At 40.9% G+C, this 61,577-nt stretch overlaps 1 protein-coding gene and 1 long non-coding RNA gene across 2 annotated transcripts; one reads left to right on the forward strand and one right to left on the reverse strand.

The window, feature by feature from the left end:
• Positions 1-16,489: 16,489 nt before the first annotated feature.
• LOC124273309 (sodium- and chloride-dependent betaine transporter-like) lies at positions 16,490-41,464 on the reverse strand. Its single transcript, XM_046708549.1, has 15 exons — positions 41,296-41,464; positions 25,313-25,386; positions 24,932-25,079; positions 23,832-23,963; positions 23,304-23,619; positions 22,739-22,871; positions 21,748-21,882; positions 21,188-21,291; positions 20,706-20,830; positions 20,144-20,256; positions 19,725-19,862; positions 18,541-18,640; positions 18,219-18,319; positions 16,840-17,007; positions 16,490-16,674 (listed from the first exon to the last, which is right to left on the reverse strand). Exons 1-15 carry the CDS (start codon positions 41,303-41,305, stop codon positions 16,552-16,554), a joined length of 1,920 nt encoding a protein of 639 aa, XP_046564505.1. The 5' UTR covers positions 41,306-41,464; the 3' UTR covers positions 16,490-16,551.
• Positions 41,465-42,831: 1,367 nt separating this feature from the next.
• Positions 42,832-60,009, forward strand: LOC124273308. The gene is made up of 3 exons (XR_006897610.1): positions 42,832-42,842; positions 47,311-47,313; positions 59,925-60,009. It is a non-coding gene; the product is annotated as an uncharacterized LOC124273308 (long non-coding RNA).
• Positions 60,010-61,577: the final 1,568 nt, after the last annotated feature.

The raw sequence follows: 61,577 nt of genomic DNA on the forward strand, positions 1-61,577 counted from the left end.
TTAACGACTACAGCAAAGTAGTGCGTCGCCCGAACGGCGATGAGGCTAGTTATACCATAGACAACATCTCTCTGGAGTTCGACATGGTCACTAACCCGGAGCTGGCCAAGGCAGGTTCGAAACCAGTACTCGGGGAATGTGGCCATCCTGTACGATCGTATACTGAGGCATAGATCTATCGTGCGGGATAAGAGCGACACTGTGTGGAATATCAACCTGAGCGTGCGGGCGCGATCGATGAAAGGCATCCTGGTCGTCCCGTGGAGGATTACGAGCCGTTCGGAGGGACAGCGAAGTTTTTCAATCCCGAGATTGAAAAGGTGGAAGTGACCATCGAGGGCGTGCCCAACCAGCTGTTTAGTCATGGTATGAGGGCGTACCAGCAGTGGGATGAGATAAAAAAGCTGCCGAGCAAACATCCATATATAGCCAAAGACCTGGACCTATCATCCGTGCAAATCGGTGAATACTTAACCAACAAGTACGCGCTGTGGTTGGACATGCGATCCACGGATGATGATAAACTGCACGGTAGCGGCCGTAGAATAGACAATGGCAGCGAAGGAATTACTATCCAGATTACCAAGAAGGCTCAACCCGCTGGCAAGTTGAAATTATATCTGTACGTTATTATGGACGCGCAACTTAATATAGACAATGGGAGATTCGTGCAAGCCATCTATTAATTTACCTGCCAGTATTAATTTTCCCCGCGACCCACACTGCGCAATAGTGTGCGGGCAGACTGGCTGTGGGAAGACCGTTTTCGTGTTGGATATGTTGGAGGGGTACTACAGGGATGTGTTCGACCACATCGTTATCATGTGCCCTACTCTGAGCATGAATAAAACGTACACGGAAAGACCTTGGGTTATGACGGACCCTGACGTACACAGAGTCGATCCGGGGCCACGTCTACAGGACTGGTTGAAAGCTTACCATATGAAATTTAAAGGGGAGTCGACGTTGTTCATACTGGACGACTGCAGCGCTAATCGCGAGATAACAAAAAAGAGAGATATGCTATCGTACCTGGCCTTCTCCGGCCGACACGCAAAGCACAGCGTCTGGGTGCTAACGCAGAAGTTCAACTCGGTGTTGAAAGACCTCAGGGAGCAGACGCGATGGGTTGCCTTATTTCACTGCAAGGACAGGGATTCGTTCGAAGAGTGTTTTGAGAGAACGATGTGATGAGTAAATTAGAAGCAGGAACGGGTGAAGAAACAGCTAGCTGAAACTAAACACGCTAAGCTCGTGCTCAAGACCGACCAACCCGTGGATTATAGTGTGTTTTAGCTTAGCAATGCTTAGCAATGCTTAGCAATGCTTAGTAAATGCTTAGCAATGCTTAGTAAATGCTTAGTAAATTTTTAGCAATGCTTAGTATAAATACTTAGCATTTAGTTATAGCTATGGTATTTGAAGTGTTTGTCGTGTTCAACTTAACTTTCATTTCTCTGTGTTTCGGCTTATATATTGTATATTATATAGTTAAAACTAAAACTTACTTGTTACATTATAGGATGGAGTGTGAGGAATTGTTAGAGCAACTGTTGGTACCCCAATCACCACAGGTGGATGATGATAAGCGAGAGAAACTGGTGGCGTTGGCTGTTGGTGGCAAAGCCAAACATTACTTTGGGGAGTACACTCCGGATAAAATTCACAAAATGTCAGCCGAAGAAATCGATAAACTGTACGCTAAATACGAGGCTAGACTAGGTGCAGAAATGACAAAAACAATAGGATCGGCTATGACCCAGATATACACTGGTATTGCGTCGTACTTCCTTCCCATCCCCCCGGAGCGCCGACTTTACCTGTGGGAAGACCTCGAGAAAGACCCTTTTATCGAACAAGCCTTGAGCTCTATTAGCTGCGAGCTGTACCACAAATACGGTATGTTGTTAGCCCCGGTGACGGCGGCGATTATCACGGCAAAGCATTGTCAATTTGAGAGGAAAAATAATAATAATAGTATAGATGGATGCTGCACAGGAGACCCCACAACTGGCGGAGACACCAAGGGAGGAGACCCCTTCAGAGGAGACCCCACCCCAACTGGAGGAGACCCCCTCACTGGAGGTTCCTACAGTCACCAGGCAGAAGAATCCTAAGAGAGTAGCTGCCGGTAAAAAACGGTGGTGTAACCAACATAAAATTATCAAGGTGACCCACCCGTCTCGATTATTGTTGGTTGTATGCGCAACTGCTGCCGTGGCTATCTCGTGGTTATATACACGACGCAGTGAGTCCCCTCACCCGGAATTAAAGGTCAACCCGCATATCATGCAATAAAATATATATTTTTATATCATATACATAATGTCTGAGGGGAAAACGTTCGTCAACGACGCATACCACGCCACCGTGGTCGCCAGTCTAGCCGTAGGATACGCTCGGTTGACCAAAATGGTGCTTAAACAACCGACTATCAAGCTAGATTTCAACCTACAGGATATGGGTATGCTAATAATGAACCTTGGTATGGCGATGGCCACAAAAGACATCCTAGTAAAACAAGGAATAATACCTGAAGATATTATGAAATAAATATAAGGATGGCTACGATAGCTATGATGGTCGGTGGTGCGTTAGTGAATGCCCTGGCATTTTCCGGGAGTAATTTCCTCTTTTGAAACTACGAGAGTCACACGCGGCTGAAATACAGGCAGAGAGAAGCGGCACGATCTCGCTATTGAGAAATTACAGGCAGCACAAGACCGAGTGCGCTAAACAACGCCTCCAGAGGATCGATTACATTAACGAACAACTCAGGCGTGAAAACCATGCCGTTCAAACATTCCACGATGTCGACGGACGCGGCGAGACAATACTACTTATTAACTGGTAAACGATTGGAGCCACTACAGAAGCCAACACTCGCTCAGTACTACACACCATCCAAGGGGCAAATGGACCGTGAACTGACCTTCATGGCGCTGGGTATAGCGGCGACTGCGTTGGTTCGCGAAACAATTAGACTAAGTACTCATATAAGTATGCTAAACATGAGACCTGCTCCATACCGATGCGGATACATACTTATGGGGAAGAACGATCCCTGCGGTAAGAAATGTAGGACAGAGGGGTACTGTTGTTTCCACATGGGAAGTCCTAATTACTCGTGTTCTGTGTGTGGCATAGGGGTCAAAGGTCACTACTGTCTATGTAAAGCTCACGGGGCGAACGTAGTCAGACATCACCTCATCTACGAGAATAAAAAGGCCTACATAAAAGAACGTAGGCGATTTCTCAAGATAACAGTGTAGTGACCCAATTAGAGATTATACACACATACGTATAGCTATGTTTGTGGAAATTGACCCAGGAGGAAAGTATACCCGGCATCGAATCTCTGGGGAAAAAAACATACTCAAAGATGAACTGAACTTATGGGGACGCGTCAGATTTCAGGTAATATTGGAAGTGGTATGGATTAAAGAGGGTGTTAAGTATACTCGCCCCTTCACATGTGAGGGGGACATCACGACTCAACACCAGATAAATTGTTTTACAAGTATACAGGAATACCTACACAACTTCAAGGAATACTATATCCAACAGTGTAAGTACTGTATTGAAACGGCCTCACTATATTTTTTAGGAGTTACCTCCCTTTACTGTGGTCCAATTAGACATTAATTCTCTTAGGTGTGTACGCAATTATGACTACTATACGCGAGCTTAAGCAAATCGCCAGACAGAGAGGTGTGATAGGGTATTCTAGAATGACCAAACCAGCATTGTTGAGATTACTTAGGTTTAGAAGCCCCTCCACGGTAAAACAATTAAAAGCTCAGGCAAAACAGCTTGGGTTCACGGGTTATTCAAACCTGGGGAGAGCCGGGTTAAACGCATTGTTATCACATGCCCCCGTACCTACTGTAAAACAATTAAAAGCTGAAGTTCGTGATTTGGGGTTAGGGGGGTATTCCCGAATGAGTAAACCACAGCTTGTAGAACTGTTACGGCAGAATAGAGCTATCGACCTACAGTTCGTGCGCACTGAGCGCGCTGTAGGTAACTATTTGAGAGGTTGGCGCATGCATGTTAATAGGAACATAGACATTACAGATATTAAGCCTCTGATAGCTGATAAAATAAATCAGGAACTAGACAGTCTGGGAAGTATCAAGTTCCAGGTCACAATTAAAATATCGCTCGATAAGCAGGTAGGGGGAAGGGTCACTGAGTACGTTCAGCCTTACTTCAGAGGTAGGCAAGAGGTCGTCACGCATACAGAGACCATAACGCATCGATCGATACCAGTTTTCAACAGATACGGGAATACCTAGAACGCTACACACACTTGGGGTCGGGTGGGCTGTAGATAAAATCGATAATGTCTATCTAGACATAGCTAACTACGTGCCGTTCAGAGGCGGGTCATACCTAGACTTGCCCCCCTACTATAGGAAAAAACATGCCATAGTAAACGTTAAGAATAGAGGAGACGATTGCCTGAGGGTAGCTATCAGGTCAGCCTTGTTTCCAGCTGACACTCATTCAGACAGGCTTTCTAGCTATCCCCAAGATGATGGGCTCAACTGGGATGGTATAGATGAACCAACCCCATATCCCAGATCACTAAAGTAGAAAAACAGAATAATCTAGCTATAAATGTCTTTGGGCACGAAGATAACACAACAATAGTGCACAGGGTCAGCCCATCGTTGGGGTTTCCCGTCCGTGTTATCAATATATTCATGATCCAACGAGGTGAAAAGTATCACTACACGTGGATAAAACATCTCAGCCGGTTGTTGCACGACCAATCGGCACACAGAGAAAAAACCCACTTTGTGTGCGATGCCTACACGGTTTCAGTCGAGCTGATTTATTAGAATCCCACCGGGAGGATTGCCAAGGTGTGGGGCAGACGGCCATACGGGTTGACATGCCCGAGGAAGGTGACAATATCCTAAAATTCGACAACCACAAGAACCAAATGTCTGTGCCTTATATCATATACGCCGACTTTGAAGCCTTGGTCAAACCTATTAAGGTTGTTGGGGATACTCCCACAGGCGGGGTTGTTGGGGGTACCCCAACCACACTCAAAACACAGGAGCATGAAGCCTGTGGGTTTGGATACATTGTCGTCCGTTGTGATGGGGAAACGAAAGCTCCCGTAGTGTATAGGGGTCCTGACGCGGCTGAAAGGTTTCTAAAGTGTTTGCAGGAGGAAGAAAAAATTATTAGGAATGCGTTGTATAAAGTCGCTCCCATGCGTATGACCCAAGCCGACCGGTTAGCTCACGCCTGTAGCACTAATTGTCACGTGTGCGACTCGCCACTTAACGGTGATTCCGGTGAGAGATCACTGTCACGTAACCGGTAAGTATAGAGGCGCCGCTCATAACGATGTAACCTCAAGCTTAAAATCACCCCTAAGACAATAAACATCCCCGTTGTCTTTCACAACTTGAGAGGGTACGACTCTCACTTAATCATGCAGGCCATCGCGAAAATCGACGGTAATATAACGTGCATTCCCAACAACATGGAGAGATACATCTCCTTCAGCTTAAACGGTCTTAGGTTCATAGATTCAGTACAATTTCTATTGTCTTCATTAGGCAGTCTGGTCAAGGCCAACGATACCTTCCCTATCACCGATCGATACACAGACACCGAGACTAGACCCCTGCTTATGAGGAAGGGTGTGTATCCCTATGAGTACATGGATAGTTGGACCAAGTTCGCCGAGACCAGACTACCCTCCATCAGAGAATTTTACAGCAATCTGACTGACTCGGAAATATCCCAAGACGATTACTCGCACGCTATTAATGTATGGAATAAACTGGGTTGTAAGAACCTGGGGGATTATCACGATCTGTACTTGAGGATGGATGTACTGCTGTTAGCCGACGTGTTTGAGACGTTTAGGCGGACGTGTTTCAATCAGTATAAACTAGACCCCGCATGGTATTACACCAGCCCAGGTCTGTCGTGGGATGCCTTGCTTAAAAAGACCGGAGTTAAGTTGGAATTGCTTACGGATTATGACATGCACCTATTCATTGAGAAAGGCTTGCGAGGTGGGATCTCCATGGCAGCCAAACGATACGCGAAAGCAAATAATCAATACGTGAAGGGCTACGACCCTAGCAAGCCAACCAATCACATTCTCTACCTCGACGCCAACAACCTGTACGGCTGGGCCATGAGCCAGTATCTACCCACAGGGGGATTCGAATGGGTGTCACATGAGGTTGATGTTATGAGCATCGCGCCGGATTCGAACAAAGGTTATATCCTCGAGGTTGACTTGGAGTATCCCAAGGCATTACACACATCACACAACAGCTACCCCCTGGCCCCAGAACGTATGAGGGTTAACCCAGACTGGATGTCTGAGTACCAACATAACTTATTAGGTAGGCGGGTGACTGGCGTTGAAAAACTCGTGCCTAACTTAATGAATAAGACCAAGTACATAGTTCACTATCGCAACCTACAGCTGTACCTGTCGTTGGGTATGAGGCTGACCAAAATACACAGGGTGCTCGTGTTCGACCAGAGCCCATGGATGGAGCCCTACATCAGAATGAACACAGACCTCCGAAAGCTTGCCACCAGTGACTTTGAGAAAAATCTCTACAAGCTCATGAACAACTCGGTGTTCGGTAAGACTATGGAGAACCTGAGGAAACGCGTGACCGTGAAGCTGGTTCGGTCGAATGAGGAAGACAAGCTCAGGAGACTGATAGCCAGTCCGGCATTCAACCGTAGCAAAATATTCACCGATGATCTAGTTGCCTTACACATGAAGAAAAGTCACATAAAATTCAACCGGCCTGTTTACGTGGGGATGAGCATCCTCGATTTATCCAAACACCTGATGTACGACTTTTACTACAACGAGCTTAAGAAACAGTACGGCGACAGGTGCGAAGTGCTGTACACTGACACGGATTCCCTGCTGATGGAGATTCGAACCGAGGACGTGTACGAGGACATGAAAAAACACCTCGATTTGTACGACACCAGCGACTACCCCAAGGACCATGCCATACACAGCACGGTAAATAAAAAGGTCCTAGGTAAGATGAAGGACGAGTGTGCTGGCACGCCCATAGCCGAGTACATAGGGTTGAGACCTAAGATGTACTCCATCCTGAAGGCCGACAATAGTGAGATCCGGAAGGCTAAGGGTGTTAAGAAGTACGTGGTGAAACAACACATCAAACACGCCAGATTCAAGGAAGCCCTGTTCAAGACCCGTACCTTTAGACATAAAATGAACACACTTAGAAGTGATGGCCATAAGATATACGGACTGACAATAAACAAGACGTCCCTGTCGCCTATGGATACTAAACGTTGGATAGCTATTGATGGGATAAACACGTACGCGTACGGGCATGAGAAAATTGAACCAAGAACATAGGTATAAATATCGGGGCGACATGTCACGGAACCAGAGAAAGTTTGAGGCTATTTACTACAGCCCGCGTGGGTACTGGAAAGGAGCTAGCGCTGTAGATAAGCTGGCTAAAATGGCGCGAGTACCCCCGGAGGAAGCCAAAGCGTGGCTTGAAAAACAAGCCCTGTGGCAGATCTATTTACCACCACCACGCTACGTGCCTAGAAGGAGGTTCGGTATTAACATACCTAATAGCGTTCACCAGGCAGACCTACTGTTCCTACCCCACGACAAGAGATACAAGTATGCCTTAACCGTAGTGGACGTAGCCAGTCGCTACAAGGAAGCCGAGCCCTTGACCACGAAAGATTCGGTCCAGGTAGCCAGAGGATTCGAACGCATATACAAACGCAGTCCGCTGACGTGGCCAACAGAGCTGCAAGTTGACCCCGGGCGGGAGTTCATGGGTGCCGTGTCACAACTGCTAGCCAAACACGATACAAAGGTCAGGCGTGGCACGGCCGGAGCCCATCGCAGCCAAGCCATAGTTGAGAGATTTAATAGGACTTTGGCTGAGCGCTTATTCGGACATCAGTATGCTAGGGAGTTGGCCACCCCGGGAAAACGATCAACTGAATGGGTCACGAGGTTACCTAAGGTGGTGTCGGCAATCAACCATGAAGTCACCCGTCTCACCGGTAAAAAGCCGGCAGACGCTATAAAATTAAAATCAATAGCAGCAGAGCCGGCCGCTCCATTGCGTGGGAAGGAGAAACAGATACCAGATAGGGCCCTAGTTAGGTATCTATACCAGCATGGGGAACACGAGGGTGATAGCCGTAAGCGAGCCACCGATCCTATATGGTCAGTCAAAACTTACAACATAGATAAAGTTGACATGAAAGCAGACGAGCCTAACTTGTACTACTTGAGGGATGGACCAGGTAGGGGGTTTGTAAGAGAAGAATTATTGATCGTACCGTATGGTACAGTGTTACCACCAGTCAACGTGACATAGATGACAATTCCCAAGGGAGGAAGCGCAATACATTTCTATTTCTCCCTTTGGGAATTGTGGCTGCCGGGGACATTTTGCTTGAAATTTTTATAGGTTGGGAAAGCAGTAGGGGTAATGGTAGCAAGAGCTAAGGGTCCGACCAAAGCCTTATTTGGGGAATAAGGCTTTGCAGAGGCTTTTGTTGGAACTGGTCCAGAACAATCATTACCTATACTACTACATACAACCACACACACACACACACACACACACACACACAACCTCTCTTTCTCTCTCTCTGTCTATTTCTCTCAAGAATGCAAACTTATACAATAGAACTATTTCCATGTAAAAAGAGGATAACCAACAGAGGCTAATACTGGACATGTTGAAATGTTCATGCTGTCATATTTGACTTTCTTTTCAACTAGTTCTGCAATACATACTACAAACGCAATTATGCCCTTATTATGAATTAGAATGTAATGAAAAATCCTCCTCCAAAGCAAGTCCGACCACTGACCTGTTGCAGCTACTTTCAGAACATCTTGCTGTAATCACCTGTTCCCTTTGTGTACATATACATGACGTCATAAATATTCGTTTACGCCTTGACTGCACATAATGAGTGTCCACTGGAGTTTGAAACCTACATCTATAAAATTTTATGGAACAATTCACGTGATTTTGCCCCTAAGATACATGCCCACGCTCCAACGAACCCTAACTGTTAATTTGTATATAAATATACATTATGATTTAAATATTCATATTTGTCTGTAGTCCATAATTAGTGGCCTATTGTTTTAGATTCATGGAACATTGGTTGGCTAGCCAATCACAGGCAAACTGTAGCGCAAATAGGGTTAGGCAACAGGGAGAAAAATGACCAGTCTTCCTATATACGAGCGAAGCGAGCAAAGGTTGGTAACGTACTTCCCTCGCTTCGGATCGAAACAATATTTCTAACGTCAAAAATTAAATATTGCCACAATCAAAGGCATGCACCCATTTCCCCACAGGGTTGTACCCTCAGAATTTCCAACCTCATACTGAATAATTAGTAACGTTAAATATATTTAATTCAACATTTTAAGCGTCACTCGTGGCATATCAAATCATTCTTCGCCTCCGTTACCCCTGCAAACTTCCGGTTCATCGCAGTGAAGGAACAAGAATATGCAGAACTTAAAAAGAAATATCATATTGCCTAATTTTACCTTTAAACTGTTAAAGATTATTGATCTTATCTGCCGTCGTTATTTTTTTGTCTAAAAAGGCATTTCTGACGTAGCGGGTGATTGAAAGCAAGGCAGTAACTCTGCAAGTAGTTATTTTTGCGGGAAATACAAGAACGTAAAATGTGGTCATACATGTTGTGATTCAACTAGTATATTTATAGTTAACTCCCCTGTTCCTTCACTCCGTTGAGCCGGAAGCTGACACGTATATCGTGTTTTACGTTTCTTTCATTGTGATGGTGGGGCCAAATGAACCTACTGTTGTACAATCCATACATGACACACAAAGTCTTGCATTTTGGTCCGTAATCGCCTAATGTACGAAAATGTTTGTTCAAGGAAGATTGTTTTTTTAAACATCTCATTTTAGAACAGACCTGCTGGCTTACTACGTTCATCTCTTAAATAGCGATACGTGGAACATTGTATTCTAGTTGTATGTCTATTTCTCGCTTCTTTTTCAAATACAATTTTTAAGGTGTTCCCGGGGCACGACTCTTTACTCTAAAGACATGAGCTTGGAACCGATCACTGTATCAGCCGCTTGTTCGATAACACCCTAGGCGAGAAGTATTGCAACTGTTACGGATGAGAAAATATTGGCCTGGAAGAAGGTGTCTCTTTAAACGATATGGCCAGTAGCCGCCATATTGAAAATCAATAGTTTTCCGAGAATTGTAAGATACATATTCTTAGAAAAATGTATCATTGTATAACGTTAAATAACTTCAAAATGCTTCTAGTAATAGTGTTATAATATTAAACAAATCGTGAACACAATTGTTGTGACGTTTGACGGGAGATGGCGTGACCGCGAATTTCAAATTTCAAACTTTACGATTAAGGTTCTGTAGTGCCACAAGGATTTCCCACACCTTCATTTACGACGGGTACCACCGGTAGGGCAGGATGCGCTCACCTTTTCGCTAACACCTGGTATCATTGCATAGTAATTCATAAACATGTGCTCTGTCATCGTATCGCATGGTAACAATCACTGGATCACAGTGAAAAACACTGCTGAAACAAATACATACTCATGATATAGTCAAATTGTAAAGTCGACTCTGCTTAGACTAGGGATTCCTTAAGGATGTGAAAAGAGTTTTGTCGCTTTGCTTACGCAACAAGGTATACAGTGTATGAGTATATCAATGGCAGTTTGAGGGAGTCTGTTCCACACGCCATGTTCAGTCTTTGTGTTCGGCAGCCTGTGACTTTAAGACATATATCACAGATGCATTCAACGGAGAAAAGGTCAGGGTTCATTACTAGCCATTCTGTGGATGCTCTGTTTGAGATGGGCTTAGACGATTCATGAAACGTCGACTCACACTGTTGCAAATAGGGCAACAATTGCAGTACGTATGTCCAAATAGTAATGTCAAGTGACCATACCTTGAACAAGAACCAGTAGGGTACTCTGGGTGATGCCAATCCGACACCATAAACAATAACCATAGCCAGCACCAATGAGACCTCATTTTGACATTGGCATCATGTTCATTTTCAGGGCGCTAAATATGACCGTGCCTGTAAAGGAGGTCAAAGGACTCATCTGAAAACACGTCACATGTTCCAAGCTCTGTATTCTCCTGACCTCTATGTCAATATGACAATTTGTAACTGACAGCACGACAAAGCTAGTTGTTGTTATAGTAATGTGCTGTTTCGAAACTATTTATAATCTGACCGTAACTTTGCATCAGCGATTAGGCTCGGTTGTGTAGAGTCAGTTTGCGGATCAAATAATCCTACACGCTTGTCGTTGACCACACCTGGCAATATCCTGTCAGCTTGACTTGGGAAAAAAGCCAGATTGCTTCAGGAACCAATTTATAGAATTTAGGTAAAATAACAAATATGGTGCTGTCAAACCTACAGACATAATCAGGGTTAATCGTGGTTGAATTTACAATAACCATTGGTTTCAATGGTTGCCCTTATGAACACTAAATGAGCTCCTGATATTATCAACCCATGAAGACCTGGGTTAGAATTAGTCTTCAGCAACCGATGCAAGTCGTAGGAGGCGACGGACGGAATCCTGTCGTCAGGCTCGCCGACACTGTTGATACATGTCTTCACATTACATTACTGTAGACCGATCTTCATGATGTCATGCGCATCAAAAGATTCCAAGCATAAAGAGATAACGGCAATAAGATACGACGATATATCGGGGTCTATAGGCTATCAAAAGGAGATAATTAGTCAAAAGAATTCAACCTGTCTCCGTGTTTAGCTGCATCATAATGTTCATATATAATTTCATACAGCTGGTATTCTGTACACTGGGACATTCACATGCCACTCTGTGCTCTCATTCACAAGATAGCTTCAGATGATCTAGATCTAGACTTTGGAAGGAACATAGACATTCGAACACAGCAGGCAGAGATGCTAGTAAATATTGTTGGTCGGAAATGTAGTTTTGTGTTTAATTAATGACAGCTACTGTGAGATACACTGTAGGACACAGGAGGTGAGCGAAGTCTCACAAAACTGACTCAGGGACAATGTGGCAGACTGTGAAATCCACTCAGCGGTCTGTTTGAGGAAGACATCCTCGTAAAAGCGGCAATGGGGAGAAATCACCTACATTGATTATGATAGCAACCAACAGTTGCAAGTGGCATTTCTTGTGACTGATTTGAAATATGTATCTCTTCCCACAGTCGTAGAGCATTATGTTGATCATAACAGTGATAATGCCGTCGACATTATCCACTCTTTGAGGGATTCAGATTTTAAAACAGTCGTTAACATTTTACAGCCGGATAAATCAGACTGTGAAGTCATGATAGGTAGATTGACCCTGGTGAATGTTCTGAATGTTGGATCCCAAAAGAAGACGGAAATCATTGAATCTCTTCAGGCAATGAAACATAAAACATCGAAGAGTGTACATAATTTCATTCTCCTATATATTATATAGCGCTTGTTGGATATTTTGTTTGTTTATTTAACGCCGCACTTTGAGCTGTAGGAACCTGAATCGCCGTATCTGACCACACGATCTTGTTAGTCGCCTCTTACGACAAGTAACAAATACATGTAATCTAAAAATTGATGTCTTCGAATCACGGAACATTTGTTCCATATGCATGTTCTTAGGTTTACTGTGCAGGACAGATTTACTCTAGGAATAATTGTTTTGGATAATTGAACTTATTCCGTGTTTCCTGGTGTCCTTTGCGTTGTTTGTTGTTGATTCTAATGGCGAGTCTTGACCTGAACTCATTCGTTCGAGTTTCGAACTCAGATCCTCGGAAAGAATATAGTTTGTAAGTCAATCTTAGAACCGTTTAACTGCAACAAAGCAGTATAAAATACTTGTATATGGGAAGAATTGTTTTCTTGTTTTCAGCCAATGTTCCACGCACATTTAACAAGCAAATATCTTAAAAAGATACTGACTCGGTTTTAAGCCAATAACAATTTATTTAGCAACAGCAAAAGCAATGATCATTAAGAAAACCTCTCAAAACAAACAAAACAAAAACATTTCATGTTTGTGTTCGTACTAAATAGTAATTCATGCCTGTAAACCGGATTCAAATTGTGCAGCAGGCAACTATTTTGCTTTGATCCTCATAACTCGGTTGAGAGAGTTGAACGTGTCATGTCTCAAAATGAGTTTGACAACACTAACGATGGTGGTATTACTTCTAAAATTACATATCTGTGTGCACGTGTCTGTCAAAGATCAATTCCAGAAAAAAAGTTTATTCCGTCTCCACATCAAGAACAACCAATATTGGAGAACACCTTTCACACCTGTAATATGTTCCCTTCTTCCGGTATGTATCATACGGGTATGATCTGAACACTGGAACTTATAAAACGTTTCTAGACAATAATGGAAAAGACAGCATTTAGTGGAAACTTTAATCGTGAAATGTGTGCATGTTTAATGCGGGAATCGCAACATCCAGCCACATATTTTACGAAAAACTCATTTTCTACCACACCAGTCATTCTAGAAAACTTCCATTCCCAGAAAACTACATTGACAATACTTGAAAAAACAACCTTTTTCTTTCTGCATCAGATATTGGACGTTTTGTATCTTTCCTATTTCATCGATTCTTCAAATACATCCGACATTAATACATTAAAAAAGAATGTTTAATGGATCACAGAACTGGTTTTGCCATGAGAAATGATCATTGTTTTTCTCTATCATATACATTTTTGTCAACAACGATTTGTTTAATTACTTAGGTCAACTCTGTGCTCATACAAAAGGACAAACAGAACATCAAGACCTCTCCTCTGGTCCCCTCTGCTTATGTCCGTTTTATCGTTCCATCGATTCGCAAACCTTGCAATAACTGATAGCGATTCATAAACAAATATGATAAAATCATAATTGTACAACGAACCCTGAGTTTAACTAACATGTACTGTGATCAAAGGAATACCCTTGTGGGTGTTTTTGTCACTGTGAATATGTAGGTATACTTTCAGAAACAATGTCAGCAAACATCGCTAATTCCACGTTTCTGGTAGCTTAATCCGGTCATTATTTCAAGAGATGTGTTTTGAATTCTATACCCGTCATATGTATACAATGAAAATGTGTACCATATGCTGAAATCATATTATAAGGTGATTTTGGGTGCGATAGATCCTTGTAATGAAATAACGTGGCAAAACAAATGGTGCCTCACACCGCATGAATATCAGCATTGCGGCTGTTAGTCGTTCTTTACCCAACCCTTAAAACCCATTAGGGCCACAGTTTCAGATTGGGGCAAATTTAGAAGCTTGACAACTGCTAGATTAATATTGCTGCCACTGACGTCATTGCTATTGCTAACATTGTGGTATATGTCTCAATTGTAATTGTTCTGTCATTGCATTTTGTGTACCGCCCTTGCATTTACTTTGCAGAATTAATCAGTGTTTAATTGTATAACATTACTTCGATGTTTGTTGGTTTTTACACTCTTTTTCATATTGATTGAGATCCGGGTTAGAATTGGTCTTCAGTAACCCATGCTTGTCGTAAGAGGCGACTAACGGGATCGGGTGGTCAGGCTCGCTGACTTGGTTGACACACATGTCATCGTATCCCAATTGCGTAGACCAATGCTCATGCTGTTGATCACTGGATTGTCTGGTCCAGATTCGATTAATTACAGACCGCCGCCATAAAGCTGGAATATTGCTGAGTGCGGCGTAAACCTAAATTCTCTCACTCATTGATTTCTGGGGTAACAGATTGTATCAATCTGGAAGTCAACACATCACAACACTTTCATAATCTATGAACCACGTAGGCGAACCTGACCACCCGAGCTGGGATCGAAAGTTAATAAATCACATTTCTTGTTTTATGTAATATTGTGTGAAGCCAACAATCTGTATGGTGTTGAAAGTAGGTTTGTTAGCCCACCTTTCACGGAAACAGGTAGATTGCTTCAATTTGGAAATCAACAAGCAAAAACATTATGATAAACTATGAACCAAGTCTGGTTACTACAAGCTCGGCCTGCTTAGAGCTAATTCAATCCGGAATCTTCACGGAGGTAAAAAATAATAAAAATATAGGGTGCCATATTTTTGTACAGCAATAATCGTTATTATCCATCACATGTTTTTCCCTAAAGTTTTGCCATGCAGACATTTGGTTTTCTATGGGAATTTCTTTCAGCGTCTAAGTGCAACATCAATTACTTTAAAAAGTAATATCTTGTATCAATATGTTTTTGTTCAACAGTCTGAAGCATAACTATTGTTTTTCAAGCATATACTTGGGCAATATATATATTTTTCAATATAATATTACATGATAGATCGGTCAGGATAACAAAGGAATATAAGAAAGAATATGTAATTTCAATGTCAAAACAGCGAAGGATCTTTTTAATGTTAGTTATCATTTAATTATTCAATTTTTCAAAGAAATATAATTATTAGATAACCTTTGATAAATAGTTTGTAAATAGATATATATTATTGGTAGGTTAATTGAGCAGCTGATATTGTGAGTGGCTGTATCATCACAGCGGGTTGAAGTATTGTAAAACTATTGTCCTCCTGTGAGGATACGCAAGTCCCAAACCATTAAAGGTATATTATAACAGACCATCTTTTTAATCGTAGAATATGTGTTATTTTAAGGTATGGCTAGATTTGTCCTAATTGCTAACAGCTGGGGGGATGGTGTGAATCCAGCTAGTGGTCCATGCAGGAAGCAACTGTACTGTAAGTCCCCATGGTCCTTAGTATGGTGATCTACCTTCAGTTGTTGGCGATCTATAGCCTGTATTGTCTTTCATAGTTAAGATGTTTTAGATTTTCATACTAGTTTTACATTTATAACTGTGATATTCTAGTTATTTTACTGTCCTTTGCAGACAGGTAAGTATATTATCTAAATTTGTTATTATTCGTTCATAAATTTACAACTTTCTTAGTGACGATATGGCTGAAATACTGCCGATGTGACTTTACATTTTAACTCACTGTACAACTTTGTCATCCTTAAAGTACAGTTCCCTTCGCAGAGAAATGCAAGTTCAACGTGGTGACAACCGTTGTAAGAAAACTATTAAATCGTGTAAGTGCCGGAAGTGTCGAGGGCTACAACAAGTGTTACGTAGACATCTACGGACACATTTTCACCTCGCTTTTTGCAATATTCTACTAATATAACGGCGGGGGATATACCAAATGGGCTTCAAACATTCTACCCATCTGAGGATTCGAACCCGGGTCTTCGGCGTAACGAGCGAACGCTTTAACCACTTGGCTACCCCTCCGCCCCAATATTGTATATGTGTGACTGTAATGTTCCATAACGTTATTTTTGTGCAGAAATAATGTTTACAATAGTGAGCCATTTTGTGCCAAACAATGTTGGTCTTTTTGACAACAGTCACATTGCTACCAAAACAAATACATCATCATGTGCTTTCATTGTGTAACTATCGTCCGAGGATAAACAGGAAGTTGTCCTTCAAGGATCTGGATTCTGACTTGTCTTCTACTCCATGTCTCGCTCTGTATCTTAGCCATAAAGTCGTCGGCGCCATGGCTGCTTTCACGCGCTGAAACAGATTGTACATCTGGAAATAACAGAAAATTATGCCAGAAGAACATATATTATGCCAACAAATCACACCCGAACACGTGTAAACAGTTTGTTCTCAGTCCGGTATATTTTAGAAAAGCCAGTAGTACAAATGTAAGACATGGTGATATGTCATACCAACCTGGGCCGGGGATCCTTCCATCTTGAGTATTTGTATCACCATGGTAACTGGGATAGGAACGACGGACACGAGGGCAATAAACCAGCCAAATACGACGGCAGATCCAGGGTAGTTGTACTCGCCGTATGTAGGTGGCTTGTAGGAAGCCAGAGTGAAAACCAATGCGACCTGAAAAGACACGCGTATTTTGCTATAGCAAGTTTGCCGTTTAGTGTTACGTCACTTTGATGTGCCAGGATTCGATTATCAAATTCTCTGTTTCAGGTGGAATTCCTTTCCTCGATGGTGTTCAACGCTCATGCTAAAGTGAGAAAAGTCTTATATCTAAATCACATTGTGTGGTGTTCTGAAAAATAAATCAGAATCCGTGCAATACTACTAAAATACTGGTCTAAGTTGTGCACTGCATAAAGTGTCACCGTTCAAACAAGCCTCCTTTCAGAGCATTTACTGAATTGCCATCAGTGGTTCAAAATGTGATTCTTCTGACTCCAAACGGAGCCACACAAAATCTAATGAGATTAATCAACCATTCACCTTTTGCGAAGTAAAAACTCAATGTTAAGACATATTTTCAAACAGGCCGTTTTGACACATAAGACACAGGGTGTAATCTTGACCAGCAATGGTCCAAGTCACATTTCTATGTATGAACGTGGTAAGTGTTAAAATGTGCATTCTTCATACCACAATAACACATGCAGTTTACTGAAAGTAGCATTGACCTTTGACACATCTATGATGATGTTGATATAATTATGTAGGTTTTGGCTTTGAAATATATTAATTTTATATATCACATGAATTAAATCCGCATTTTGAGGACACGTTTCCTTTCTATGATGTTTCTGAATATTTTCAGAAAAGTGAGGGAAATTAGTGAGTATGGTTTAATGCCGCTTTGAGCAATATTCCAGCAATATCACGGCGGGGGACACCAGAAATGGGCTTCACACATTGTACCCATGTGGGGTATTCGGCGGTTTTCGAACCCGGGTCTTCGGCGTGACGAACGAACGCTTTAACCACGAGGCTACCACACCGCCACTTTTCAAAAAGTGTCAGTAGGTTTTGACACATGCAGGTAACGACATATCCGTCCACGACGTGGCCCATTGTGTTACAGTCTAGGAAGGAAGGTGTGTGGTTAGATATACTCGTAACGAAATACCTACAGACGTTAAAAGAAACTGATTGCTGTCTTGCCTGGCGTTCGATGAGGTAACGACTATCTGGCTCTGAATACCTTCTCTAATTCAAGACTACAACCAGGAGCCGCACGCTCGCTCGTACACCCACACAAGCATACTCACGCAAATAATGTCGAACTAGACAACAGACACTCAATTCAGACACCAATGTCACCTCAGAATACTTACAAGTAAGAGAATGGGAAGGACGACGAAGCACACAAATTTGTAGATTATAGGGAGGCGTTTTCCAACCATACTCTCAACATCAGCAGAGAATCGCCCAGCGCCTTATAAATATGAAGAGCATTTGAGTCAGATTTACAAACTAATGTCGCAAGCATATACGGAAATAGTATAGGCAGCTACGTAGACACAGTTGGAGATTACCTTTGCAGAATATGCTGGTCTAAAGAAATACTGACATTTACTTTTCAGTGTGGAATCACATACACATGCATGATGGTTCAGTGTAAAGTATTTCCAACACACTTGTTCCTTCTGTACTTACCGTAGAACCAGCCAACAGCCACACACTCCAGTATGGCAATGACGAAACAGGCAACTGCACCCATGTACCAGTCCACCAACTGGAACACGTACACTCCGCCCTGGAAAGAGGCAATATGTATATATGTATTGTGTCGTGTGAGTGAGTGTGCGTTTCTATGTTTGTCTATGTGTGTGTGTGTGTGTGTGTGTGTGTGTGTGTGTGTGTGTGTGTGTGTGTCTGTCTGTCTGTCTGTGAGTTTGTGTGTTTCAATTGGCATTCATCTTCTTTTTTTCAGTCACAAACTATTTAGAAGTTACACAATCGTCTGGACCTGGAGAGATATATATGAGACAGGAATATGCCACCTATCGTTATTCGGGACATTAGATCTTGTGGTCACGTTAGACAATTGCGTGTCCAATTATCAACCCTCGGTTTGTCTGACCTCCACTTCATTGTAACAGGCCGCCGCAATACGGTTCGACTAATCCTGACAGAGGTTTACAACTATAAACCTAGAAACGAACAAATTTCAAGGCGACCAGAATTTTCTTACATCATTTTGTTCACTGGTGATCGCTTTAATGTTACCGCCGATATTTAAAATAAAATGCCATGACTTCTAAGTGTTGGTAATGAAGACAGATAATTATTTCGTGTCCGTTCTTGAAATATATTTCAGAACGCATAACCCCAAAGAAAGATAACATTAACGTTTAGATCATTTAAAAATCCTCTTTCTAAATAATTGTTTGAACATGAAAATGATGTTACCCACGATGCTTTTAGCTTGGAACATCCTGATGCTTTACACACATTTAGCGCACTGATGTGTCTTGTGTTAGACATATTGTTTCGATGCTTTCATGGTAGGTATCATGGCTCGGATTGTCAAGTTATATTGAGTGAGTGAGTGAGTTTAGTTTTACGCCACACTCAGCAATACTCCAGCTATATGGAAGCGGTCTGTAAATAATCGAGTCTGGGCCAGGCAATCCAGTGATCAACAGCATGAGCATCGATCTGCGCAATTGGGAACCGATGACATGTGTCAACCAAGTCAGCGAGCCTGACCACCCGATCCCGTTAGTCGCCTCTTACGACAAGCATAGTCGCCTTTTGTGGCAAGCATGGGTTGCTGAAGACCTATTCTACCCCGGATCTTCACGGGTCGTCAAGTTATATTGCCAAGTATCACTTACATGTGTGGTGAAAACAAGACCAGCAGTGAAGACAGCTGCCATGAACACAGCGGCCATGATGGGCTGATAGTGCCGGGTGTGAAACCTCTGAGGCAGAAGATCGTCCATGCAGCCCAGTGCTGTCTCCACATATCCAAACTGTTGGCAAAGACACACACATAAAAAGATAAAATTATGTTAATTGCTTCCGAACAGTATAAAAACAAATACATTTAACAGGTTATGTCTTCTCTTTCTTCTCGTGGGGCACTTTAGGAAGGAAATTGATAAAGGGGATGTTTGCAAATAAAACATTCTTTTGCGATGAAGTTTTTAAAACAATATTAAGACTGCGATGAAAAATTAAATACTTCGAGAGAATGTATTAGGTTTGACAAAATATGCTATTTCCTCTCATAGAATACTTATTGTCTTATTACCATGGAGTCGACGACCATCATCAGCATCGTTAAAAAGAAGAAGACAGACCACAGCTGAGGAAGCGGAAGTAGCGCAACAGCTTCTGGGTAGACGATGAAACCTATGCCTGGACCTGCAAAGCACAAGTTGGAAGATCTCAGTGAGTCATTATACAGTTGCAGATGACCTTTTCCACAAACATTATACACTCTTAACCGTTGCCTTGTACTTACTTCGCTGGATGCCCGTCCACTGTGGCCATGAACTTACACCTTGAAGAGCTACGACTGTTTCAAACGCCACTATCTACCCAGTCATCACAGAAAGTTATTGCCACGGTGAGCAAAGAGCAAACATTTTGATCTGATACACTTATACATTGTATTCTGAACACCGTTTAACGAACAAGATTTCAACGAACCCACGGTTAACACGAACTGTTTTTGTACTGACCTCGATCTGTGCAATAAACAAGAAGGTGTTATCCATAAATCCGTATGCTCCATTGTTCACTCAGTATCTTGTAGCATGCCGAACAAACAAATGACAAAACCAGCAAGTTGTTTGTAATTATGGACTCACCTGAAGTCACGACGTCAGCCACAGGTTGTTGTAACTCATGAGCCAGGAAGCCAACCGTCGCGAAAACCACGAAGCCAGCAAAGACACTGGTCAACTCGCCGATCACAGTTACGATGATGGAGTCCCTGTATATAGATGTCCATGTCAGCTGTTGTACAATTGTTTTGTGTCTCCACATATCAACTAATGCTATTGATTCAACAGCTAATGGTGTGTGAAGTTAACGAATGGTACAAGTTAGATTCTATTACAGAGCATTTTAGGAATGGTAAGAAAGAACTCTGGAGAGTACTCTTTAGTAATCTTAAGTATATCGAAAATTTTACTTGGAAAACCATACTTTCTGAACATTATCGCAATTCCAATACGCACCAATGGGTACATTTGGGTAATTTGGATATTTGTTAGTTCATGATCAGTGACACCCAGAGTCCAATCAGTTGAGTTGTGATTCAATTGATAGACTACAAGCATGCATATACCTTATAAGATTGGAATGAAAAGAATTGTGGCTTGCCATGACAATGAGGGTTCCCCATGCCGTGCCAACGGAGAAGAACACTTGAACAAGAGCTTCTAACCACACCTGCACAAAAAGAGACATATGCGTTGGACAGGATGTAAATACACCAGGTTCAATGTGTAGTGTCTAGGCACAGTCATTATCAGGGATCATGTGTAAAGAACATGACTACATAAGATAATACGTCTTTGAGTTAAATGAGATTTGAAAAATGTACTTGATTTAAAATACACATTAACCGTTAATGTACATCACACCGCTACACTTTGACACAAGTATGTTTGAAGTTTATAAATAGTTAATACTTTGAAACCTCATGGAGAGAAAAAAAAGTAAACCTTTAATTGATTTTCACGCAAATATCGGCCGAACAATGACGTGTCCATGTAGATTCTTTGTAAAGACCTGAGCAATACACAATTCAATCACGTGTCATCTTTAAAATATTCTTCATACTGTAATAGTCTTAATTCCACAGATTCATCTACACGCTTCTCTTTATTCCGTGCGAATACAGACCTGGGGATGCTCAAGGCGGCTGAAGTCTGGAGTCAGGTAGAAGAGAATTCCATCCACAGCACCTGGCATCGTGCACGACCTCACCAGTAGCACCAAGAGGAGGACGTATGGCATCAACGCTGTGACATACACCACCTGTGGACAGATACCATGTGATGACAATGACAATACGATTACGGCCTAATCCGTCGAATTTGAACAGTCAGCAGTGCCGATCCTTCGAATCATACTTGAGTGGTTCTGTGCTAATCGGTCGAATTTTGTGGTATGATCCAATGTTTTGATAATTAATTAATAGCTAAGATCACAGTGCTCATCCGTCGAATGCATTTCACTACTTTGAAATCGGAAATTCGACGGATCGGTACGCGACGGACAATACATATTATTTTTGGGATTGTTTACACAGCAATCACCACTCGCACTAAACGATGAAGTTGTACGATACCTAACAAATAACGACGTTGTGATACAAAGGCCTATAAATTAAGTTAAAACATAACATTGTACTCTCAGCAAAGACAATATATATTTACAAATAATGAAATTGGGGATTGATATTTTAAGCTTCATCACAGCGGCCATCACTGAATGTTTTGTATCTTGATTCTGAGACTTCCATTAGGTTGTTTCATAGCGACATGATGCAAAGGTAGAAAAAAACCCACGATAATCATAACTTTGACCCAGACAATAGACATTGATAGATGATTAAACCGGGTATTGCCATTTTACTCTGTAGTGACCACGGCCAATCTGCGATATCCTGATAACGGTTCTACTGGCTTGTACCATAACCATCAATTAAGGACGTCATGACACAAAGGTAATCCGCCAGGTTAACATTGCAGCCCCTTAATATTCAACTGGCATCTTTTGCAACAGTGGGATATAGCAATGTGCGAGCAGTAGACTGTATGGATTATGGAGATCACATATTCTAGCTTGAAAAGAGCAGACTTAATATATAGTCACAGCAAACAAATGTTACCTTTCCCAAAGATTTGATTCCTTTCATGATACAAAGGAATACGGCGACACATGTGATTAACCAGCAGATGACGAGATGAGGTTGCATGGCGCCGAGGTCGTCTATCCCTGACGAAACACCTAGAGCCTTGTACCTGGGAATGTATGGTGCTTCATGAAAAGAGTGAGTGAGTTTAGTTTTTACGCCGCACTCAGCAGTATTCCAGCTATATGGCGGCGGTCTGTAAATAATCGAGTCTGAACCAGACAGTCCAGGGATCAACATCATACGCAATTGGGAACCGATGACATGTGTCAACCAAGCCAGCGAGTCTGACCACCCGATCCCGTTAGTCGTCTCTTACGACAAGATTGGGTTACTGAAGGTTCATTCTAACCCGGACCTTCACGGGTTCATGAAAAGAGAGATGAAGATGTGAGTAATAGAAACGAATACCTCTGGGGCTACATCCCCATGAATGTATTTTGGCCAGTGTGATTAGTTTGCAACATAAGCTCTGCCATACTATTGTATTATTATATGAATAACGCTCGCTGCCGTCACAACGCTTGCTAGTCATACTCACTGCCAAAATTCCTCTGTAGATGTTTGCCCAAAACTATTTGTAATTGCTTTTGTTCGGTTGATGTGTACATATCCAATGTTTTCATTTGGATAAAGTGTGCTGTTCATATCCTGTATAGTTGTGTTAGTGGATACCGAACTATTTGGTCTTGCGTCTCCTACAGCAATACATCGTGGTGTGTTCCACGAGTTGCCACAGGTCGTCCAGGGCAGGACGGCGGAGAAGGAGCTGTAGATGTAGTAGAGGGCCCAGGCAAACACCATGCTGTAGTACGGCACGATAATGCAACTGATACACAGTATGCAAAACCCAACACCTTGAAATGAAATAATCATTATAAACTTTTTTGATTGGCATTCTAGAAGTTGAGGAGACGAAGAATGAAGACAATTTTTATGGATACACAACTTCTTTATTCTGTACACTTCTGTATTCTGTGTAGGCTATTCCGAATACACCTATACCGGTGTAGCTTTACCAACTTAATTTTACGAATGAATTATGTATGGCCTTGCGATATGTCATTACCTTTCATGAGAGGACATATCGCCCAAACCTTTATAGGTCCTTTACCAGAAAACTGACCGAGAGCAACTTCCAGGATGAAGAGGGGGATTGCTAACACAGTTGTAGAGATGAAGTACGGTATCAGGAACGCCCCTGTGCAGAAACAGATGGTTAGCGTGTATTCAATAACTGCATGGACCAAGTGTTGATTGAAAAATAAACCTTGGAGAGTGAAAAACGTACCACCGTAACCTCCCAATGTATAGGATAGCTTACATGTTTAGCCTCATAAGCGATTAATTGTTTTATTCAAGTATTTCATAAATTAGGGATAGGTTCCGACCTCGGATCCAATCTCAATTAAAGAGAAATATTTGAGGGCGATAATTTTAATCACTTACTTTTCTGCTTAGGACATGTGACTTCCCACTTGAAACCGTCAATGTGTGATTTTGCATCAAAATGTAAATAATGAATGTAGATTGTATTTAATGAGATCATCCAGTGGATGCCAGCGTTGGCACAAAGCTTGGTTCGAATCCTTCTATTCTATCAGGTTTCCTCTAGCGGAAACCAAGTTATTTTTGCTGTGTAACCGTCCTTGCCATCCATATATCAAATATGCAGACCTCACCAAGAACCAAGTACCAAGTTGTCTGACTCCTCCCCCTTTCCTTGGTGCCTTAGTTTTGGTAACTTTGAATCTGTTGACTGACTTTGGGGGAGTACCCGGGTCGGCTGCCAGGAACACAGCTCTTCTGATACCCTCTAGGTATTGCAGGAGGCTGTTGTAAGCATGGTCTTTACATTCGCGAAAGGCTCTGGGTTGGTTTCACCCAGGCAATGCTTCCAAGGAGATGTACTATTCGCTGTTTGGGATGCATATAGAGAGGGGAATGGGCCCAATCTGATGATGAGCCTACTTGTAACCAACCTGACATTGCCAGGTTCACGCGATCCCTCTTTACGACAACTCGCGTTTTCCTATAAATCTCTACTAATATTTTTACGAATAAAAAGAAAATAATATTTCTAAATACCGGAGACTGTATATTCATGTTTACACTTACAGGGAATTTGACCAGTAATGGTTAAAATTAAAACAATCAGTTAATACTTACCACCTCCATTCTTTTGACAGACGTAGGGGAACCTCCACAGGTTACCCAGTCCTACTGAGAATCCAAGAACAGCAATGATGCCCTGAAACTTGTTGGACCATTGTGGTTTCCTCACATTGGCTTCCTCGTGTGTGATTGAAGTATATACCTGCAACAGTGATTGTCATGTGACTTGCTTTATTGAAACTGAGTAGGTGGACGAGCTGCAACTTTAATGACATTTCCCATAACGCTATACAGAGGAGTGGGGTTTGCAACATGCCCCTTATACAACAGAGTAGCCATATTTAAAACTGAAATTCAAGTCATTTTTGAAAAATGTATTTCCCATGTTTGTTTGATACAAACGATTGACAATTTTGGAGACGAACATTTACTTACCCTCCCATTGCCGGCAAGCTCGGACAAGCAGGTTTCTTTCTCGTCAACCGCCATGGCTCCGTTGATGTATGTATCTGATAATTAATTTATGAACTATGATTTGAATGAATATGAATAATAAGTGCAGGGGATACTTGAAAATGTACTTGATACTTGTTTGTAATTTTCAAAGCAGTTGTGTTTTTTATGTGCTTTTGAAAGAAAAGTGGGGTGGCAATGCATGTAGAAATGATGGATGAGAGGAGCTTATGCATAGTAGGATATTGTTATGTGTTTGTAGAGTGTGTGATGATGGATTCTAAGGTAGGCAGAATTAGTCAAGCTAGTTTGTTAACACTGTCTGTCTGTCTGTCTGTCTGTCTGTCTGTCTGTTGTTTCCAAATTGCATACATCAATGATCATGCTGCTGTTCACTGGAGTGTCTGGTCCAGACTCGAATATTTACCACAGGCATGTAGCAAGCATGTAAGTGAGTGCGACTTTTGAACCTCTATATGCTTTAGTTGTCTTCTTGGATGTGTATAACATATTATCAAACATGTAAAATATTGTCAAGTTGCAAATTAATATTTATACTTGCTTCGCGATGGACTTTCTTGTTTCTGTTATTTACACGTGCATTTCAAATTTTGTGCTTTTGTAAATCACACCATGAAACTATTATGTACATAGTTCTCATGATGATATCCTTGTGCTAATTCCCAAAATATCATTTCCATCACTATAGCTCACTCAATCACTGATGTTCATGCTTTCAAAATGAGAATCTGACTGACTGCAAACATTCTGACTCCGTCACATTTGCAACCACTTGATGCCAGGATTTAGTTTTGTACTTTCATATGACCTGCCATCTACTTCTATCACTACCATTATTATCAGCAATACATTTGTCTATACTATAACTAATCTTACGTTAGTTACACTGTATATAGAAACGACAAAACCATTTCCACATCTGCAGGAATCCCTGAGAGCAGAGTTTGAAACATTCTAAATATTACATGACAATATACTTTATTTTTGAACTACATTGTAATTGCATTACAATGTTTCTATTAAGATTCAGAAAACGTTCATATCACTGTATGTCAAAAATTAACAGTTTTCAGTAAAATTTAGCATGTTCTGTTAGCAGTGGTTTGGGAGTTGGAATACATACACTAATACAACATGCTATGGGATCTTGTGGAAAGTTAATTAGACTATATACGGGGCATGTACATGCCTTGCTCGTCTCACATTACTTCCAGAGCAGAAAAGTCATAATTGTACCCTGGCTATCCAGCCAAGGACTTGGAAGCTCGAGCACAGTTGCTGCCAGGCCGATGCGTATTATCACTGACTTAACTACAATTCCCTCTGCTTCTATGCACTTCGTTGGATTTACTTTGTAGTAATTTGTAATTAATTGTAAAGCTAGAGCTATTTTTTAGAATACACAGAATGTTCTATCAGCCTCTTAATAACCCAATGTGTCTTCAACGTCAACAACCAGCAACGCCCATATACTTTGACGAGCAGAACAAAGCACCATTAACGTTTGGAACGTGTCGTCAGTGTAGGATAACTATCGACGGCTTCAATCGGATTGTTCGACGTACTTAGAATGCGGATGACCTACTGGTAATGACTTAACGCTCCTGATGTACCTAAGAGGTATTATGAATATTTCATGAGGTGTAACAGTTACCAATGAACGGTTACATTGTAGAACACCATGAATCTGTATCAACACGAGTACCCAGTTTTACGGGTGACTGGGTTAAGTATATGGTTAAACATTCAATCATTTGTAGACATGGAGTGAAACCAATAATTTTGACGGTTGGGGGGATGTTTTGTCAGAGACAAATAATGTTTTCATATTCTTCAGGGCGGTATGTAATCTTCGTCTCTGAAAAGATTAATGCCACCTGTACATTTCATGATAAGAAAGTACTGTCATGGTTAAACACAGACGTTATTTAGGTTGAATATATTGTTCACATATTTGTATTGCGATGAACAAAACATCAATTTTCTGATGTGAGGTGAGGTGAATTTGGGTTTTACGTCGTGCTTGAGAATATTTCGCTCATATGACGACGTGCATGCGTGTGTATGTACGGCTGCTTGTACTAGCCCAGACTGAAGCTGGTTTTATAGTGCTAGCTCACTGAGATACCATGCCGCAGTGAAGCATAAATACCCCACTCAGACACAGTATACTGACTCCGAGCCGACCAGTCCGTGTTGTACCCATTAATGCCGAGCGCCAGGCAGGGACCAACAAATACCATATTTTAACGTCTTTTGGTATGACGCGGTCGGGGATCGAACCCGCGACCTTCCGCTCTCCGGGCGGACGCTCTAACCACTACACCACGGAGGCGGTGATTTTCTACAATTCAAGGGAACATAATAAAGAATACGTACATGGGATTTCGGACTGTTTCAAAGATCTAAGAAATGGCTATGGCTAAAATATTGCCGATGTGACGTTAAATAACTCACTCACTCACTCTAAGAAATGAATCATATTTCTCATGTGAAATCCTTATGATTGGTACTGATAATATACGTAATTTCTGTGTCCATATTGGACTTGGAACAGATACTTGTGGACAAAGCTATGCAAAAGTTGATCCATTGCAAATATTATCCAGGTCAATTACGGTTAAAATGACATATTCTATATTATAGAAAAGCCATGCCTGCTTTTCGTTGTGCGTGTGGAAACCTCTCTGTGGTCGTGTGGCCTCAGTGAAAACTGAACATATCACTGAGGTCCTGAATCTATAGTTAATTATAGTAAATTAAGAAACAATAGACAATGTGATAAAACTTTGCAGTTACTTGGATATGGTTAACGCGTTTGAGCTTAATTACAATAAGCATGGTAGCTAATAGGGGTGACTATTGGGGACGGGGGGGGGCAACTATTTCGATAGCGATAGTCTATTGCAACATACTATTGCAATAGCGATAGCCTATTGCGACCAACTATTGCAATAGTTTTAATTTGTCTCCTTGAATTGTCTCATTTGAAGTCATTTCCCAAATGAATGTATGTTTTTTATGCAATAAAACAGGCTGAAATAGCTTCAGTCTCTATTATTAACTGACAAGATACTTGAAATCCAGATCAAGTTTGTTAAAGAGGTAACTGGGCCGATAACTCTAAATCAAAGTGAACGTATCTGGTACTTCCTGTAATTTGCGCTGCGCATTTATCAACAGAAGTCAATTACTAAACAATCGATAGTCAAACATACTATCCAGGCATCGATAGCTTTTCGTTTCCACTATCGATTAATTGCTATCGGAGACTCAACAAGTGCAATCCATCCTAGTAACTAAGCAGGTTTGGTCAAAGTGAGTGAGTGAGTGAGATTAGTTTTACGCCGCACTCAGCAACATTCCAGCTATATGGCGGCGATCTGTAAATACTCGAGTCTGGACCAGACAATCTGGTGATAAAGAGCATGAGCATCGATCTGCGCAATTGGGAACCGATGACATGTGTCAACAAAGTCAGCGAGCCTGACCACCCGTTCCCTTTAGTCGCCTCTAACGACAAGCATGGGTTACAGAAGGCCAATATTCTAAACCGGACCTTCACGGGTGCTTTGGTCAAAGAGTTTGAATTTCAACTTCTGTATTTGTTAAGTACGACGATTCGGACTTAATTCATACCTTTCCGTGGGGTGAACGATAGAGACTGGATATGGACATGTAGAATACTACACGAGTTATCGTTATATATACGACAGGAAGTTAACGAGTTACATAAAATTGGGATCTACCGAGTGTGATATTGTATTGATGGCCCACGTGACCTGTGACAATCCAGGTTAGAACCTATCTTCAGCAACTCATGCTAAGAGGCGACTAACGGGATCACGTCGTCAAACTCGCTGACTTGGTAGACACATGTCATCGTATCCCAGTTGTGTAAGCTATTAAGTCCACGGTCATGCTGCTGCTCACTGGATTGTTTAGTCCAGACTCGAGTATTTACAGACCATAAGCTGGGTTATTGAGTGTGGCGATAAACAACAAACAAACAACATATTGACAACGCTGCATTCGATTACAGTATTTTTCCTTGTATTATTTTCAGTTCAGAGACTCAAAAAAGGACTTCAACATGGCGATTAACCAACCTGCTTACAGGTGATAACTAGCCACATTGGGCTGACCCACATGCCGCGACCATACCGTTAGTCTAGCGTAACATGAAACGATGAACGTTCGCTAACCAGACAATCTGAACAGAATTTGCAACAAGTCCATGAACCAAAAAGTCCATGAACATTTTGCATTATTGTTTGTCTCGAAGGTATAACTAATAATTATAAGAGGCGCTGCTTTGGATAAAGAGGATCGGCAGTTTTTGAGCCGAGTTTGGTACTATTAAAGTACTCTCTCTCTCTCTCTCTCTCTCTCTCTCTCTCTCTCTCTCTCTCTCTCTCTCTCACACACACACACTCTCAACAACGGACGGCGGTTTACTGTGATATACATGTACTCATACATGTATGTCATATTTTCTGTCCGTCACTATGCGAAAATTTAAACTCATTAGTGTAGTAAACAAGCTTTTGCAAATACTCTAATATCAATAAATCATTTTCCTTAATCTTTCAATCATGATTTATATGTGTAATTTTGTCATATACTCTTGACAGTGTACAAAGTTAAAACTATTTATCCGTGGATAACGTTTGGTCTTTTTCAGCATCCCCTATATGAGACCTGTGGTTGCTGGAGCTTTGGATCAAGGTGAGGTGAGGTTTGGAGGCGGTCTTGGGTAACAGCCTTGGGTAAACTGACATTTGGGCCTATTTCTCGATCTGTTCTTAACTTTCGTATCAAAGTATGCGAGTATGGGTATTACGTTAGCGTCAGGCATATTACTTTCCGATAAAATTGAGGGTAATGGTTGTCAGTTTTCCTGTTGTTCATAAAGCTTAACCGCTATCAATAGGATCGCTTCATAGAAATGTAGTCGTATCTTCTACAACCATTATTGCCATTGACTACCACCTCAGTCATCATATAAGGTTTATACGGCGTGACGTTCCTGCACGTCAACATCAAACAATTTTAGATGCCACTGGGTTAGTTGGATAATTAAAACTTATCATAAACATGTCTGTGAATATTAGGACATTGTTAATGATATATTGACATGACCCATGCTCAGCAGGGAACAACAACTACATCTTTTCAACAATCGTAATAAATACCTGCCAGGGCTCAATTGCACGCTTTTGACCTCTCAGAAATGACACGAACACATGAGTCATTCTCAAAATGCGTGCATATTCCATGTAGGCAAAACTTGTAAATTTTGTTTTCTTGTTTTCGAAATGTTGTTGATTACATTCATTGTATTCAGAATATGCAAAACATAAATTATGCAAGCTTAACGACATTTATGTCAAAAATTTGTAACGTCATTTTGAAAAGAAAAAAATCCAAAGATGATGTTCCCTTAATGTACATATATATATTAAAACATCTAGTTTTACAACATTCTATGGCTAATGAGTTTTTAAATTATATATTTATTGCTCAAAGGAGGCCAAAAAGCCAAACAATTCCTTTACTTTTCTGATTTGTTAATATAAAGTAATATGTAGCAAAACAATCAAAATGAGAATAAATTATGCTAACTTGAAGCGCTACTACTTAACATAATTGCACTACAAATTCTAAACATAAACAGATAAATCAATGTTAATTAAATAAGGAAAATGATAATGTTATGGCATGGACATAGACATTAATTGTTACGGTAGTGACACAATAACGGTAGTGACCTTTTCATTAATAACCAGTTTTGTATTTTTACTTTAAGAGATAATTTGATTAAATTTGTCATTCAGATATTTTAGAATGTTTGAAGAATATGTAATAGGCAAAATATTTACTTATGGATGACCCTGTTATGTAGATAACAGGTAAAGACTGCATGATACGGCAGTGACATTGTGACGGTATATAATGTCACTACCGTAACAGCCCTATCTTTGCCGTGTTCTTCTTTGACACAGCCGTTACACTACCCTGTCCTTACTGCAACAACAAAATCATACTTATATGCTTATTGATTTTATTCATTTGATGCCAAAGTTTTATGTTAAATAAGATTCCAAAACATTTGGTATTTTTGAATTGAAAATTTAGATACAAAACAACATTTAACTAGAAAAATGTCACTGCCGTCACAAAATCTGTCCTTACCGTAACAAAACCCATGATAACGGTAGTGACCATAACGGTAGTGACAGCCACTTATAATATCAGTTTTAAAACAATAACTCCTCCCAAAAGTTTACTGACCACATGGTTTCAAATGATTTCCCCTACTGTCAAAGGTACTTGGCATTGTTTGGTTTCAGCGGTAACCACCGTAACGGTTAGGACATGCAAAAATCTCAGATATCATTTTGTACACACATCCTTTGCGATGAAATTCAGAAAAATGAATCTTTTGTGTCGGTGTTTGACAGCCCTGTTTGCTCACTGCCATTGCTTACAAATATGAAGTAGAATTGGAAGACAGTACAGGGAGTAATTGTTATTGAAATTTTTGGGTTCATGTTACGGTAGTGACATCGAACCTTGTGACAAAGTTTGACCTTTTTTCACAAAATAATTTTCCGTACAAAAAAGACCAAACCACACCAAGCATGTACCTGTAACATCATTAATTATGATATGTTAAATAATTTCTTTAAAAACATGAAAAAGAAAAAAAAATCAAATTGCACATCGACCACTGGAGTTGTGACACAAGAAATGGGTGGTTTTGGGGGTTTAAAATAAATATAAAAATATTTTTTTACCAAGTTTGTTACTGTAAACTTTAGAATTAACTGAGATAAATTGGTTACCTTGACAAGATTGAAGTGATTTTGACTTAGGTTTGTCGGACACTAACATATAACATAAATATGCACAAGTTTTGAGAATGACTCACATACAAGAACATATTGGAAGATACAGTTTTGTAAACATCATATTTACAAGACACAAATTTTGTAAACTTCATATTTACAACACTACACGTGTACAACTTATCTCATATTTTGTAAGGATTTTAATATTACTTCGCTCAGTTACGCTTGTTTCTTTCCCATGGACCCCTTTTTTCAATACGTCGATATCTATACTTCCCATCAAACGTTTAGACACAACAGTGTAAATATAGCCAGTTACTGCAGGCGTTCTAAACAAAATTTGTAAAACATTCCATACTGTTTAAGGGTACTGTTTACACATGAACTAATGTATTGTAAAACAAATGTGTAACGTTGAAAAAATTATTGTCATGAGTTCAATAAGTGATAAAAATCAGTAAAAATTGGCGAACTCTTAACAAAACTTTGCACAAAAACGTAGCTGTTCACGATATTTGCACATGCTTTTCAGTAATTTGATGCATGATCCTCATGCAGTATATCTGCATTAGGTTTGCACTTGGTCCCCCCAAGTTAGTGGAGAAATCAATCTTCGATGTAACCATATATATACTGAGTCAAAAAAGAAACTTCACAAAATGTAATTTGAAAAATAATGAATAATCTTTCTCTGTTGATACATCTATGTATCCGAAATGGGATCCCTATCTTTCGACTCTAGAAAAACGTTAGCAAAACCCACTCAAACCCATCCATTCGTCGTGCAAATGACGTTAGTGCCAAATCAGGTTTTGCACGTGCAGTCGATCACGTGATCTTCGCATCGAAGTTTTCTTCATATGCACGTGTTTGCATTAGCCTCGAGAATTGAAAAAACACTTTTAACCACAGTTCTTACGGTACTTGAAATGCCACGATTGTCAAATGTGCAACGTGAACGTGCCGTTGGCATGTTGCAAGCGGGAAGATAAGTTATTGACGTCGCAAGAGCAATGGGATGCAGTCGTCGTACTGTATATGACTTGCGAGGTCGTCTACAACAAACTGGCACCACTTCTGACCTTAATCCAATAGAGCACGGTTGGGATGCACTTGGGAGAAGGCTTCGTGGTCTTCGGAACCAACCTCAGAATTTGCAGGAACTTGGCGCTGCCTTGCAAGAGCAATGGCGCAGAATCCCCAACCACGTGTTCACAAGCATCAGGCAGTCGATGAGGAGACGGTGTTTGGCAGTGGTGAATGCGCGGGGCGGCCATACACGATATTGAACTGAGAAATTTCGCATTTTTTATTCTTGTGACTTGACATTCTGTATACCCAAATTTTGGAACGGCGGTGGAACTGATTATGGCACTGTCAGTGTATCGAGTACATCACACAGATCTCAGCAATGACATAATAACAATTTAACCATCTTACCATTTCTTGTTCTTTTATAGTGCCCTGAAGAAAGAATGTGAAGTTTCTTTTTTGACTCAGTATATATCACATATAACATGTAGTGAGTGTATTAAGTGGGTCTAAACTATTGATGGGAAGTACATGTCTGGACGGATGTATAAATGTAACTATTTTAACCATCTCAGTTGATATCATATTGTAGGAACACATTTTGCCTCCTGCATGTGAGTTATATATACATGAAATGAAACAAGTGACTGAAACTGTACGGAAATCGGTAATTTTAGCATAATTCATTTATGCGTTACATTAATGCAACTAAAACTAGCGCAAGAAGAAATACCATAAATGTTGTCCCCCTCAAGGGACAGGTCGCTTGGGCTCTTGCGCTGGGACAGTGGTACGCAATATCATTAAATGTATATATACATGTATGTCTGACTATTGTTTTCACATCTGCTTGTCCAGATTCCAGATTCCTAACTTTCAGTCGCCTGATGAAGGAGTAAGAATATATTCCCAAACGCCGTGTTCCATCATCATACGGAAGTTGACATCCATAAATCCCCCTTTGTGTGTTTAACCCTAATAAATTATTAATATCATTAAACAGACTATCAGTTTAGTCCTGTCATGAAAACGAACAATTTCTATGGATAGACATCTTCTTTATTGCAATAGATGTGACGTTCCGGTGTAGATGCTTTTCAGTGATCATCTACACCGAAACGTCGCATCTATTGCAATAAAGAAGATGTCTATCCATAGACATTGTTCCTCTTTATCATACCAGCTTCTAAACGCCACTTAAAGAAGCAGTTCTGTACTGTTTGTGTTCTGTCTGAGGCAACTATTTAAACGAATAATTATTCCTTCTTGAATACACCTTAGTGTAACTAATTAATGTGATCATTTACCAGAAATAAGATACAAAATGTTTTATAGACGTTATTCATTCAGATAATACTTTTATTTGAGTGACCAGTGCACAAGTTCACATCACAGAGGATTCCAGAAAAAATACATTTGAAAGAGTCTAGTTTAGGAAAAGCATTAAATTAATGAAAAGTTGAGAAAGTTTAGACCCAAATATAACATATGTTACATTTCATAACTTTCTAAATGACATTATGTATTCATACTGAAAACTCGTTTCGGCGAGAATAGGTGTTTTGTTATTTTTCAAAGACTTACTTGAGTTTTACTTGAGTTGCCAAACTCACTCGTGATGCGATTCAGATACATATTTATGGATGCACCGACACGACCTGCCCATACCTGTACAGTGTGCCATGTTAAATATCAGTGCGCGAATGGCGCTAAGGCGCCGCCTAGAATGAACACTGGATCATCATGTTTTATAACATCAAGTCACCAATATGTGTTCAGGAAAAAACCCAAACCCAAAACTATGATGCTCGTCCAATACATTTAAATACATATATTTAGTTTAACGTTTCCACGAGATGACATATGCTTAGATTGTCTCATATTTGCCTGGTGCGGTGACGACTCTAGAATAGCCCTTTGGATTGATTGAACCGTTTGGGATGTTCGGTGCCCAATATTGCAGCAAGGGAGAATGCATCGCTTATCTCGAACACAGCACTTCTAATATTGTGTCTGATGTTAACATTATGGGGACAGATAATGTTGAAATGTTTCAGGCATCTTATCAGTGCAGTGGTCACAAAGAGGAAATACTTTCTTGGATATATTTTCTTGTGTCTGTTATGCAATAAATTTACAGCCAATGCTTGTTAACAATGTGAACAATATTAGCTAAGATCAGACTGATTGCAATATCTTCATAATAAGCGAAATTGCACCATTTATATGTTCCATTCAATCGCATACTTCAGCACAAAACAAATTCACTACTCTCAGGTGATTAGAAAATACCTTTTACCACCTGAGCAGTCCACTCCGTTCGTGAATCTGTTTGGTGCACTAGAGCATATAGCGACATACGAAACAAATCGAATTCTTAGCACAAACCAATTTCAACACTTTCGGGTGATTTTAATATTGTCATCCCTTGTGCAATCACCCTTCTGTTATGTGCATTAGACCATGAATGTCTGGAGGAAAATTACCAGACACATCAAACTACCTGTCAATATCATTGTCAGTAACGTTACATGCCACTACAGCAGGAAGTAAAAACTGCATTTAGCCCACACAGAACAATCATATAACGTTGCATACCAATTATCTCCCTTTGTCAATATATACAAGGTTTTAAATCTCATCTTTTGTTTAGGTCCTGAAATGTCATCAATACAAGTCAACTTAGGTCTTCTAAAAGTCACCTTTACAAGACATTTACAAGCTTCCACCTTTTGCGATGACGTATTAAACAGTGATGACAGGGATTCTGGACAAAGGTCGCGGTCACCCCGTCCCGCCGGTGGGGACACGAAACAAACTCATTCAATGGCAAGGCAAGTGGATACCCTAACAGTGTCACTGGACACCAGGAACACGTCACACGGGGGAATTGCATCATGTTTGTAATTGATACGTCAAATCTGGATTTGCCGTCTTCACATCTAAAACAAAACACTCGGATTTCTCCACCCACAGATGAATGCTGACAACCCGAATAAGTGGCTGGTTCACGGCATTAACATAAAGATTGTTAGAAGTGCATCTATTATTTGTGATATGACTTCAACTGTGACGTCGCATTAAACACACCTGTTACTGTCAGACCTGACAATAAGCCATTATGTCTGGATTACGAAAAGCGACGCGAACGTTCGTTCTTTCAAGCCCCTAGAACTTCGAAACAAACCACGACTGTACTTTAGTAACCTTCCCTTTAAGTTTCATATGAATGTTTGAAACAAATAGCTACAACTCTTAGCGAAAAGAAAGTATCATTCACATTAAGATCTTGGGCCTCGTCTATCAGTCAACATTAACTTGCGCCCAAACTTTAAGCGTAAACGGGTTCAGCGTGGGATTTAACCTATTCAAAATTATGTTTCTCTTTTCCGAGGGCTAGATAATAATTCTTGAAGATGTGATTTTCCTTTCAGCTAGTTCTTCACGTACAACTTCGTTCCTGGGGTATATATACATGTATGTCTGGCTATTGTTTTCACATGTGCTCATCCAGCTTCAAGATTCCAAAGTTTCAGTCGTCTGATGAAGGAGTAAGAATATATTCCCAAACGCCGTGTTCCATCATCATACGGAAGTTGACATCCATAAATCCCCCCTTGGTGTATTTAACCCTAATAAAGACAGCGAGGATAAGAAGCTCCGCCCAGTCTCTGGACAGACGACAAATTCAGTAAATAGTGTATTGTGATAGGTTAATTAAAGTCATATTCAGAGGTCATTTTTTGATTTAATTAAAGTCATTTTTTATTTAAATCAAATTTAAAGCTATTATAATTTCGTTATATGCCTCTGATGTTTCCAACGCAGTGTGTTTATCTCCATTCTACCATAACCGCGTTATTACGAGTTTAAAAAGAAAATACATACTGTGTTGGAAAATCACAATCCAGTATTCACTGAAGTCTTGGTAGAATTAAAGTCATTCAGAGGTATATAATCACGTTATATACCTCTGGTTTTCTAACTCTTAGGAGATCATCATACTGTGTTGGAAAATCAGAGGTATATAACGATGTTATAATAACTCTGATTCTGATTTAAAACCGTGATGTTTTAAATAAAAAATGTAGAGCTATCATAATTTGGTTTAAACAATATTTATTCTTGTACTTCAGGCATGAGCAGTGGGATTGACAAACAGGGTTGCCCCAATATTAATGTCTCTCCACAAACAAATACATATTACAACAGGATATTTACATGAACAATTATTAAACATTCATGTAGAAAAGCATTGTGACATACTAGTAATTTCACATAAAACGTTTGCTTAGTGATATAAACTTATGAACGGATTGGATTATTTTTGTATTGATATGATTTGATAGGTTCTTACTGCTAAATAATACAGTGTTCAAGTTGTGACCATGGACATAAAAGTAGCTTACATGACGAATATCTGCATAATTTGGGCATATAAATAAGTAGTGATGTGCATCCTCATACGCACGACCACACGAACATCGTTAATCCTTGACAATAAATCTATCAAATTTATGACCACTGAAGCCATTATAATTTCGTTATACATATATCTCTGATTTTCCAACATAGTATGTTTATCTCCATTCTACCATAATCTCGTTATAAGGATATTGAATAATACATACTGTGTTGGAAAAGTCAGAGGTATATAGCGTGATTATATACCTCTGAGTGACTTTAATTAACCAATCACAATCCAGTATTTACTGATCGTCATGGTAGAATATAATGATGATACTCGAGAGAGAATATTTTTGGTTTTGAGGTTTATCAGATATGACATAGGCACAGTGATATATTTCATTATTGTTGTATTACCGTGATTGGTTTGGGAATATTGTTGTGTGACTGAATGACATATGTCATGTGGCTTTGTCAGGATTAACATGTACGAGCCAGTCGGAGAGGGAAGATAGATCGAACTTCAACGTTTGTTCCAAGTGGTTAGTTCTAACTGAGGATACACGGAGAGACATGTATAAACTCGTTTATACAGGATTCACAACGCTGTTCAGTGGGTAGAGGATGGTTATTAGCTTCAACGTTTAATTACCTATTGAAACAAGGTTAATCAATAAGAACTTCAGCATTGTCACTGTATGTACACACGGAATGATCCATGAAGCAGGCATTGGAATAAAGCAGGGCCTAGATTTTCGAAGCCCTCTCAGCGCTAAGTAGTCGTAAGTTTATGTTAATGTATGGCACTTACGACAAGCTTAGCGCTAAGAGAGCTTCGAAAATCTGGACCCAGGGCAATACATTTCGTATACATGCCTGCATTTTTATATAGCATATCAATAATTTTAAAAAAGTGTTTTTGTTATGATTCCCATGCGTGTCGAGTAGACCATATATGATTGTTTGCAATCAGCATATCACCAATATTACCGGTGCGTTCTAGGGGTGGGCGATAATACCGGTTAACCGGTGAATTGCAATTCGAACTTCACAATACGATATATTGCGGTACACTTTCAGCGAACCGGTTCACCCGATTCGATTGGTAATTTTCATGATGTCAAAACTACTAATAACACTACTTTGAATTCCCTTTATATTAGTATACATTATTAGTTTTGAGAATGTTTATTTGCATTTGCGTGACTTATAAACCATATAAATTTTAAAAATATAGATTGGTACCGGCACTACACTCGTTGTAAGGATAAACAAACCAAAATGGCGGACGCCACTGCAGACGCTTTTTCTCGAGTTCCAAACTTTAGAGCGAAGTCTTCAATTTGTAAACAGTTTTAAAGGATCTCTTGTACAATCGCATCTGAGTCCTGCCAGTGGCATTGTTTCAAAAGAAAGCAAACAATAATTTCATTACCTTAACCCATGTTTTATACTTTCACAATATATTGCAATAAATATTGCAATACGCCAACACATATCACAATATATCGCAATACATATTGCAATAAGCCAACACATATCACAATATATCGCAATACATACTGCAATACGCCAACACATATCACAATATATCGCAATACATATTACAATACGCCAACACATATCACAATATATCGCAATACATATTGCAATACGCCAACACATATCACAATATATCGCAATACGCCAACACATATCACAATATATCGCAATACATATTGCAATACGCCAACACATATCACAATATATCGCAATACATATTGCAATACGCCAACACATATCACAATATATCGCAATACATATTGCAATACGCCAACACATATCACAATATATCGCAATACGCCAACACATATCAAAATATATTGCAATACATATTGCAATACGCCAACACATATCACACAATATATCGCAATACAATATATTGCAATACATATTGCAATACACATATCACAATATATTGCAATACATATTGCAATACGCCAACACATATCACAATATATCGCAATACATTTTGCAATACGCCAACACATATCACAATATATTGCAATACGACATTTTGGCGATACAATATATCCAACATATTCTACATGCGTTGCAATAGGCGTCAATATGTCATAGCCAACACATATCACAATATATCGTGCAATGATAACACATATCACAATTGCAATGGGTTTGCCAGATGGTCATATCACAATATATATATTTTGCAATGCCAACACCGTGACATTTTGGCGATACCCAACTCTAGTTGATAGGCGTCATGGACGTTGAGGACCAGATGGTCTAATGATCACGTGATGTTGAATATTGCTGGAATATTGTGGGTGAGGCGTCAACCCCTTAATGAGTTATTTTCCAGGCGCACATTTTCATAAGGTTTGAAAAGTGAACGTTTTTTTATTTTTGTGCGAGAATTACGCTTGAATGGTCCTGGATCTACGTATAGAATTACACGGACATGATGAACAGTCAATTTCCTATCCCTTGGTATAAATTTAAGTGCAAATACGGATTGAAAAATTGATGCTGCTAAACGTTGTCCGAAATTTCGTTAAGCGCTAAAAAACTAATCGTCCAACGATAAAAGCACTGTGCGACGAGTTTTTTCAAATTTAGCATCTTTACGTGTGAGCGATCTGAACGACTAAATATATAGGGAATGGGGTTGTGTGCTCATGTATAACGTTACACGCTAAATCTTAAAAAAAGATTCGCAAAATGTCTCTTATTGGTATTTATAAGTATTTGTCGCAGCTGAGTGTGAAATATACGTGACGTAATAGGTGTCGCATGACCGTCCTTCGCGAAACGTGATTTTGTAAACACTATCTAATTTGGCGGAAAGCTCACTTTGGCGTTTGTGCTCGTGTTCGTGTCTTTTCCAAAACAACCGATTTGGGGTTCATAGCCTACGTTTCAGAATTGCCAGTGGTGATTTATAACAAACAGATATCAGTTATCATTAATATGCTATTTTTGAAATTGAATATTTCTTAGATATTATCCGTTTTTTACATTTCAAAATATACACCAAATACCGCTGTGAATCGCGAGTTCGCAATGTGTCAAAACTGGCGAAATTTACGAGCAAGCCTATTTTGATCAAGCCTATTCAGCACTTTAGCTTTGTCAAAGAAAATGACTACATCTGTCATTAATTGTGATATAATTCATACTTCAACCTTTTTGTTGATAAGAGATTGTAAACAGTTTTGTAAATGGTGAAAATAAATCAGACTTTTTAAAATTAATTTCTGGTCTGAACTGAGATTGTAAATATCAGCTCCCCGTATATAGACTGCCAGTATTTAATAATGACTAACTTCATACTTGCCACAATTATCGTGAGTAGAAAAAGATTTGGTGAAATTTTCTCTTGACACTGATCACTCTTTTTACAGATTCCCTGGAAACTAAGGAATCCAAAATGTAATATGGAATGGGTTTTTTAAAGTCATAGAACGTCTACGTATTGAGAAATATTTCACGATTGTCATATATTTCCATCTTAGACAAAGAAGTGGTTTCGTATTTTTCAATCGAATAAACGATTTGTATTGGTATTGCATGGGTGCATTTGTATAACTGATCATGTTTAGAGAATCTATGAGCCAAGAGAAGTGAGCTTTTATTATTAGTAGATCTTACCTCCAAGCATGTACTTGTCCTCTCTGCTAAAGAGCGATGGTAGCCCTGCTGTGAAACAACCTGTTCGTTGAGCAAGGAAAAGAGAAATGTGTTTGATAGAAAAATCTGTGAGACCGTGTCGCGAACACCGGAGCGGAACGACATAGTGGAAACTTCCACCTTTCGAGTTTACTGCAATACCGTGGTAAGCAAACCATGCAGCCAACAGTCGTTAATGATAAAAGAAATGCATCGAAACGTGAGCACAAGCATACTTGTTTTTCTACCATGGCTACGTGAAATGCTTGAATTTAATTGGTCAATCAATAAAATCAGACGGTATCGATTTTGGATTGACTCAATTACAAAAACAATACACAGCCCAAAACATAAACAAACAATATCTAACATACAAATCAGAAAACCTTGTAAATATACATCCCTATCTATCCCTATTTGTGAAGCAAAACGTTCGTAAGCATTTACCTACCTGGTAAATGGTATATTTGTTGCCGTTTAGAATGGGAAATTCTCAAGATAACGGTCAGGCTGGTTTCGGTCATGTGGAGTTATGATTATAAAAACCAAGCTCTTAGGTGTTACATTATTGCATTGAATAAACAGTTGTTCGTTTTCTTTGGACAGAATATTTTTTATGTTGCAATGTTAAAAAAAAATACGAACGGCACCTACCACTCCCTTCAGAGTCGAGTTCAATTCGCCTCTCGTCCAATGCCGGATTACGCAGTGTCTTCCGCAGGACGAGGAAGTTCGATTTTAAATCAGTTATGGTAGAATGGAGATAAACATACTGTGTTTGGAAATTAGATGAATGTTAGACCGAATTGATAGTCTCTAAATTTCATTTGAAGCCGAACGCGTAGCGTGGGACTGATTGGGGGTTGTGACTTTGTTTTTGAGGCCAAGAAATCTGATGGTGATTAATGGGCAGGTATTTTTGGATTGGTTCGAACATCAGGTTTTACCGAAGCTGGATGAACCAAGCGTTATCATTTTGGATAACGCCAGTTACCATAACCTGCGTGTCCGTGGTACCATCACACTCACCATGAGCAATCTCAAGGCTCGGTTGCAGGATTTTCCCACTTCCTGTAACGTGCCTTACAGGCAATCGGAAACAAAGCCCCAGCTGATGGAGAAAACCCGGCAGCACAAAAAGCCAATCCAGTACATCACTGACGAACTAGCTGCAAAACAAGGCCACATAGTTCTGCGTACACCAGTAAGGCACTGTGAGCTCAATCCCATCGAGCTGATCTGGGGTAACTGTAAGAATTTTATTGCTCACAATAATACCACATTCAAGCTTTAAAGAGCTTGTGTATGTTTGTTTTGCGAGAATTACCCCAGAAGTGTGGCAAGACCGTGTTCTCAAAATCGAGGGTGAATACCGTCTGCGGGACGGCGTTAACGCCAGCCGAGTTGTACCTGTTGTAATTCCGCTAGAGTCCTCGACCAGCAGTGACACTTGATATTTTGAGACGGTCCCTGACTTGTGCTGCCCGTGCGTTACATGAACGCTGTCACTCTGTCTGCCTGCCAGGTGGGTCACAGTATTGTTTGTTTCTTTGAAGTGTTTCTACCATGGAAGTTTTTCTAAGTTTTTCGATATTTTACGAGTAATCATTATGATTAGGGAATGGTACATCATGATTACTCATATGCAATATTAGGTCGAGGTGGTATGAATGATTATATATGAGTTTTGAATCTGAAATATCAATCATTATCAAATAATTGCCAAATCGCTGACTGACCAATGGGAACTTGAAATAATAAAACAAGAAAAGTACAACCACTGAATTAATTTCCGATTTGGATTGATACGGTTCAGAGTTATCAAAAACGATCCACGACACTAAACTCGAACTCGAACTCGTTCTTGTAGCCAATGTTCCTCATGTTTCAAGAATATTCCAGCCTTTGGTGTTTACTTTTCACAATGCCGTGAAACCACGTCATACATCGTTTTGTCAGATTTACAATATTCAGCATTCTTATGTGGAATCCGTGGTTTGTTATTCAACAAAAAGGACTACCTTTTCTGGTATCTAGTCTATATGTGAAGACATAGTTGACACTTCGATACTAACAGCAGCACAAACTGGCAAAATAGTTTCCTAATGTAGCAGGTCCGTTGGAATCTGTGCTTGGTAGCCAAGGTAACCAAACTCAGGATAGAACTCGTGGCACTTATTTTGGTGTGTCAGCGTCATGTGGAAGGAAAGCTCAAAGTGATACTGAACTCAGGTGTTTAGCATTTATTCGTGTAACAACCGGAGAGATTCACCTGTAAGAGTAATACTGACAACACCAACAACAACAACAACAACAACAACTGCGATGGAACTCCGGCCTCGTCATACGAAAAACGTACTTGTTGGTCCCTGCCTGGCGCACGGCATTAATGGGTACAAGGACTGGTCGGCTCGGAGTCAGTATAATGTGTCTGAGTGGGGTATTCATGCTTTACTGTGGCATGGTATCTCAGTGAGCTAGCACTATAAAGCCAGCTTAAGTCTGGGCTAGTACAAGCTGCCGAACATACACATACATGCACGTCGCCATATGAGCGAAATATTGTTAAGTGCGACGTTAAACCCAATTTTACCTCACACCCACATGCTATGGAACTGAAAAATGCCATTGTTAGAAAATGCTAATAGGCGCTGTGATTTTGCAGCAATGTATGCAAACAGGCGCACTCCTGTCTAAGCAAGTATAGAAATGGTTCACAGCATAACGGTCCACTTGATATTGAACGTCGTAACACATCATCATTGATCAGTAAAGCAAAGGCTTCTATGCTCAAGAGACATATATTTTGAATCAACGTGTTTTTGTACTTTAGGGAGCAATCAAGCGAGAAACACGACTTGACACGATGACACAGTGTCACCCACCCACTCACATCACTCGTCTCAATGGGTCACAAATAGATTGTCCTGGATAAAAGTACTAATGAACCTTAATTCGCATTGTAAAGCCAGGGACTGAAACGTTTATCGTCAAGTCAAGCTTAAGTGCTTCCAAACGTACAGAAACTCGTTGACTGAAAACGTTCTCGTACGCACAGTTACTGTAAATCGACAAAGTTTCCCGTCGTCAGTGTTTCGCGTGATCAACAACCAAGCCAGTTCTACGTCGTGATTGTTTTGCGAGTCCTCCTCTTGTAAAAACAAGTCGAATTGTTGACAATACACCGTATCGCTTCGCTGTGAACGAACATACAAGAAAAGACCAAAGACGTGCACACGCCCCCTACCGGTGATTTAGTTAAAACGTACTCGATAATATACCGAGATGAATTCTGATGCAGTGATCTTAAAAAGATAGTATCTGAAACTATTGTTTTATAAAGAGAAATATATTCTAGTATTGTGCCATTTTAATTGCAGGTTGTGCTCCATAAATGTAAAATATTTATGATCATAACTAAGGTTATGCGACAGTTTTTGGTGTATTGACGGATAGTTTTTATGCATGGAACAATTTAACCTGTCACCAATGAGGTTTCGCGCGATGTCGCTATTTCCACTGTGAAAGCACTTTGGTGAAATGTGATCGTCCAGCTACACTACTTGTGACTTTTGGGGAAATAAAATAGGTAATAATGCATATCCATTTACTGTCAACTACACTTCATTTCGAGACTTTTGTTGTCCCCCGCCGTGACATTGCTGGAATTTTGCTAAAAGAGGCGCAAAACCATACTCACTCACTCACTCACTCACTCACTCACTCATTTGGAGACATGAGTAGACGCAATATGTTAGTGATTGCTGTGAAGTAAGTACATTGTGTTAAGGAATATTACCGGTAGGCGAACATCTGGACTTATTGACATTGTTTGATCACGTAATTTACATGGGCTGGGAATAATTGATTAACAAAATGAGAGACGTCATTACGCCTGGAAAGTTTTGCGCCTGGAGTTCATTCGCAATACTAGCAAAACTTTCCTGCCCGCAAAACTTTGTCGATTTACAGTATTTGAAATCAAGATTTTTCCATCACAAGGGATAAATATTTTAATGTAATAAAAATTAAGGATCTTTTTTATAATGTTAATTATAACTTAATAATTGAATTTTCAAAGGAAATATATTTATTTGATAAAGTATAAATTAGTAGCTGCGGTTGTTAGTAGTTGTATCCTCAAAGGGAGTTAAAATATCGTAAAAATATTGTCCTCCTGAGAGCGTACGTAAGTCCAAACACTTTTAAAATTAAATTTAAACTTGCCAGAATTTTAAACGTAGTATTTTTGTTATTTTAAACTGTTTGCTAAACATTTCCTAGAATCGCCAGCGACTGAAGGGGTGGTGTAAATGCAACTAGGGTCCATGCAGGTAGCAAAAGCACTGTAAGTCCCCATGATCCCTGGTATGGTGATTTACCTTCAGTTGTTTGCGACCTATAGCTTGTTTTTATATGGTATTGTCTTCGTAAATAAAATAGATTTAGATTTCCATTCTAGTTTTGGACACCATCTGTGAGACTCTGTGATGACTGATTATTTCACATCTTTATTGTGTATGCAAAACATTTTTCGTCACTTTATGGCTGCAATATTGCCGAGGTGACGATAAATTTTAACTCACTCACTCACTATTTGAAATCAAGGGACATTTAGTGCTTTACTTGAAAACAAGAAGTGAATTCGACGCATCCAAGATCGACTGAATAGATGATGCACATACTATTATGACGAGTTGACATCAAGGGCTCCCACTCTCTTCAACACCCTAACCCCATCACCAAAGATTTACACAGGGAGAAGAGGGTCAGCGCATGTCCATTTGCACTTGAGGCTCACTTTTTCAGGTGAGGTGAAATTGGGTTTATCGTCGTGCTTGAGAATATTTCGCTCATATGACGACTTGCATGCGTATGTATGCTGCTTGTACTAGCCCAGACTTAAGCTGGTTTTATAGTGCTAGCCCACTGAGATACCATGCCACAGTGAAGCATGAATACCCCACTCAGACACATTATACTGACTCCGAGCCGACCAGTCCTTGTTGTACCCTTTAATGCCGAGCGCCAGACAGGGACCAACAAGTACCATATTTTAACGTCTTTTGGTATGACGCGGTCGGGGATCGAACCCGCGACCTTCCGCTCTCCGGGCGGACGCTCTAATCACTACACCACGGAGGCAGTCTCTCACTTTTTCAACATGGGTGAGTAGGTGTCTGTGCCACTGATCTTCATCGAGATCAATCGCCCTGGTTAAAAATCCTTCTCCTACTTTTGACTGAAAGGTCGCATAGCATAAATATTTTATGAGTTTTTTCTCCAAGGCATGGTTTTTGCTGCCACTGTTCCAGAAGGCCTTTGATTAATGGTCCAGAGATCAAAGACATTGAAGACGAATGACTATGTCATTATGACAACCAAGGAAGTAAAATGCTTACTGGAATGTTTTCACTGAATTGTATTGATCCGTTTACATAAAATATGATGAGTAAATGCTTTCACTTTGCACTTGAAAAGCAACACAAATACAATGTCGATCAGAAAGTGCTTCGTAGAAGGTAAAACCACATCAATACCACAGTTGGAGGGTCGATCACTCATTGCTGGTTTCTTGGGAGAACGACTTGGGTAGTGATAGCAGGTAGTGAGAACGACATGGATAGTGAGAGCAGGTGGGGGGAACGACTTGGGTAGTGACAGCAGGTGGGGAGAACGACTTGGGTAGTTACAGCAGGTAGTGAGAACGACTTGGGTAGTGACAGTAGATGGAGAGAATGACTCTCATAGTGACAGCAGGTGTAGAGAACGACTTGGGTAGTAAACATTTGGTGAGAAGGAGTTGGATAGTGACAGAAGGTGGTGAGAACGATATGTGTAGTGAGAGCGGCTAGTGAGAACGACATGGGTAGTGACAACAGGTGGCGAAAACGAGTGAGATAGTGGCAACAGGTGGGGAGAACGACTTGGGTAGTGACAACAGGTGGCGAAAACGAGTTAGATAGTGGCAACAGGTGGGGAGAACGACTTGGGTAGTGAGTCTAGTGACAGCAGGTAGTGAGGACGACATGTGTGGTGACAGCAAGTAGTGAGAACGACGTGGGTGGTGACAGCAGGTAGTGAGAAGGACTTGGGTGGTGACAGCAGGTAGTGAGAACGACTTGGGTGGTGAGAGCAGGTGGCGAGAGCGAGTTGGATACTGACAGCAGGTGGGGAGAACGACATGGGTAGTGACAGCAGGTAGTAAGAAGGTCTTGGGTAGTGACAGCAGGTAGTGAGAACGACTTGGGTGGTGACAGCTGGTAGCGAGAATGACTTGGGTAGTGACAGCAGCTAGTGAGAACGACATGTGTGGTGACATCAGGTAGTGAGAACGACTTGGGTAGTGACAACAGGTGGCGAAAACGAGTTGGATAGTGGCAACAGGTGGTGAGAACGATTGGGTAGTGAGTCTAGTGACAGCAGGTAGTGAGGACGACATGTGTGGTGACAGCAAGTAGTGAGAACGACGTGGGTGGTGACAGAAGGTTGAGAGAACGACTTGGGTAGTTACAGTAGGTGGCTAGAACGACTTGGGTAGTGACAGCGGCTAGTGAGAACGAACTGGGCGGTGACAGCAGGTAGTGAGAACGACTTGGGTGGTGACAGCAGGTGGCGAGAACGAGTTGAATAGTGGTAGTAGGTGGAGAGAACGAAATGGGTAGTGACAGCATGTGGAGATAACGGGTTGGGTAGTGACAGCAGGTAGTGAGAATGACTTGGGTGGTGACAGCAGGTAGTGAGAACGACGTGGGTGGTGACAGCAGGTAGTAAGAAGGACTTGGGTGGTGACAGCAGGTAGTGAGAACGACTTGGGTGGTGAGAGCAGGTGGCGAGAACGAGTTGGATACTGACAGCAGGTGGGGAGAACGACATGGGTAGTGACAGCAGGTAGTAAGAAGGACTTGGGTAGTGACAGCAGGTAGTGAGAACGACTTTTGTAGTGACAGCAGGTGGAGAGAACGACTTGGGTAGTGACAGCAGGTAGTGAGAACTACTTTGGTAGTGACAGTAGATGGAGAGAATGACTCTCATAGTGACAGCAGGTGTAGAGAACGACTTGGGTAGTAAACATTTGGTGAGAAGGAGTTGGATAGTGACAGAAGGTGGTGAGAACGATATGTGTAGTGAGAGCGGCTAGTGAGAACGACATGGGTAGTGACAACAGGTGGCGAAAACGAGTTAGATAGTGGCAACAGGTGGGGAGAACGACTTGGGTAGTGACAACAGGTGGCGAAAAGGAGTTAGATGGTGGCAACAGGTGGGGAGAACGACTTGGGTAGTGAGTCTAGTGACAGCAGGTAGTGAGGACGACTTGTGTTGTGACAGCAAGTAGTGAGAACGACGTGGGTGGTGACAGCAGGTAGTGAGAACGACTTGGGTGGTGACAGCAGGTAGTGAGAACGACTTGGGTGGTGAGAGCAGGTGGCGAGAGCGAGTTGGATACTGACAGCAGGTGGGGAGAACGACATGGGTAGTGACAGCAGGTAGTAAGAAGGACTTGGGTAGTGACAGCAGGTAGTGAGAACGACTTGGGTGGTGACAGCTGGTAGCGAGAATGACTTGGGTAGTGACAGCAGCTAGTGAGAACGACATGTGTGGTAACATCAGATAGTGAGAACGACTTGGGTAGTGACAACAGGTGGCGAAAACGAGTTAGATAGTGGCAACAGGTGGGGAGAACGACTTGGGTAGTGAGTCTAGTGACAGCAGGTAGTGAGGACGACATGTGTGGTGACAGCAAGTAGTGAGAACGACGTGGGTGGTGACAGAAGGTTGAGAGAACGACTTGGGTAGTTACAGTAGGTGGCTAGAACGACTTGGGTAGTGACAGCGGCTAGTGAGAACGAACTGGGCGGTGACAGCAGTAGTAGTGAGAACGACTTGGGTGGTGACAGCAGGTGGTGAGAACGGTTGAATAGTGGTAGTAGGTGGAGAGAACGAAATGGGTAGTGACAGCATGTGGAGATAACGGGTTGGGTAGTGACAGCAGGTAGTGAGAATGACTTGGGTGGTGACAGCAGGTAGTGAGAACGACGTGGGTGGTGACAGCAGGTAGTAAGAAGGACTTGGGTGGTGACAGCAGGTAGTGAGAACGACTTGGGTGGTGAGAGCAGGTGGCGAGAACGAGTTGGATACTGACAGCAGGTGGGGAGAACGACATGGGTAGTGACAGCAGGTAGTAAGAAGGTCTTGGGTAGTGACAGCAGGTAGTGAGAACGACTTGGGTGGTGACAGCTGGTAGCGAGAACGACGTGGGTAGTGACAGCAGCTAGTGAGAACGACATGTGTGGTGACATCAGGTAGTGAGAACGACTTGGGTAGTGACAACAGGTGGCGAAAACGAGTTAGATAGTGGCAACAGGTGGGGAGAACGACTTGGGTAGTGAGTCTAGTGACAGCAGGTAGTGAGGACGACATGTGTGGTGACAGCAAGTAGTGAGAACGACGTGGGTGGTGACAGAAGGTTGAGAGAACGACTTGGGTAGTTACAGTAGGTGGCTAGAACGACTTGGGTAGTGACAGCGGCTAGTGAGAACGAACTGGGCGGTGACAGCAGGTAGTGAGAACGACTTGGGTGGTGACAGCAGGTGGCGAGAACGAGTTGAATAGTGGTAGTAGGTGGAGAAAACGGGTTGGGTAGTGACAGCATGTGGAGATAACGGGTTGGGTAGTGACAGCAGGTAGTGAGAATGACTTGGGTGGTGACAGCAGGTAGTGAGAACGACGTGGGTGGTGACGGCAGGTAGTAAGAAGGACTTGGGTGGTGACAGCAGGTAGTGAGAACGACTTGGGTGGTGAGAGCAGGTGGCGAGAACGAGTTGGATACTGACAGCAGGTGGGGAGAACGACATGGGTAGTGACAGCAGGTAGTAAGAAGGACTTGGGTAGTGACAGTAGGTAGTAAGAAGGACTTGGGTAGTGACAGCAGGTAGTGAGAACGACTTGGGTGGTGACAGCTGGTAGCGAGAACGACTTGGGTAGTGACAGCAGCTAGTGAGAACGACATGTGTGGTGACATCAGGTAGTGAGAACGACTTGGGTAGTGACAACAGGTGGCGAAAACGAGTTAGATAGTGGCAACAGGTGGGGAGAACGACTTGGGTAGTGAGTCTAGTGACAACAGGTAGTGAGGACGACATGTGTGGTGACAGCAAGTAGTGAGAACGACGTGGGTGGTGACAGAAGGTTGAGAGAACGACTTGGGTAGTTACAGTAGGTGGCTAGAACGACTTGGGTAGTGACAGCGGCTAGTGAGAACGAACTGGGCGGTGACAGCAGGTAGTGAGAACGACTTGGGTGGTGACAGCAGGTGGCGAGAACGAGTTGAATAGTGGTAGTAGGTGGAGAGAACGAAATGGGTAGTGACAGCATGTGGAGATAACGGGTTGGGTAGTGACAGCAGGTAGTGAGAATGACTTGGGTGGTGACAGCAGGTAGTGAGAACGACGTGGGTGGTGACAGCAGGTAGTAAGAAGGACTTGGGTGGTGACAGCAGGTAGTGAGAACGACTTGGGTGGTGAGAGCAGGTGGCGAGAACGAGTTGGATACTGACAGCAGGTGGGGAGAACGACATGGGTAGTGACAGCAGGTAGTAAGAAGGACTTGGGTAGTGACAGCAGGTAGTGAGAACGACTTGGGTGGTGACAGCAGCTAGTGAGAACGACATGTGTAGTGACATCAGGTAGTGAGAACGACTTGGGTAGTTACAGTAGGTGGCTAGAACGACTTGGGTAGTGACAGCGGCTAGTGAGAACGAACTGGGCGGTGACAGCAGGTAGTGAGAACGACTTGGGTGGTGACAGCAGGTGGCGAGAACGAGTTGAATAGTGGTAGTAGGTGGAGAGAACGAAATGGGTAGTGACAGCATGTGGAGATAACGGGTTGGGTAGTGACAGCAGGTAGTGAGAATGACTTGGGTGGTGACAGCAGGTAGTGAGGACGACATGGGTAGTGACAGTGAGTGAGTTTAGTTTTACGCCGCACTCAGCAATATTCCAGCTATATGGCGGCGGTCTGTAAATAATCGAGTCTGGACCAGAAAATTCAGTGATTAACAGCATAAGTATCGATCTGCGCAACTGGGAACCGATGACATGTATCAACCAAGTCAGCGAGCCTGACCACCCGATCCCGCTAGTCGCCTTTTACGACAAGCATAGTCGCCTTTTGTGGCAAGCATGGGTTGCTGAAGACCTATTCTACCCCTGATCTTCACGGGTCGGGTAGTGACAGCAGGTGGTGAGAACGATTTGGGTAGTGACAGCAGGTGGGGAAAACGACATGTGTGATCACAGCACGTAGGTAGAACGACTTGGGTAGCGACAGCAGGTAGTGACAGCAGGTAGTGAGAACGACTTGGGTAGTTACATCAGGTAGTGAGAACGACATGGGTAGTGACAGCAGGTGAAGAGAACGAGTTGGATAGTGATAACAGGTGATGGGAACGACTTGGGTAGTGACAGCGGCTAGTGAGCATGACATGGGTAGTGACAGCAGGTAGTGAGAACGACTCAGGTAGTGACAGCAGGTGGCGAGAACGACTTGGGTAGTGACAGCAGGTGGCGAGAACGGATTATGTTTAAACTAAGATGTAGGAGAATATGCGGCAACATAAAACTGTGGCTTTTAACAGTGGCAGTAGATGTTGGTCATAACGGAGATAACCCCAAGTCTGATGCTGCCAATGTGACAAGTGTTGCCGTAGTTATGGTCAAAACGCGAAATTCTAAATTGAATCCGGTTGCGAGTGGAGCATATTCAGAACAGGTGAAAGGTGTTCTTCACGGCAGTTACGAGTAACAACTCGAACAGAATTCCTTGAAGATCACCAAACAGGTTACCTGTGTGCTTAAACAATAAACTGCAACAACCATCCTCATTAATCAAGTTTGGACAAACTGTTAATGAGCAAAAACGCGACCAATTACACTGACAGTTGCCGATGATAATCTATCCTCTTCACTGGAGTTTTTTGTGCTTCATAGTTCATGGCCTTTGAACATTCTATTATAATGCGACATTAAGACGAACGTCCTCATACCGCTATTACCTTGGTTACTCTGGCGTGGGAGCCGTGCAAGGATATATACCAACACGACCTTTCTGTAACAATGGAATGCAGTCAAAAGGATATTGAAAACAGTTTACCCACATCCAAACACATCGCATAAGTAAGCATTTATTGTTCAAGCGATTATCATGGGACGAAATGGAAAGATTGTATACTCCGTTGCCGATATTGCTCAACAAGAAAACATTTTCAGCTTGAACCACTTTTTGACATACTCAGCAGTCATGATGGAAATGATAGCGATGATTCCAGCAGCTCTTCCCGCTTCCGAAGATGTTTGGAATAACACCGAAGAGATTGCATTAATTTTCACTTTTTTTTATTATTCTGAGTATATATACACAGACTAGTGTTATAATCAACTGATCATCACGGCACGAGACCATGCCATCCTACACTACTGTATACCCCGTATATTGAGATTAATTTATTGTTGTCTTGGTTTGTTATTTGACAGATATATCTAGATTTACAGTTTACGACCCTGTCGCTTTACACACATAACAGAGCAGCATATACTCCAACAGTCACTGACATTTTGCGGATTTGATGATGTATCGATACATTCATTATACAGGGAAACTATGTCTCTAATGAGAAGGTAATTGCAAACAGTGCCTGTGTAAAAATGTGTCTTACTTTCGCGAGGGAGGGACTTCCATGAAATTCCTTTATAACATACGTGCATACAGTTCAAATGTTCCAAATTTATCAATACTTACAAATTAGACATATCATTAGATACGTCTAATGTCTGTTTCACTCAGTGGTTATGTCTACTTACTGAAATGTAGCCCAGTGGTTAAAACGTTCGCTCGTCACGGTGAAGACCCGGGTGTGATTCCCCACAATCAGTGAAGCCCCCTTCTGGTGTCTCAAGCCGTGATATTACTGGAATTTTGCTTAAAGCGGCGTAAAACCCAACTCACTCACTCTAAGGTTTCTGAGATGCATTTTCACCTTGCATAATCAACCCACAACTCAGAAATAAATAACCAAACGATCATGTTATGAAATACAACTAATCAACACACAAGGGATGCAAGGCAGGATCAGTTGCAACTGAAAAATATGTTAATCATTTTCAAAGATTACTGTAATACCTGCAGGAGAAAACGCGAAATTGCCAATAGTCCAAATATACGTACTTACAAGCCCAAGGAGAAGAGAGAAGATCCTGTATTACTACTATCGTATAATCACTAGCAAATATACTATTTTTCTACATATATATCAAAATTACCGTACATAAATATGTATATCAAACGGTGATTGTATCGAATGCTGTCCACCGAATGCCAGGCCACCAAATGCCCTAACACAAGCCCATGGCGCATCGCACAGCATTGTTCGGGGATGGAACATCGAGGCGACAGGTGCCGAGTTCTGCACACTGCGAAAGTTCATTGGCCGCTTTCTACAGATGTATTCTGAAGATGTATTCACAGCTTGAGTTGGGCGGATTTCATCTGGAGACATAGAGATGGATGGTGTAGACAGATAAGGGCAACATTTGTGTTATGTGTTTCACGTAGCCACCGTCATCTTAAGTTGGGTCGGTTGGTTTACAATAGGGATGACAAGACTTTATGGATGATCAACTTCTTTATTTTAACAATGGCGACGTTTAGGTATAGATACTTATACCGTTTTCAAGCATATTGGGAAATGAAGGAGTACACCAGTTTATATACAAGATAAGATAAAGAGATAACAATAACAAGGGTGGGGAAACAAAGCATGAAAGAAAGGTACATGATGCCCTACAATAACATGATGATGAGCTGAGGATAACAACATGAGATGAGTGGGATTACCATGACAATTAGTGAATGTAGTGCAGAAGCCAGGGCGGTGGGGGATTAGTGGGAGGCCAGGGTTGGGGAGTGGGTAATTATTTGTGGATTAGGTGGTTGTAAGCTGATGGGATGTAATAGCCCTGATCCATGTTAAGATCCCGGTTTACAATAATTTAAAAAAGAGTGCATTGTAACTTTGATTCTGATTTATTTTGTCTGTTTAGGAATGGCTATGGGAAAGCTGTGTATGGAAAAGATCTTAAAAAACTAATATATTTTGCTGTCTTTGGTATTCAGGAATTAAAAAATAGATACAGAAAAATCATTTGTTGTCAAACTTGCAGATTTGAATCCATAACAGAGACTGGTGCAAGCAATAGCAACAGAAAACAACAAAGAAAACACAAAAATAGATTACATCAGATGTTACTGTCACAAAGTTAGACACCTCGGCTATTAAAAAGTTGTTTATTCTTTAATATATGTCAGGGTATTGATAAATGAAATGTAAGGCAGAAGGGTGTCAACAATTAGCTTTCTTGTAAATGTTCACTTGTCCTCTACCTGCAGCCTTTATCTCCAACACTCAGAAAATATAAAATCTTATATTTATTATCGGGTTGGCGGCCACTATACAGGTGAGAAATTCAGAAACAAAACATGTTGCCCAGTAGATCATTCCTTGTAGCCTGTTTAGCAAATGACTTGCAGGGCAGCGTACGTTGCCAACAGCAAGCGTACAGACAGATACTCGATGACAATCTCTACGTTTGGACATTTTATGTAAAAAAGAGATAAGAACAAGCATAATTGCTGCTATATTTGTTTCTGCAATGTTTCTCGCTAACACACGTTACAATCACACGCAAGTGCACGATAATTTGGAGTGTGGCCAAGGAGTTTAACGTTTCCGATGTATCAGTGACTGATATCATTCATAATTGGTGAAATGACCAATTCCATTCCAGTGTCATAAAAACACCTGAATATTCATATTTTAATATTAATGTTTTTATTGATGAGTATGCAAAAATAAATATGAACAATTAGTGGTTAACGTTTCTAGCTCAGTGTGTAGTCAGTTGAACAGCAGTTAATAAAATTTCAACTTAAACTTGACTTTTAGGCACTTGAGTGACTACCATTTTGTCAAAATAACAAGACTACACATGGTCTTTCAGGTTGTGTCTCTTAATCACAAACATTACTTTGTCAGAAATCGTCTTTAGCTCATCCATCGTAATTGGCTTGTACCAACTACAAAAGGGCTTCATACATTGTACCCATGTGGGGAATCGAACCCGGGTCTTCGGCGTGACGAGCGAACGCTTTCACCTCGAGGTGTGTTTGTTGGTTTGTTGTTCAACGCCGCACTCAGCAATACTCCAGCTATGTGGCGTAAATAATCGAGTCTTGACCAGACAATCCAATGATTAACATCATGGGCATCGATCTACACAATTGGGATACTATGACATGTGTCAACCAAGTCAGCGAGGTTACTGACTGATTGAGTTTGGCTTTACGCCGCTTTTAGCAATATTACAGCAACACCACGGCGGAGGACACCAGAAATGGGCTTCACACGTTGTACCCATGTGGGGATTCGGACCCAGGTCTTCGGCGTGACGAGCCAACGCTTTAACCACTAGACTACCCCACTGCCCCACACGAGGTTACTATATACACCGCCCCAACTATATACATATAGAGCAAGTCACAACGTGTATAGATTAGCAATATGGTCCTATATTCGTGGCGGCCCACTGACAGCTGACAAGCGTGCCATGGGTTAATACGGCCTGTATGACAGCTATGTGACAACGGTTTGTAGATAATCAAATCTTGGACAAACAATCCAGAAATCATCCTCAACATATATATTGGGATACGATGACATGCGTTGTCATTTATAAATTAAAGGGAAACAAGCGTTAATGTGGATGCACCTGTATAGTTTTACTCTTTACCATAATATATTCATTGAAGATTAAAATCGTAGTAACATTATATTTGAGGGACACATCTGCCGCTACCATTAATAAGGTAATAAGCGTTCTGGGCTCCGATCCACTAACGGATCGTTGTGTTAAAGTAAGCCTAAGGAACGTCGTGACGCTAAGATGTCTCAGTGTAATACTGCCCAGTTCAGTCAGCTTAATATAGGATATTTATATAGCGCACATATCCACGCAACTAGTACATGCTCAAGGCGCTCTTTTCCCCCCTCGATCATTGGATGTCAGTCTCAACGGCACATCGTATTGTCAATCTCAACACCCTGGGGATCATACAACTCTTGAAGCCACTAGGCGCACCAAGTTATTGCGGCTTTCCAATCCTTATAAGATACCCATTCACAGCTGGGTGGACTGGGACACATAGTATTAGTCACAGTACTTTGGCCAAGTCCTATATCTTGCCAATATTTGACTATTGTTCGCATATTTGGGATAACTGTACGTCTGAGCAATCGCGTACATTAGAAAATTTACATCTTGATGCTCTGAGAACTATATGTGGTGCCGTTCGTGGCACAAGTCATAACAAACTTTATAATGAAACCAAATCTCAGTCCTTGCAAGATAGAAGGTATTGCCAGAAGTTCACTTTTTTCTATAAGATGTACAACAACCAATTGCCAAAATATCTTTGTGACCTGATCCCAAACTCCGTCTCCGGAACTACAAACTACAGCTTGAGGAATAACTCTGAAATACAAGGAATTTACAGTCGGACTGCCTCTTATGCTAATTCCTTTTTACCTGCCACAATAAATTTATGGAATGCCCTACCAAATTCCAAAGCGTCATGTAATCTCACAGAATTTAAAAACCTAATTACAAAAACTAAAAATATGATTAACTTTGACCTTAATTATGGCACTCGTTTTTGCCAAATCGTTCACTGCCACCTCAGGCTCGGATGTAGTGACCTAAACGCCGATAAGTATAACAGACATTTAATAGACAGCCCATGTTGTTCTTATGGATATCAGAGCGAAAACGCCCTACACTATTTCCTCACTTGCCGTAACTATACTCGGATAAGACTTAATTTGTATTTTTACATTACCGGTTTTAACCTGGATGCCATTCTTAAGGGAAACAAAGAACTTACTCCCTGTGTAAACCAGAAAATAGTTGAATCCGTCCACGATTATATAACCAAGACACAACGCTTCAAATTTTCTCAGGAAAATAATTAAATTTACTCAACAACCTTCTCATGATTGATTTATATTTCTACAATGGCTTGTTACACACACAACTGTAACTCTCTAACTTATGACTACTTAGAGAATAGTTGTATTTCATGTAATCTGTATATATTTATATATATTTAAAAATATTATATTTATGCAATGGTCAGTATCGATGACGTCAAATCCTCCATTTCATGTTGTATTATACGTTGCATGGGAGCGGTGTTAATATAAGCAGTAATGCTTGTTCACCAATCCCAATTCATCTTCATGAATAAAAATATGTTTAAATCAAGTTTACTGCACGTTGCTGTACCCGCAACTAGGTGTTTGCACGTATTCATGTGGCCACCATCTGGTTATTTACCAACGGATTCGTGGGTTCTTTTAAGTGCACAGGGTTGTGTACTGTACACTTGGGGTTGTGACAACACTAAAAGAGTCTGCACACAAAGTTGACTCCAAGGTTTTTATACCCGGTCACAGGTGGGTTTGATCCCGGCACCTCAAGCTCGCTGGGTCACTAGCCTGGCGCTTTAGACAGCTCGCCCACCATGCCCCCATACATATACTAAATAAAGGACAGTTTTGGAATTGATTTAAACTAATATCTTACTTAAAACGGCCACAGTTGTGTCAGGAACAACCCAGACCCAAATATCAAATATACTATATATATTGGATGTTCCACTTTTTAAGTATGTATTTGAAAGTTGTATGATTCTGCATGGATTTAGGAAATGATTATTCCATTCCAAACTTGCTATGAAGTTCCTGCCAACGCGCCCAATTCTTGCAACCGTTATTCATGAATTGCATGTCTCAGAGCAATTCAAGATTTTATGTGAAACATTTCTGTGTGTTGTTGTGCAGTTCATGATCAGTGATTAAATCTGGTATAAGACGTGAACTCCTTTAGTAATCCATATACATGTATACACAAGAGCATGTATAGAGCACTTCTGACACAAAGGGATTTTTTTTATAATTTCAGTCCAAACTAATCGATCATACCCATGCATACTGGAACGCACATGCAAACAACACGCTTCACACAATGTCTCAAAAGGTATGGATTGCATGTTGACGTGCTGCTAAGCACATTGGGACATCAATTTCATAATTGCATTATGTGGACTACATAAACGACGGCAGTTCCAAACATTAATTGTTCCAGACATACCAAGAAGTAGACGTTCAGAAAATATACGAATTAGTGGCACATTATTGGCATAGCATGACGCGGGATGTCATATCGCAACAGCGAGTGCAAACGTTACAAGAGGAAGAAGACATATGACTGTGATGGCCACGTTTTAATTCGTATGGCAAAACACAACCCTATGACCCGTGACGAAGAACTGCGTCAACAATGGTGGGATTCCGACAAATGCTATTTAGCTTGTTATTAAACTCAGGGGCTGTCACAGTATAGAAACAAACAACGGACGCTTGTCTGGACGCACTCTGGTACCCATGTAGTTGGCGGCTGACATGACATCTTGTTATTCGGTCAACCAAAAAGGAAAGAAGAATGAAGGGGTAAAATATTGTGAACCCATATGGGAAAAGTGCACCTGTCAACCCCTCAAAGCATTATTATATGGATGTCATAGAAAGGCAAGAGTGAATCCCAAGGGGCTTGGGTAATAATTGTCACATCTCATGTTGTCATGATGGTGTCAGCCCGATCTGTCGACAAATGAAAAATAGGATGTTGCTAATCGTCGACAGAACAAAAAACCCGGAGTGACGACATCGTGTGGTCAACATACCGTGACGTTGTTAATTAATGAAAGATAATGTTTGCTTAATGATTTGCAAGTGGCTATGTTCGTTCGTTTGGTTTATGCCCGGACTGTCGACAACAAGAAACAATCCGTCCAAATTACTTGTCGACAGTCCGGGAAAAGGGAGGTGATGTTCTACATGAGTGACTTCACTCCCACTGTTCTTGAAATTAACAAACCAATTAAAACAGAGTGTGATATATATAGTAGACAATATATTTATTCAGTCAATATAACAACATGCATGTATCATGCATGTATCATATGTCACACAATATAAAATATTTGTATATATATTTCATAAAGCTCACACAATATATTTGTGTGTGTGTTATACATAAATAAGTGATTTCTGCAGGTGTATAAGTAATAAATATATAAAAGATGAGTCCAGTTATTTCTTCTTAACTCCTTTACATGTATATCTGCACTAAAGTAATCTGAATGTTCAGCCAAGATGAAGCAACTGTGACACATGGTCTGTGTAATGTAAGTCAGTAAGTCTGTCGGCAAGAAGGTCGGCCTTCAAGGATCGAATCCTAGCGTCGATGATTCGGTAGCGACGTCTACGGACGGGATTTTGTTGTGCCAACCTTCCAAATTATTGTTAGTTCTGTGTCCATCATTTTCAAAATGATTCCAAGTTGGCAGTGTCCATGGACTTCTACCCAGGTGGTAGTAACGTAATCCATCAGCTATGTCGCCTTTTCACCTAGTGGTGCGTCTGCAGATATGATGGACAGGTTGCATCTGTACATCTCCAGTATGTTTTCTGAGCTCTGCGTCTGTTGACTCTGTACTCGAATCCATTGTGGTAAAGATTCTGACCTCTTTGAATGTTGTCAATCAATGTAACCCGCACCATTGCATTTGCCATTTTGACAGTGGTAACAAAATATTCATGATCTATTATATATACCCAAATGCTAAATGTTTACAACAGCATTTCGATAATTCTTCTACTCCAATATCACAAAATAATTTGTAAGCTCTCTGTTTCTTTCCGGATGTTGTTGCATGTTAAACTCCAAAATGGTAATCCTTCCACTCGCATGACGTAAAATAATAGTCTGTTTTTGCAACCTTAATTCTCTTGCAAATTGTTAAAAAGACATTCTCTTTAATCAACTTAATTCATTTACTCATGATACGAGCATAGCTGTAGCCGCCATAGCCACTTGCAAACCACTAAGCAAACATTCTCTTTCATTAATTAATACCGTCTAGGTTTGTTGACCACGCGATGTCGACACTCCGGGTTTTTTGTTTTGTCGACGGTTAGCAACATCCTATATTTCATTTGTCGACAGATCGGGCTGGCACCGTTCGTTTCATGAGAAAATGAATTACGTTAATTATAGAGAATGTCCTTTTAACAATTTGTAAGAGAATAAAGTTTGCAAACAAACTATAATTTTACGTTATGCGATTGGAAGGATTACCATTTTGGAGTTTAACATGCAAAAGAAAATACCGGAAAGAAACAGAGAGCTTACAACTTATTTTGTCTTGGGAGTAGAAGGGTTATTGATTTGCTGTTGAAAACGTTTATTTGGATACATTTGGATTACGTTACTACCACCTGGGTAGAAGGTCCATGGCCAACTTGGAATCATTTTAAAAACAATGATGGACACAGAACTAACAATAATTTGGATGGTTGGCACAACAAAATCAACAAGTATGCCATAAAGACACATCCGAATGTGTTTGAGGATGTGCGAATGCTGCAAAAAGAACAGTCAGCTACTGAAGTTAAAATTCAGCAGATCCAAGGACAGCAGAGATCCCGCCCGTAGACGTCTCTACCGAATCATCGACGCTAGGATTCGGTCCTTGAAGGCCGACCTTCTCGCCAACCTTGCCTGAACTACACAGACCATGTGTCAGAGTTGCTTCATCCTGGCTGAACATTACAGATTAGAAGAAATATCTGGACTCATCTTTTATATATTTATTGCTTATACACATGTAGAAATCACTTATTTCAATAATACACAGACACATATATATTTGTAGATTTCTATAATACACAGACACATATATTTTATATTGTGTGACATATGATACATACATGTTGTTATATTGACTAAATACATATATTGTCTTCTATATATATCGCTCTCTGTTTTAATTGGTTTGTTAATTTCGAGAACACTGGGCGTGAAATACACAATGCCATTTAGAAAGTGATGACTGACTGACTGACTGAGTTAAGTTTCACACCGCTTTTAGCAATATTCCAGCAATATCACGGCGGGGGACACCAGAAATGGGCTTAACACATTGTGCCCATGTGGGGAATCGAACCCGGGTCTTCGGCGTGACGAAGAAAGTGATGAAATGTAACATATGTTATATTTGGGATTACACTTTCTTAGTAAAGTACAGATTCT

Source organism: Haliotis rubra, unplaced genomic scaffold (assembly GCF_003918875.1).
Source record: "Haliotis rubra isolate DU_JTF1 unplaced genomic scaffold, ASM391887v1 Scf1794, whole genome shotgun sequence".
In the NCBI taxonomy this organism is placed as follows: Eukaryota; Metazoa; Mollusca; class Gastropoda; order Lepetellida; family Haliotidae; genus Haliotis; species Haliotis rubra.

Excerpts from the sequence above, each read along its gene's own strand:
- LOC124273309 (XM_046708549.1), bottom strand. Across the intron at positions 23,964-24,931 it reads CTGTCAAAAGAATGGAGGTG|GGGCGTTCCTGATACCGTAC; the intron begins GTAAGTATTAAC and ends GTTTCTGCACAG. Across the intron at positions 20,257-20,705 it reads GGCTGACGTCGTGACTTCAG|GTCCAGGCATAGGTTTCATC; the intron begins GTGAGTCCATAA and ends TGTGCTTTGCAG.